The sequence below is a fragment of the Thunnus thynnus genome, chromosome 12 (genome assembly GCF_963924715.1).
Source record: "Thunnus thynnus chromosome 12, fThuThy2.1, whole genome shotgun sequence".
Lineage (NCBI taxonomy): Eukaryota > Metazoa > Chordata > Actinopteri > Scombriformes > Scombridae > Thunnus > Thunnus thynnus.
Genome location: NC_089528.1, coordinates 33,239,216 through 33,300,163, shown reverse-complemented (window position 1 = coordinate 33,300,163; position 60,948 = coordinate 33,239,216). Strand labels below are relative to the sequence as shown.

The window sequence follows — 60,948 nt, the reverse complement described above, 5'->3', positions numbered from 1 at the left end:
AATCAAAACTAAGCTTAGTCCAATACCCATTATAAGGAGAACCCTTTGCTCACTAGCCAATTATAATTAACAACAGTAATAATTATTCCACTCAAGTTTACTGTTACAGTTGCTGTTAGTTGTGTTTTTAATAATAATAAAATGTATTTTTCCTCTGTATAATTTCACTGATCACTGTATCTTGATCAGAACTTTATAACTTTATGATACACAGGATTTGAGTTTTTGTCTGAGACATATATATATATTAACTCATATTTCTCTCCACAAGCTATTTGGACTCTTAGGGAGAGATGAACCACTAGGGCCCCTGGCACTCACCCTTCCCATTTAGTGATGTACAGGGACAGCTGTAGGATCTATAGTCCATTCTGCTAAGGGAATTTAGCTCATCCTATTCAGTCAGTTGTTAACAGGGGGTAATGAAGTTTAATTATGTAAAATGGAGTAATTCTTGTAACTTTGTGTAACATTAATCATGTCATGTTTTTTGTAATATGTACATATTTTTATTGTCATGCCCTTTGTAAAATGTTCACTTTGAAAAAATGAAGACTGTGATAATTAGTCATGTGACTCAGACCTGTCAGTACTCAGCAGTTGTGCTGAGCGAACCTGAAGAAGCTACAGGCGAAACGTGTTGTTCGCTCCTAATAAAGTCACAGTAAAGTCATCTCAGTGTGTGGTGGGTAATTTTGATTTTCACCTTATATGTTCCTGCGACTGACTGAAAATACTGGCTGTGCATGGGGAGTTCTGTCCTTACAAATATATATCAATATACACTGTCCCCTGCTGGGATCAGTGATGTCACAGTGATGTCATTAAAGGAGGAGGGGCTTCCTCTACAGATGGGGGAAGCCCAGCTGTCCCCATCAGAAAGTAAGCAGACTTCAGAAAGTTGACTTTGAGGATTACTGAGCTGTTCATCTTTGAACATGTTGCTTTTAGTGCCAGCTCTGCTCCTCTGTATATTCACTGGTAAGTCACATTTTAATTAATCTCTTGGAGTTAAATTAAATGAGAAGAACATTCATATCTGACAATGTAATTAAAGCAGCTACATAGTTACTGAAGCACAGAACAAGAAGCCCAAGAAAATGTACATTTGTTCACTAACTTCTGGATTTAAATATTTTCATGTAGGTGTCAGCTGTGAAGAACTCACTGCAGTCAAGAATGAAGAGAACAGTTTGGAGGGCAGCAATGTTACTCTGTCCTATAGATACCCAGAACTTTACTCTGGTGATTATTTCTTCTGGTATCGACAATATCCAGGAAAACCACCAGAGCTCCTTATCTCACACTCGGCTTCTGGAAAAGTAATAAATCCAATCTCTGGACTGGAGATTACAGTGAAAGACAAACAAATCCATCTGCAGATCTCCTCTGCTGCAGTGACAGACTCTGCTCTGTACTACTGTGCTGTGAGGCCCACAGTGACAGCAAACCCACAGTCTCTGTACAAAAACACAAGCTGACACACTGACAAGCTGCTGGAAGCCTTTTTTCCACACTGTTGTACTGAACTTTTTACCTCCACTAGAGGGCCACATTATCAAGTAGGCGGTGCACTACTTCTGCACTGTGTTCAACCATTCTGTCAATAATAACTGCTGCTGTGAAGAGAACAATTCTCAGACTGAATGTTGAACATCAGATACTTTCTCCTGTTGATTTAAACCTTGTTGTAGAGATGGAACATTGGCTGTGGATTATTCTTGCTGCTCTTTTCTTTGGTAAGACAGAAAGCAGAATGTGTTTCCTTTCTCAACAGTTTTCTACACATAACTGAGCTATAAGTGCTTTTAATGTCCATGTTTACACAGAAAATGACAATATATGATTTCTGCTGCCATTTATAACCTTTTTAGAGAACGAGGTGTAGTTCAGTCTGACAGACAGCAGTCAGTAGAAACAGAATATTCTAGATGTGTCAGTGTCTGCTAGGTAACTCTTTAAAGCTGCTGATTGTTCTCCTTTATTGATTCATCTCTTCCTCTGCATGTTCTGTTCTTCCCCAGAGTGTAAAGGACAAGACAGTGTGACCCAGCCAACAGGAGATGTCATTGCTGCTGAAGGAGACACAGTTACACTTGCTTGTACATTTAAGACCACTAGAGCAAGTCCCACTTTGTTCTGGTACAAACAAGAAGTAAATGATTTTCCAAAGTATATGCTGCAGCGTTACAAGTCTGGAGGAGGAGATAATGCTGCAGAGTTCCAGAAAAACAGATTTGATGCTACAGTTAACGGGACATCAGTTCCTCTGAAGATCCAGAAGCTGCAGCTGTCTGACTCTGCTGTGTACTACTGTGCTCTGCAGCCCACAGTGACAGGAAACACCAAAACTCTGTACAAAAACCTTTGGAGCAAAGACAACAGAATACTCCACAACATCCACTAGAGGGAGTCACACACTGTTCAACTTCAGTGGTTTCTTATCAAACAGTCTAGATTCTTTTCCCTCATGAGACACAGTTGTGATGAAGAGTTTTACAAATGAATGTCATTTGACATATGAGTCTCCTCCTACTGACTGCAGAGGTGGCTGCATGGCAGAGAGCTGTTTGATTCCAGCTGTGAACATCAGACCAAACACAACTCACAAAACCACTCAACACTTATTCAAACTCAACATTCACTTACAGCACATTTCACTTGTGTAACCATGGAAACACTGGCTGTCATTTCACTGTTTTCAGCTCTTGTAGGTACGTATGTTTTTGTCATTGTGTGATATTTTCCAAATGATGGATATTTGACTCTGGAACAGAACTTTAATACAACATGTTTCCTTCACTAGGTAACACCTTGGAAGATGATTTCTATAGAAATCAGTCAAATGAACAGTTGATCAGTTTGTGTCCACAGAGTAACACTGTACAGTTGACATTTTCCACTGTCTTCTCCTCTCAGCCTCATGAACAATGTTAGTCTAATGGCTTCATTTTCTCTACTTTTTCCAGGACTAATAGCTGGAGACACAATCTCTCCTGTAAAAGATGAAGTCAGTAGAAGAGAAGGAGAATCTGTCACACTCAGATGTACCTATGAGACAAGCTCGGATTACCCTGACCTTTACTGGTACAAACATCATTCTGACCTTCAGGCACCTCAGTTTATACTCTGGAAAGGAGCAAAATCACGGAGTAGACAAGAATATATTCCTGTTAAACGATATGCATCCCAAACATCAGATACATCAACTGAGCTGACCATACAGAGTCTAACCCTGGCAGACACAGCTCTCTACTACTGTGCTCTAGACACACAGTGATAGAAAGTGTAGAAGAGGCTGTACAAAAACCTGAACACAGATATCTGACTACTCTTCAAAGAGGAGGGAAGTGGTATTCAAACCACAGCTTCATATCAGATGGATTCTGCTAATTCCTGTTTTATCAGAGTCACTGTGGTTACAGCTGCTAATGAAACACTGTGGGAGGATTCACATGAGCAGCAAATCCACATCAATGACAAACCAGCTGGATGATGCTTCAAACACAAGACACCATCAAACATAAAGTGACATAAAACTGTGTGTTGAACAAAAACCTGAAGTTACTCGTCGGGTTAAAAAGTGAATGTAATGAAAATATGAGAATGTTTGTTTCATACTGTCAGTTTTTATCATGAGCTGTTTCCATTAGACATTCAACAAGGGTGTCTGCTGCCTCCACTGTTTGAACTACGAGTCAAGTCAAATTAAATAAACTGTTATGTATATAGCACATTTCACACAACAAACATAAACTCATTGTGCTTAAAAACAAAAGCAAAACAAAACAAAAGAAAGTAAAGATCATACATGACAAAAACCTATAACATTACATTAATATTACATATATAAAATATAAGATAAAACATAAAATAAGGAGATGTTACATATATAAAAACATATAAGACAACATATAAACTTAGAAGGTAAGAAGGTATTGCAATAAGAGAATAGGGTGAGAAGGTATTATTATTATCATTATTAAAAATAAATAACAATAATAATAATGATTATAAAATGAAGGTTTTACCCTTTAAACTAACTAAAAGCTTGTGAAAAAAGATGTTTTTAGTCTGCTTTTAAAGGAAGACACTATTGTTACAGACCTGAGTTCATGTGGTAGAGAATTCCAGAGAGTAGGACCATAATGACTGAAGGCACCATGAGCTGATTAAGTAAGTAAGTAAAACTTTATTTATATAGCACCTTTTTTAACACAGGTTACAAAGTGCTTTACAGTGACGTTGGGGCACAAAGAAAATAGGGCACAAAAACCATGAAAGACACATTCAAGAACACATACAGACATCTCACACATACGAACACAGCAAGCATACAGTCATCACCCAGAGCACACACTTGAATTTATCAAATGTTATGAGAAAACCATTTTTAAAAAAGGAGGTTTTTAGGTGTTTTTTTTAAAACAGTCAACAGATTCAGCTGATCTGATGGAAGTGGGGAGATTGTTCCAAAGTCTGGGTGCCAGGGCAGCGAAAGCATAGTCACCTTTGGTTTTTAGTTTGGCACGTGGTACGGCCAACAGGTTTTGGTTGGAAGACCTAACTGACCGCATGGTAGTATACGGGCTTAGTAGCTCGGATACATAGGCAGGAGCTAAACCGTGTAAGGCCTTGTAAGTGATGAAGAGAATCTTGAAATCAATCCTGAGCTTCACTGGCAGCCGATGAAGTGAGGCTAAAACAGGAGTGATGTGGGATCTGCGGCCAGTCCTAGTTAATAGCCTCGCTGCTGCATTTTGTACAAGCTGAAGACGTGACAGGTCAGCTTGAGAGTTTATTCTTGGTATAGTGAGGAGACCTTTACTTGATGATCTCAGGGGTCCGTCTGCTGTGTATTCAGAGAGCATGTCAATGACGTAGGAGGGAGCTAGACTGTTCATAGCTTTAAAAACAATAAGAAGTATTTTAAAATCAATTCTTTCTGTTCACAGCTTTTGGTTTTGGTTAATACTCTGGCTGCAGCATTCTGAATAAGCTGGAGTTTATTACACGCCTGCTTTGCCAGTCCAGCAAAGAGTCCATTACAATAATCTAGTTGACTGGAAATTAATGCATGAATCAACTTTTCAGAATCTGACTGTGATAGGAAAGATCTGACTTTGGATATATTTCTAAGATGATAAAAAAGCAGTCTTAGCAGTCTTCTTCTGAAAGTTAAGATCAGCGTCCAAAATCACACCCAAGTTTTTGACATGCTCACAGGGTTTTACCAACAGGGGAGTTAACAAAGAGTGAATCTGGTGCCTCAAAACCTTCAGACCTGCTAAAAGAATCTCTGTTTTGTCCTCATTTAGATGTAAGAAATTTTTGGCCATCCAATATTTGACATCAGTAAAGCACTGGATGAGATCATTCACTGGGTTAAGGTGGTTGGCAGAAACAGATATGTATAACTGTGTGTCGTCAGCATAGGACCGATATGATATGTTGTATTGTTGAATGATGGACCCAAGTGGGAGCATATACAGATTAAACAGTAGAGGACCAGGAACTGACCCTTGAGGGACTCCATATGGAATGCTGACTTCATCTGATTCAAAGTTAACAACAGAAACAGAGAAAGATCTACCAGTAAGATAAGAAGAAAACCAGTTAAGAACAGTGCCTCTAAGACCTAAACAGTGTTCAAAGCTCTTAAGAAGAATTTCATGGTCAACTGTATCGAAGGCTGCGCTGAGGTGGAGAAGTACCAGAACATTTACACACTTCAACTCCTCCTTTTATTGAACAACAGCGCCATCAGGTGGACACTGACAACATGATTCACTGATCAAATGAAATCTGTATTTTTTTTATCAAATCTTTTTTAAAATATTTCTTAACAAGAGTACAAACACTAATAATGTTCAGCCATTGAACATAATGTAACATCTCATTTGAAGTAACAATGAAACATATCACCCCACAGCAGAGCTTCCCCCAACCCTGTCTGCCCCCACATAACAATAAATAAATTATAAATAAATAAACCCAGGACCAGTGGAACGGTTAGTGTGGACTCATTGGATGATCAAGGATGACCACAGTGAGTGTGGATCAATACACAGCAGGCAGCAGAAGATCATGACAGATACAGGAATCACAACAGGCCTTTCAATGTCTCAGCAGCTGAGAGCCTCATATTCAAATTCACCTCTTTATCCCCATTTATATCGTTTTTATCATTATAACATCAAGAAAAGAGAGAACCCATTGTCTGATGGTCAGAGTGTTTGGGGGCCTCCAACATACTGCAATCATTTTCTTAGCAGCTGTTAGACCTGAAAGCACTATACACTTCTGATGTTTAGGTTGGTTAGGTTAATTAACAGGTTCAATCTCCTCATGATGAGCTGCTCTGGATAAGAGGGTCAGCTAAACAGCTGAAATGTAAATGTGATGTAAATGTTGATAGTTCCTCAACAGATGATAAAGAGGAAGGGCCAATGATGTGAAGGCCCAGATCCATCAGAGTATCAATGTTCTTCCTCTCTCTCCTCCCCTCTCACTGCAGACATGAAACACTGGCTGAGAAACATCCTGATTCTGACTCTCTGGCTAGGTAACTCTTTAAAGCTGCTGATTGTTCTCCTTTAATCAATCATCTTTATTGATTCATCTCTTCCTCTGCATCTTCTGTTCTTCCCCAGAGTGTAAAGGACAAGACAGCGTGACCCAGCCAACAGGAGATGTCATTGCTGCTGAAGGAGACACAGTGACACTTGCTTGTACATTTGAGACCAGTAGAACAGGTTCTACTTTGTTCTGGTACAAACAAGAAGTAAATGATTTCCCAAAGTTTATGCTGAGACGTTTAATGTCTGGAACAGCAGCTAATACTGCAGCTGAAGAACGGATTGATGCTAAAATCAACGGGACATCAGTTCCTCTGAAGATCCAGAAGCTGCAGCTGTCTGACTCTGCTGTGTACTACTGTGCTCTGCAGCCCACAGTGACAGGAAACACCAAAACTCTGTACAAAAACCTTTGGAGCAAAGACAACAGAATACTCCACAACATCCACTAGAGGGAGTCACACACTGTTAAACTTCAGTGGTTTCTTATCAAAGTCTAGATTTCTTGTAGTGGTGATTAAAACAACAGAAAATGAAGCATAACAGATAAAATGTGTGATTTATATAAACAATATTTCATTGTAACTGAGTGTAACAGCAAATCCTCTGATATCTAATAGAGCTCACGTTCAACTCTGTGAATCAATTATTTTCATGAGACACTCTTATCCATGACTTTCCAACTATGTGTAGCTGAGTCAATTTACTGTTCATTTTATTTCTATTTTCTATTTTTTTATTTTTTTGGTGAACATTCTCAAAATCTATGCAATGTAAATTTCCACGTATTGAATATAATGTATTGAATGAGTGAGTGAATCTTCATAGTTCCGGGTTACCTGTTGTAGCAGGGGGGGCTTTAATTAACGACACACAAAAGACACATGAGTGACGTAGCCACAAACTCCCAGCAAAAGTTGGACAGCTTTTGTGTGCTGGGGATTGAGAGAGAGCTGCCACTGTGTGTCTGTGTACTGACTGTGCTCCGTGCTGCTCCCATGGAATAAACATGCAGATCCTGGTTCCCGGTGTGACTGGTATTCTTCACCCTGCCAGCGACCATTCTACAACTGCTACATATGTAACATTATTAGTAATGTGAACAATATATTTGAGTAAAAAAATTAAATATTGAATATCAGAATAACATGGTTATCATATATAATAGTGTGTCAACATTTTATTTTGTTATTATTGAACTCCATTATTGACAGATCACACACATTAAAACAAGTTTCTCTGTTCTCTCAGACTGTGATTTCTTGTGGTGTACCACAGGGTTCAATCCTAGATCCTCTCACTTTTAATCAACATGTTGTCTTGGATCATATTTGTATTAAACATGGCACCAATTTCTATTGTTTTTCTGATCATATGAGATTATATATTCCATTAACATCCAGTCATTATTGCAGCTGGTTTATTACATGTTAAGTGCTGTTGAGATCCTGTACCTCCTCTGAAATCTTGTCGATCAAATGAAATCTAATCTTGTTAAGTTGTCCGTTGATGTTAAACATTCTTCTATAAATATTTGATTTTCATAAAAGGGAGTATAGACTGAATTTTTCATCATTTGCAATCGCAGATTTAAAGTTTAGTTCAATTTAAAGTTGATCTTGTTTCATTTGACATATATTCAATCATCTGCATAAATGTGTTGACATCAAAGACTCAACTTCTGATTGGTTTTATTATTTTCTCTGTAATACCAGTTTCTCAGCTGTTCTTTCAGAAGAGGTGAATTCTTGTGGTGTACCTCAGGGGTCAATACAGACGACACATGTTTAAACGTTCATTTAAATTCCTGTAATTTCAGCAGTTGGTTCAAACACAAGACACCATAATAATAAACAGGAACTGACTGCCTAAAGCATTGAAAGTATGCAATTACTGGTAATTTATATTTTCGGACATGACAAACCCAGCAGGATTACAGTTTAACAGCTGAAGCTTTTACCAAGTTTAGAATCAGCTGATTCATAAAAACTGAAGCTTCCACAACAACTCCACCATCTTTACATTTGACCTGCAGAGGACCAAAAGACACTAAACTGTTCATTTATATTCAAAAGATTAAAGAGGAAACAAATTCTAAAAAGAATATAGACGGTCAAACATTGTTCATGTTATTACAGCTTTTAAGATGAAAAACATTAAAGGAGCAGCAGCAGGTTCAGGAATATTATCACCTTTTATATGTTGAGGATCAAAGTGAGTCTGCACCAGATGTAAAACAGGAAACATTAAATCTCCAGTGATGACTACATACAAGACAAGCTATGCTAGGAAAGGAGAGAGGCACAAACATGTGTTTAGTGTAAAGTTGTCAGTAGGAGGAATAACACAGGGCTGTGAATGAGCTCTGTCACTGTGATCAGACTCCTCCTTTAAATCCACCAACTTAGTGTTGATGATGACTAAACAGAGATCAGAGTCTTCTTTATACTCGCTGTAGCTCAGAGTTACTCAACACTGCAGATATGACGTCTCTGTTCATCTCAGTGTTGCTGGCTGCTATGTGCCTTGGTATGAACACAGCTCTGTTTCTGTCATATCAATCCAACATTGACATGATTCTTTAACAGCTCACTGATACTGTTTGTTGCTGTTTTACAGAATGCAGAGCACAAAAAGACAACGTGCTGCAACCAAAAGGAGATGTGACTGCTGCTGAAGGAGAGGCAGTAACACTTGACTGTCAATATAACAGCAGTTATACAACTAATTACCTCTTCTGGTACAAACAGGATGGAAACAACAGCCCCAAATTCATCCTGAGCCGCTTTAAACTGGACGAAGGAAACACACCAGACGAGTTTAAGGAAAGATTTTCATCCACGTTGGATTCAACCTCAAAATCAGTTCCTCTGCAGATCTCCTCTGCTGCAGTGTCTGACTCTGCTGTGTACTACTGTGCTCTGCAGCCCACAATGACAGGAAACACCAAAACTCTGTACAAAAACCTTTGGAGCAAAGACAACAGAATACTCCACAACATCCACTAGAGGGAGTCACACACTGTTAAACTTCAGTGGTTTCTTATCAAACAGTCTAGATTCTTTTCCCTCATGAGACACAGTTGTGATGAAGAGTTTTACAAATGAATGTCATTTGACATATGAGTCTCCTCCTACTGACTGCAGAGGTGGCTGCATGGCAGAGAGCTGTTTGATTCCAGCTGTGAACATCAGACCAAACACAACTCACAAAACCACTCAACATTTATTCAAACTCAACATTGACTTACAGCATTTCACTTGTGTAACCATGGAAACACTGGCTGTCATTTTACTGTTTTCAGCTCTTGTAGGTACGTATGTTTTTGTCATTGTGTGATATTTTCCAAATGATGGATATTTGACTCTGGAACAGAACTTTAATACAACATGTTTCCTTCACTAGGTAACACCTTGGAAGATGATTTCTATAGAAATCAGTCAAATGAACAGTTGATCAGTTTGTGTCCACAGAATAACACTGTACAGTTGACATTTTCCACTGTCTTCTCCTCTCAGCCTCATGAACAATGTTAGTCTAATTGCTTCGTTTTCTCTACTTTTTCCAGGACTAATAGCTGGAGACACAATCTTTCCTGTACGAGATGAAGTCAGTGGAAGAGAAGGAGAATCTGTCACACTCACATGTACCTATAAGACAAGTGCAGGGGGTGTTTGGCTTTACTGGTACAAACATCATTCTGACCTTCAGGCACCTCAGTTTATACAACGTAAATACCAAACATCAGCTACATCAACTGAGCTGACCATACAGAGTCTAACCCTGGCAGACACAGCTCTCTACTACTGTGCTCTAGACACACAGTGATAGAAAGTGTAGAAGAGGCTGTACAAAAACCTGAACACAGATATCTGACTACTCTTCAAAGAGGAGGGAAGTGGTATTCAAACCACAGCTTCATATCAGATGGATTCTGCTAATTCCTGTTTTATCAGAGTCACTGTGGTTACAGCTGCTAATGAAACACTGTGGGAGGATTCACATGAGCAGCAAATCCACATCAATGACAAACCAGCTGGATGATGCTTCAAACTCAAAACCATTTCATGGAACAAAAGATTAAATGAAAAAAAACTAATCAACAGATTATTCAAAATTAAAAAGTTTTGATATTTGCAGCCTTGTTCATTTTTCCTTGTTTTGGTTTGTATCAAGATTTCAAGTGTTTGTTGTCACTATTCAGCCATGATGTGTCAGTAGATGAACACAACACAGAACGCATCGTTCCCATCAGAAAAAGTGCTTTCAGTCAGTCAGTATTCTGTCATTGCAGCTAAACAGTGGAACTCGCTCCTCAAGCTCATCAAGGAAATTCATACATATCACACTTTCACAGACCAGCTGACGATGTGGCTCATTGAAAACCAGGTTTGCCGACGTTAGTCTGTCGACAGCCCTCTCTGCTGCCATCTTGTGTTTTTAATGTGATACATGTAATTCTGTTTTATCATATGTCTTCAGTTATTATCTTATTCTGTTCATGCTGTTGTGTATATATGTGTATATAACAAAAATATCGTAAAAACGGTAAAACGTCTGTCAGCAACAGTTGCCAAACACTTACCATCAAATAACAGTAAAAAACCTTTAATTCTACAGAGATTTCTTTTAAAAATACGGATATTTACTTCGGACATTGTCTGCATTTTTACAGTCCAACCATTGTAAAATAAAAAGAAAATATCATTATAAAACATCACTAGAATGTTAAACAAATGTGTTAACCTGCACAAAAAAATTTAAATGATTGCAGAAATATCTTAAAATTACCTAATTTAAATGAAGACTGTTGTTTTCATACAGTAATCTTTGTTAAATTCATAGGATTATCCAATCCATCCACAAGAACTCCCCATCAAAGTACAGATTTCTGAATGTAAAACACAGAAAAATTATGTAAAATTACATTTAAATTACCCTCTTATAGCACCCATTAACTGTATCTTGAGAGCTTTAGGCTTTTATTTTATGTGATTATCCAGTCTATTTACAGTAAATTCCTGGTAAAATTGATTTTATACTGTACAAAAAAATAAGATCATGTGATAATAGTTTATAAAAACATAATTATGATAATCGTTACTTTATATAAACATTATTTGACAGTAAGAACAAGCATCTCTCCAATATATTTACAGGCTTTTCCCATTAATGTATGAGGTTTACTTTATATAAACATTATTTGATAGTATTTAAAAGCAACTATAAAATATATCTACTAGGGGTGTGCCCGAAAACAAAGACGTTATTCAGCAAAGCACAAAAAACATGTGAAATACCAGCGCGCAGGTCGGTTACATCACTATCTCAGTGTCTCTCCTCTGCTCTGCTGTTACGTCTATCAGCAGGTCTCAATGAGGGGAGTCACATCCATCTGCTACATGACTCACATTTCCTTATTTGGACATCACTCCCGGAATACACTCAGAGCGTGGTGCTGATAACGCCAAGGTCACAGGTTCAATCTCTATACTGGCCAGGATCAGTTGTTGTAAAGGGAGAAGTTCTTGTGCCGCCTGCAGATGGAAAGAAAGTTGATGTAAACTTCCCTGTTTCTAACCCATGGAATGACCAACAGTGCCACATCATCTCACACGTGTATCCTGTGAAAGCTTCACGTCCAAAGTCCTGCTCCTTCTTACTCTGTCTGGAGACTACTACTGTAGCCACACTGAAACGTACACTTCCCTTTCCACATGACCACGTGGCCTAAAGGACAAGGCGTCTGACTTCGGATCAGAAGATTGAGGGTTTGAATCTCTTCGTGGTTGGCTATCCCTGCTTGCATTGCATATGTGTCTGTTGAGTGAAGAAAACCCCAACGAGAGGCTGTGAACATGTACATCAACCTATGTGACATTGCTGATCATGGGTAAAATCTGCTCGTAGTCACAGAAATGCAGCAGATTAAACAAGGTGTTTGGCTTTAGGAACTTACAGGAAGTATGTGTTTCCTGTGATTAACATCTGTATCAGAGGGGGTACCTGTAAATATTCGGCACCCTCGCTCTGCTTATTATTGGCACATTCAGCAGGAGTAACGCTTTGGAGGAATCCTGGTTAACGTCAGTTCCTTCAAATCAAGGCATTGTGTGTTTCCTGCCATGAAGATTTGTATGCAGAGCGTTGGCTTTTCAATGTTTGGAACCACAACATTGCTGATTGTGATGAAAAACTACTCATGAGTGGAGTAATGCTTTGGAGGAACTGTGCTATAAATGTGTTTGGTGTGTACACCAGCATTATGCAGAGAAAAGCTACTTCTGTCATGGAATAACTTTGAGATGGACAGCAGCAAAGTCACCAGCAATGTGGGGGGAAATTCAACCTTCTGGGGGTTACACAGTCCCAACTGTCAATAGGCTGCCTATACTGTAAGGCAGGTTCAGGAAGTGCTACCATCGTCCTCCCTTCATCGCTTCAATTGGATGCGTCCATCCATGTAATGTCAGAGGTCCAGCAGGAAATAAATCAAGATGGAAAGAGGGGAGTTTGAATCTAAAATAACGCTAGCTGATACAAATGGATGAAGGTCCCAAAAAACAAAAAGGTGGAGCAGAAAAGGTCAGAGAGAAAAAGAAAAAGATCTTGAGGCTGATGCTGCAAAATGTTTTAAGTTAATACATTTATTCAAAATATCGATACCACTGCCGACCAAAATCCTGGTAGCGTTAGCATGGCTAGCTGCAGTGATAACATTAACAGTCCATCGCCAAATGAGGAGGAGGAGGAAGAGTCTGGACAGAAGAGCAGCAGGCTGAGTCCAGTGGAGAGCAGGAGCAAGAAGAGGAGGACGCTGCCGAGGACGAGTGAAAGCTGCATGATAACCTCCAGCAGGTGATACTGCTAACGTTAGCTCATGTAGTGACAGTGTTAACAGCAGAACTCTGAACCTGACGCTCTCTGTTACACAAGTAGCATGCAAGAGCAGCTTCATCAAGAATAGATTACGGAGCACTACATTTAGAAGCCTTCATGTTTATGGCTACAGAATAAAACTTTCTTATAGCTTTAGACACTGATGGAATGATGTAATCGACAGGATGGCAGAGAAGAGACGTCTTCTCACCGCCTAAGGTAGGACATGCTATTCTATTCTATTCTGTTCTATTCTATTCTATTCTATTCTGTTCTATTCTATTCTATTCTATTCTATTCTATTCTGTTCTATTCTATTCTATTCTATTCTATTCTATTCTATTCTATTTGTTGCTTATGCTGTTTTTTAAATGATGTCAGCTGATTGGTCACACTGGGTCCACTCCATTAGGCTGCAGGCCTGCTGCTTGTCACAGCCTGACAATACCAGTGAGTGAATGTTTAAATAGTGTCGGTAGCATGAAATCCTGACTGTTAAGCCTGATGTGTGAATTGCATCAGATCAGCTGCAAACACAATGTTGGATGATTGACTATTAATAGTTCTCACAATTCCAGATCATCAATGAATTAAATCCTAAATACGCCTCTTGGGCTGCTGATTTGTCCTCTAAGCTGTTTCTTGGCTATTTATTTATTTATTATATTATTTTATGAAACCCTGTAAGTACACCTGTTGTTTGGGTTCTAACTTGATATCTATTGCTCAGCGTATATGTTATAAATACTCTGTTATTGCTTTATGCAACTCATAAGTGTGTTTGTTGGGGATAAATGTTGCCGGTCCAGATGAGAATTGCCAGGGCAGAATTTTGTTCCCAGTCTGACTCTGCAGCCCACAGTGACAGAAAACACCAAAACTCAAAGTCAAACACAACCTGACAGATTTTTGATGCTTCTGTAGTTTCACATGACAACAGATCAGTCATGTAAAAGCTGCTCCAGGCAAAGTTTTTATGTTGACAATGAAGACATAATAGAAGAGAAAGAGTCCTGCGATGGTGATATAACTGGTAGGATGTCAGTATACACATCCTCCTTACTGGGATCAGTGATGTCACAGTGATGTCATTAAGGGAGGAGGGGCTTCCTCTACAGATGGGAGAAGCCCAGCTGTCCCCATCAGAAAGTAAGCAGACTTCAGTAAGTTGACTTTGAGGATTACTGAGCTGTTTATCTTTGAACATGTTGCTTTTAGTGCCAGCTCTGCTCCTCTGTATATTCACTGGTAAGTCACATTTTATTCATTTTATTAATTAGTTGAATTCAATGGCAAGAACATTCATATCTGATAATGTAATTAAAACAGCTACATAGTTACTGAAGCACAGAACAAGAAGCCCAAGAAAATGTAAATTTGTTCACTAACTTCTGGATTTAAATATTTTCATGTAGGTGTCAGCTGTGAAGAACTCACTGCAGTCAAGAATGAAGAGAACAGTTTGGAGGGCAGCACTGTTACTCTGTCCTATAAATACCCAAAACTTAAATCTAGTGATTATTTCTTCTGGTATCGACAATATCCAGGAAAACCACCAGAGTTCATCATCTCTCATGTAGGAACTGGAAAGATATTAAAGGCTCCCATTTCTGGACTGGAGATTACAGTGAAGGAAAAACAAATCCATCTGCAGATCTCCTCTGCTGCAGTGTCTGACTCTGCTGTGTACTACTGTGCTCTGCAGCCCACAGTGACAGGAAACACCAAAACTCTGTACAAAAACCTTTGGAGCAAAGACAACAGAATACTCCACAACATCCACTAGAGGGAGTCACACACTGTTAAACTTCAGTGGTTTCTTATAAAACAGTCTAGATTCTTTTCCCTCATGAGACACAGTTGTGATGAAGAGTTTTACAAATGAATGTCATTTGACATATGAGTCTCCTCCTACTGACTGCAGAGGTGGCTGCATGGCAAAGAGCTGTTTGATTCCAGCTGTGAACATCAGACCAAACACAACTCACAAAACCACTCAACACTTATTCAAACTCAACATTCACTTACAGCATTTCACTTGTGTAACCATGGAAACACTGGCTGTCATTTTACTGTTTTCAGGTCTTGTAGGTACGTATGTTTTTGTCATTGTGTGATATTTTCCAAATGATGGATATTTGACTCTGGAACAGAACTTTAATACAACATGTTTCCTTCACTAGGTAACACCTTGGAAGATGATTTCTATAGAAATCAGTCAAATGAACAGTTGATCAGTTTGTGTCCACAGAGTAACACTGTACAGTTGACATTTTCCACTGTCTTCTCCTCTCAGCCTCATGAACAATGTTAGTCTAATGGCTTCATTTTCTCTACTTTTTCCAGGACTAATAGCTGGAGACACAATCTCTCCTGAACAAGATGAAGTCAGTGGAAGAGAAGGAGAATCTGTCACACTCACATGTACCTATGATACAACCGAGACTCGTGTTGGCCTTTACTGGTACAAACATCATTCTGACCTTCAGGCACCTCAGTTTATACTCTGGAAAGGAAGAGGATCACAGAGTCACCGAGAATATATTCCTGATGAACGATATAAATCCGAAACATCAGCTACATCAACTGAGCTGACCATACAGAGTCTAACCCTGGCAGACTCTGCTCTCTACTACTGTGCTCTAGACACACAGTGATAGGAAGTGTAGAAGAGGCTGTACAAAAACCTGAACACAGATATCTGACTACTCTTCAAAGAGGAGGGAAGTGGTATTCAAACCACAGCTTCATATCAGATGGATTCTGCTAATTCCTGTTTTATCAGAGTCACTGTGGTTACAGCTGCTAATGAAACACTGTGGGAGGATTCACATGAGCAGCAAATCCACATCAATGACAAACCAGCTGGATGATGCTTCAAACACAAGACACCATCAAACATAAAGTGACATAAAACTGTGTGTTGAACAAAAACCTGAAGTTACTCGTCGGGTTGAAAAGTGAATGTAATGAAAACATGAGAATGTTTGTTTCATACTGTCAGTTTTTATCATGAGCTGTTTCCATTAGACATTCAACAAGGGTGTCTGCTGCCTCCACTGTTTGAACTACGAGTGTGAATGAGATATGGTCACTGACTTCATGTTGTCTTCAGGTATTTATAAATGGACACTGACTGACTGACTTCATCCTCTTTGTTCCCTGTTGGCCATCAGGTCACAATCAGCTCCTTCCATTGTTCACTATCCTTGACAACATGTTGAGCTTCACCCCAAATACACACTGAAGCATTAAAACTCTGAAATCACTGCTCGTTTATATCTTCACACATGAAAAACTCAACAGAATCACTTTAACAGCTGAAGCTTTAGAATCAGCTGATTCATAAAAACTGAAGCTTCCACAACAACTCCACCATCTTTACATCTGACCTCTGACAGCTGCAGAGCACCAAAAGACACAAAATTATCAATTTATATTCAAGAGGAAATAAATTCTAAAAAGAAAACAAAAAATCAGTTTTTCAAATATTCATTCTCAGTTTATAATAGAAATATTAAAGGAGCAGCAGCAGGTTCACAAAAATGAACCTTTTATATGTTCAGGAAGAAAGTGAGTCTGCAGCAGATGTAAAACATTTATTTATTCAAAGACGAATAAAGAGGCAGCAGCAGGTTTAAAAGAGTCAGAGTATTTTACCAACTAGTATTTTTTAAAACAAAGTACAACGTTTCCCTATCCAAGTTGTTTTAGTGCCCTAACCTAATCAAACCTTAACCATCGTGTGATCACATCATAAAAAGGTTTGATTTTTGAAACAACAATTTTGTCCTTATAGTGACTTTAAAAAAATACTTATGTGTCATTCTGGAGGGCATGGACCTACGATGTATCCTGGTGTTTAATCTGGAAGACTTTTTGGAAATCCAACATGGTTTATTTGATATCTGATCAGGTTATTAATATTACATGTGTGTATTTATAAGTTTTGGGCGGTAAGACTGAGCATTCAGCAGCCATACCAACATGTACCCTGTTTCTGCTGAATGACTGAAGCTAAGCAGGCGTGAGTTTGGTTAGTACTTTGATGGGAGACCTCCTGGAAAAGCTAAGTTGCTGCTGGAAGTGGTGTTGGTGGACCAGTAGGGGCCAGTCTTCCCTCTGGTTCTAATAAATCCTGCTACCCCAGTGCAGTAACGGGACACTGTGCTGTAGGAGACGCTGTCCTTCAGATGAGACGTTAAACTGAAGTCCTGACTCACTGTGGTCGTTAAAGCTCCCATGTGACCCCAGTTTCCTGGTAAAATTCCCAACCTGACTCTTTCCATCTGGCCACCTGATCATCCCCCAGTGTAACTGGCTCAATGATTCCCTTCCTCTCCACCTCAAGATGATGTGTGGTGAGCGTTCTGGTGAAAATGGCTGCTGTGCATCACCCAGGTGGGTTCTACATATTTGTGGTTGTTGAGGTGAGTTTCATGTTTCATGTTATAGGAATGTGAAGACTGTTTTTCACTACCTTGAAGTGTAAGGGATTACAACTTTACTCTCACTAATTACATTACACTCACTAAGCTCAGTAACACTCTGTTACTTTGACTCTTTGGGAGTTCAACTTGTTTGCGTCTCACCTGCAGTTAGATGTAGAATAGATATCAGTTTTGTCTGTGTGTTCAGTGGAAGGACTGGTTCACAGTGTGTTACCATGGTGCAGGATATGCACGTTAGTTAAAATACTCTACATACAGTTCAATAGTCAGAATATATATTTATTATCTAAATGTACTATTTTTATATTAAAATGTAGTTCATATGTATACCAAGATTTATGCAAACATGAATATTAATTAAAGTGTCCCACAATGTCTCATGTGAGATTCCTAGTTTCCTTCGTGCATGATGAGTTTTGAGTCTCTAATTATTCAGCAGTTTAATACATTTAGTCTGGAGAACGATGACATAGTAACGGGTTTATCTTTGTGGGCTACAAACAAACAAATAAACAGATACATACATATACAGAGAGACAGATGTAGAGGTCTTGTCTTGGTGCTTATAACATTGGCATGAGAGGAGGAATAGGTGGAGGGAGGGGCGACTCACAGAGGAAGAGAACAGAAGAAGACTCCCGTTGTCAGAGGCAGTCGATACCTGAACCACTAAACACAGATACTGTCTGTCAGATGTTGTCACTGCATTGTTGTGATATTTTGTTGTTTTTTGTGACCGTACTAAAAGGGAGGTGAAACAATACAGGAATAATAAATGTCTTTAACAATGTGAGAAACTTGTGGAGCAGATAATCTGATTTTAACTTTGTGTTTAACATCAAGTTATCTCTTCCTTTAGGTGTCAGCTGTGAAGAACTCACTCCACTAGAGGGAGTCACACACTGTTAAACTTCAGTGGTTTGTTACCAAACAGTCGAGATTCTTTTCACTGGTGAGAAAAATGAAAGAACAATGAAGGCAGAAAGATAGAAGAATGATGTAGACTGTCCTGATAGCTATGAAGTATGGTTCACATCAATGAGAGAGTATCACACAGTAACTCTTCTGACAACAACACTAACAGCTGAGAGGCTCCCACCAAGGGTCCACTTTCTCCTCACTGCTGTTTTATCCTAAAGGACTCAATCAATATACAACACAGTCATTAACTCCATGTGGTAAAACTGTCAGCTGTCAATCAGTGCGATGCTATTAGCTATGAGCTAATCAGTATAATGTGATATAAAGCACATTGAACACATTATTAGTCAGAGCTGTGAGAGCAGGGAGGAGGAGATTAAGGGAGGAGCAAAACTGTCACTGAAGTACAGAAAGACACAAACTTTCACTGTGGTGTTTCATACTAAACAACACAGACAGTTTCTTCTTATCTTCAAGATGGTGTCAATGCAATTAAGTCTGTTTTCAACTTTGTTTCTGATCACACTAACAGGTAGGTGACACACTTCATATTTACTTCTATTGATGTTTGATTGAAAACTGAGCATGAAGTTGTATGTATCCATGTTATAAGTCTTTGACAACATGTTATAACAGAGTTATCTCTTCCTTTAGGTGTCAGCTGTCAAGAACTCACTCCAGTCAACAATGAAGAGAACAGTTTAGAAGGCAGCACTGTTACTCTGTCCTACAACTACTCCAAACAAGCTGATAACTTTGACCATTTCTTCTGGTACCGACAATATCCAGGAAAACCACCAGAGTTCCTCATGTACATCTCAGGACTGAACAAAACAAGACCAGCAGACTCTCTGAAGTCAGAAACAAGATTCTTTACTGGACTGTTTGAAGACAAGCGTGGAGTCAAACTGCAGATCTCCTCTGCCGCAGTGTCTGACTCTGCTGTGTACTACTGTGCTGTGAGGCCCACAGTGACAGGAAACACCAAAACTCTGTACAAAAACCTTTGGAGCAAAGACAACAGAATACTCCACAACATCCACTAGAGGGAGTCACACACTGTTAAACTTCAGTGGTTTGAATCTTCACATTTTTGACTCAGCCCTACAAAAGACTCATCTGTATCCAACATGTGTGAAACCTGGATTATGATGGTGACTGCAGCATCAGTGTCATTTCCACAGTTGAATCAAAGAAGTGTAACAGAAGGGATGAATGGGTCCGACTCTTTCTCTCTTGATAAGGATTCCTGTCTCTCAGCTCAGAGTATCTGCTGATGCAGAGTACTGATCCCATAGCAGTGCTCTCTTTTTCCCACATTCAAATCTGTGCACCCCACTGCTTGAAACTCATTGGAACGACTTCAACATGAGGTCACATGAGGTCATGGATTGCTGACGTGACTGAATGAATATAACTGGTAGTGAAAACACTGAAATGTTATAATGACATGGAAGAAGAGACTGTATTACATGTAGATTGGTCTCATCATGGCAGATACTTGATCTGATGAATCACCTGAGTATTACTGCAGATACTGATGTAGTGTGTCAGTGTTTGTGTGTTCAAGGCTCCATTCTGGGTCCTCTTCTCTTCAACATCTACATGCTGCCACTAGCTCAGGTTATGGAAAACAACTAAATATGTTACTAGTTATGCAGATGATACACAAATTTACATAACCATATCACCAGGGGACTATGGTCCAATACAAGCACTGAGTAAGTGCACTGAACAAATCACTGATTGGATGTGCCAGAATTTTCTTCAATTAAACAAAGATAAAACTGAAGTAATTGTTTTTGGAGCCAAGGAAGAACGTTTAAAAGTCAGCACTCAGCTTCAATCGATAATGTTAAAAACTACAAACCAAGCCAGAAATCTTGGTGTAGTCATGGACTCAGACCTGAATTTCAACAGCCACATTAAGACAATTACAAAGTCAGCCTACTATCACCTGAAGAATATATCAAGAATTAAAGGACTTATGTCTCAGCAGGATTTGGAAAAACTTGTCCATGTATTTATCTTCAGTAGACTCGACTACTGTAACGCTGTCTTCACAGGTCTCCCTAAAAAACAATCAGACAGCTGCAGCTGATCCAGACGCTGCTGCTCGAGTCCTCACTAAGACCAAGAAAGTGGATCATATCAGTCCAGTTCTTGGATCTTTACACTGGCTTCCTGTCTGTCAAACAACTGATGTCAAAATACTGCTATATGTTCATAAAGCACTGAATGGTTTAAAATACATTTCTGATCTGCTGCTTCATTATGAACCATCCAGACCTCTCAGGTCGTCTGGATCAGGTCTGCTTTCTGTCCCCAGAGTCAAAACTAAACATGGAGAAGCAGCGTTCAGTTTTTATGCTCCACATATCTGAACAAACTCCCAGAAAACTGCAGATCTGCTGCAACTCTCAGTTCTTTTAAATCGCAGCTGAAGACTTTTCTGTTTGAGTTTTATTAAACCAAATTTAAGGGTCAATATTTTACACTGCACTGTAACTTTTATTCTCCTGTTTTATCTGTCTTATTCTTTTTTACCTTCTTTTTATTTCCAAATTTAACACTTTTTATTGTATTTAAATGTCTTTTTACTTGTGTTGCTTTTATATTCTGTCTTGATGCCTTTTATGCTCTATGTAAAGCACTTTGAATTGCCTTGTTGTTGAAATGTGCTTCACAAATAAACTTGTCTTTCCTAACAGAGAGAACTATAAATACAGAACTACAAAGAGACGGAGACATTCAGGGAGGAGCTAAGCTGTTACTGAACTATAGAAGAGAGACGAACTTCCATATTCAGCAGAGTTCAATACACAAACCACAAACATTACCTTCATTCAACATGCTGGCTTTTCAATACTACGTATTTTACTTACTATTTCTGGCCATTCTTGCAGGTATGTTAGATTCTGTATTTTATAAAAGTTGAATACTAATAGTATCTGGATGTGATTCATTTACTGAGACAACATGTTATAACAGAGTTATCTCTTCCTTTAGGTGTCAGCTGTGAAGAACTCACTCCAGTCAACAATGAAGAGAACAGTTTAGAAGGCAGCACTGTTACTCTGTCCTACACATACTCCAGACCAGCAACTGGTTCTGATCGATTCTTCTGGTATCGACAATATCCAGGAAAACCACCAGAATTCCTTATTTCTCATTATGGCACAGGAAATCCACTATCAGCTGCAGTACCTAGACTGTCTTTTAAAGTGAGTGAAGGCAAAACCCAAATGGATCTGCAGATCTCCTCTGCTGCAGTGTCTGACTCTGCTGTGTACTACTGTGCTCTGCAGCCCACAGTGACAGGAAACACCAAAACTCTGTACAAAAACCTTTGGAGCAAAGACAACAGAATACTCCACAACATCCACTAGAGGGAGTCACACACTGTTAAACTTCAGCGGTTTCTTATCAAACAGTCTAGATTCTTTTCCCTCATGAGACACAGTTGTGATGAAGAGTTTTACAAATGAATGTCATTTGACATATGAGTCTCCTCCTACTGACTGCAGAGGTGGCTGCATGGCAGAGAGCTGTTTGATTCCAGCTGTGAACATCAGACCAAACACAACTCACAAAACCACTCAACACTTATTCAAACTCAACATTCACTTACAGCACATTTCACTTGTGTAACCATGGAAACACTGGCTGTCATTTTACTGTTTTCAGCTCTTGTAGGTACGTATGTTTTTGTCATTGTGTGATATTTTCCAAATGATGGATATTTGACTCTGGAACAGAACTTTAATACAGCATGTTTCCTTCACTAGGTAACACCTTGGAAGATGATTTCTATAGAAATCAGTCAAATGAACAGTTGATCAGTTTGTGTCCACAGAGTAACACTGTACAGTTGACATTTTCCACTGTCTTCTCCTCTCAGCCTCATGAACAATGTTAGTCTAATGGCTTCATTTTCTCTACTTTTTCCAGGACTAATAGCTGGACAACAAATCTCTCCTGTAAAAGATGAAGTTAGTAGAAGAGAAGGAGAATCTGTCACACTCACATGTACCTATAAGACAACTTATACTCATGTTGACCTTTACTGGTACAAACATCATTCTGACCTTCAGGCACCTCAGTTTATACTCAGGAAAGGAGCAAAAGGGAGAACAACTCAATATATTCCTGATGATCGATATAAATCCCAAACATCAGCTACATCAACTGAGCTGACTATACAAAGTCTAACCCTGGCAGACACAGCTCTCTACTACTGTGCTCTAGACCCACAGTGATAGAAAGTGTAGAAGAGGCTGTACAAAAACCTGAACACAGATATCTGACTACTCTTCAAAGAGGAGGGAAGTGGTATTCAAACCACAGCTTCATATCAGATGGATTCTGCTAATTCCTGTTTTATCAGAGTCACTGTGGTTACAGCTGCTAATGAAACACTGTGGGAGGATTCACATGAGCAGCAAATCCACATCAATGACAAACCAGCTGGATGATGCTTCAAACACAAGACACCATCAAACATAAAGTGACATAAAACTGTGTGTTGAACAAAAACTTGAAGTTACTCGTCGGGTTAAAAAGTGAATGTAATGAAAATATGAGAATGTTTGTTTCATACTGTCAGTTTTTATCATGAGCTGTTTCCATTAGACATTCAACAAGGGTGTCTGCTGCCTCCACTGTTTGAACTACGAGTGTGAATGAGATATGGTCACTGACTTCATGTTGTCTTCAGGTATTTACATTTGTTGACATAAGAACTGTCAGTTGTCAGTGTTTTACTATTATCTACCTGATAAAAGTTTTAAGTTATGTAAACCAGGACAGAAAAGACACAAACTTTCACTGTTTCCAGGTTTTCAAGCCTCTCATGAGCTGTTCTGGATAAGAACGTCAGCAGAAAAGACTGTTACAAGGATGTTTAATATAGAAAAACAGGGAATTCATCTTCATCTTTACCCAAAGTTGTGGGATATTAAATATGTAGATGAAGTATTTCTTACCTTTCTGTCCACCGTTTTATCCTTCTGGAGTGTAGCAGCTGTGAAATATAGGTGATCCCTCTGGAAACTAAAAATAAACAAAACAAGACACATAAATAAATGACCAAAAAACCTCTTCCATGGACGACCTGAACAAGGTCATCCCAGTCCTTCCCTGTTATTAGCGGTGTTCCTCAGGGCTCTGTCTTGGGCCTCCTTCATTTTATCATTCATCTCTTACCACTTGGCCATATTCTCAGAAAATTTGGAATACTGTCCCGCTGCTATGCGGATGACACCCAGCTCTACCTGTCTACCAAACCTACTTCCACTCTTGCATCCTCTTCCTCTTCCACTTGCCTGCTGGAAATCAAATCCTGGCTTTCACATAATTTCCTCCAACTTAACAGTGATAAAACAGAGATTCTCCTTGTGGGTACAAAATCTACTTTATCCAAACTCACCAGTTTTTCACTGACTATTGATTATTCCACAGTCACCCCTTCCCCCCAGGTTAAGAGTCTGGGCGTCATCCTTGACAGCACATTATCCTTTGAGCCACACATCAATAATATCACCCTGTCTGCTGACTTCCACTTACACAATATCTCTCATCTCTGTCTGTCTCTTACATCCAACAGTGCCGCCATTCTCACTCATGCTCTGATTACATCCTGTATCGATTACTTCAACTCTATCCTTTCTGGTCTTCCTCACAAGTTCCTCCATAAACTTCAACTGGTTCAAGATTCTGCTGCCTGTATCATTACCAGAACCTCTTCCAAAGAACATTTCACCTCTGTTCTCCAGCAACTATACTGGCTTCCTGTTAAACACCGTATTGACTTTAAGATTCTGCTTCTCACCTTCAAGGCCCTTCATAAGTTAGCACCTCTGTATCTCTCTGACCTCCTTCACACCTTCACACCCTCCTGTACTCTCAGATCATCCTCTGCCATTCTCCTCACTACACCTCCTGCCTGCTTGACAACCATGGGGTCCAGAGCCTTCAGCTGTGCTGCCCCTCACCTCTGGACCTCTGTCTCCCAGACATACACAACACTGATTCTCTCCCAACCTTCAAATCCCGTCTCAAAACGCACCTTTTCAAAGTGGCTCATTCCCTCTGATTGCTTCATTCAAATCAAGTTTGGACTGATGATAATTTTATACTTCTATTTACTATTTTAACCCTATTTTATATGATGCTGCTTTTTTGGATTTATTGATGTTGTTTTCACTGCTGTGTGTTTCATTTTAGTTTGTGTTTGCAAGGTTTTTTTGTGGCAGTGACAGGAAACACCAAAACTCTGTACAAAAACCTTTGGAGCAAAGACAACAGAATACTCCACAACATCCACTGGAGGGAGTCACACACTGTTAAACTTCAGTGGTTTCTTATCAAACAGTCTAGATTCTTTTCCGTCATGAGACACAGTTGTGATGAAGAGTTTTACAAATGAATGTCATTTGACACATGAGTCTCCTCCTACTGACTGCAGAGGTGGCTGCATGGCAGAGAGCTGTTTGATTCCAGCTGTGAACATCAGACCAAACACAACTCACAAAACCACTCAACACTTATTCAAACTCAACAACTTCACTTACAGCACATTTCACTTGTGTAACCATGGAAACACTGGCTGTCATTTTACTGTTTTCAGCTCTTGTAGGTACGTATGTTTTTGTCATTGTGTGATATTTTCCAAATGATGGATATTTGACTCTGGAACAGAACTTTAATACAACATGTTTCCTTCACTAGGTAACACCTTGGAAGATGATATTACTGCCAGCAGTGCTGAAGTGTTTTCATCAGAGGGCCGTAGTGTTACTCTGTCCTGTAACTATTCAGTTAAAGCTAATAATCTCCAGTGGTATCGAAAAGATCCTGGATCAGCTCCTCAGTTCCTTCTCCTGATCACTGATACAACATCTCCTACTGTGGTGAATGCAAAACCTGCAGACCCTCGACTGACTGTTGAACTGAAGACAAAGCGAGTTGATCTGCAGATCTCCTCTGCTGCAGTGTCTGACTCTGCTGTGTACTACTGTGCTCTGCAGCCCACAGTGACAGGAAACACCAAAACTCTGTACAAAAACCTTTGGAGCAAAGACAACAGAATACTCCACAACATCCACTAGAGGGAGTCACACACTGTTAAACTTTAAGGATATTAAACAACAAATTTTTGAGGAACATCCACTAAAGGTGTCCCCTCTCTCTCTCTCTCTCTCTCTCTCTCTCTCTCTCTCTCTCTCTCTCTCTCTCTCTCTTTCTCTCTGCTGCTGTTTATCCTTCAAACTGAAACTGGTTCACACAACCTGAAGGTTTCGGTCCAGAAATTTTATTTTTTTATTTTAATACAGTGAAACTAAAGTTTTACACTCTTGCTAACGGGCGATTTTTGAAACGATCAAGATGTAAACTATTAGTTTGGTTGTTGAAAATGATACATTGGAGTAAGAGAGAGCGCTTTCAACTTTTTATCTTTAGCACTGAAACTGTTAAACTTCAGTGGTTTCTTATCAAACAGTCTAGATTTCTTGTAGTGGTGATAAAAACATCAGGAAATGAAACACTACAGATAAAACATGTATTATTTATATAAACAATAACATCATAACTGAGTGTTACAGCAAATCCTCTGATATCTAATAGAGTTCACATTAAACTCTGTGAATGAACTATTTTTATGAGGCACTCTTCATAACTGCCCAAATACAAAACTGTTTTAATAATGTGAACAATATATTTGAGTAAAATATTCAGTATATGAATAACATGGTTATCATATTGTTACATAATATACAAGCTGCAGTGGAATATGTGTGGAAAGTGGTCTAAGTAAGTAAAGTAAATCCTGCTGAAACTGTCTGTTGATGTTAATCTTACTGCTCATAGTCTGGGTATAATATTTGATGCTGTGTTTTACTTTCATCATCAGCTGAGTTAAGTTGAATAGTGATGAAATAATGTCGTCTCCACGTTTGAAGCAAACAATCAGGTCCTTTTTGTGTTTGTAAAGCCTGAGAAGGTGGTCAGCTACCTTTCTGCAACTCCAGTTATAAATGTAACCAGTCTGTTAACGAGGAGGAAGAGTAACTAAGAGAAGTGAAAATACAGATCTAAGAGGAGACGGAGAGATTCAGGGAGGAGCTAAGCTGTTACTGAACTATAGAAGAGAGACGAACTTCCATATTCAGCAGAGTTCAATACACAAACCACAAACATTACCTTCATTCAACATGCTGGCATTGGACTATTATGTATTTCCTGTGTTTTTTCTTGTAATTCTAACAGGTATGTTAGAATTCATTCCTGTATTTTTTAAATTCTGAATCATTCATTGAATCTTTGACAACATGTTATAACAGAGTTATCTCTTCCTTTAGATGTCAGCTGTCAAGAACTCACTCCAGTCAACAATGAAGAGAACAGTTTAGAAGGCAGCACTGTTACTCTGTCCTACAACTACTACAAAAAACCAACTGGTAGTGATCATTTTTACTGGTATCGACAATATCCAGGAAAACCACCAGAGTTCATCATCTCTCATTTAGGAACTGGAAGAACATTAAATGCTCCCATCTCTGGACTGGGGATTTCAGTGAAGGAAAAACAAATCCACCTGCAGATCTCCTCTGCTGCAGTGTCAGACTCTGCTCTGTACTACTGTGCTCGAGACACACAGTGATAGAAAGTGTAGAAGAGGCTGTACAAAAACCTGAACACAGATATCTGACTACTCTTCAAAGAGGAGAGAAGTGGTATTCAAACCACAGCTTCATATCAGATGGATTCTGCTAATTCCTGTTTTATCAGAGTCACTGTGGTTACAGCTGCTAATGAAACACTGTGGGAGGATTCACATGAGCAGCAAATCCACATCAATGACAAACCTGCTGGATGATGCTTCAAACACAAGACACCATCAAACATAAAGTGACATAAAACTGTGTGTTGAACAAAAACCTGAAGTTACTCGTCGGGTTAAAAAGTGAATGTAATGAAAATATGAGAATGTTTGTTTCATACTGTCAGTTTTTATCATGAGCTGTTTCCATTAGACATTCAACAAGGGTGTCTGCTGCCTCCACTGTTTGAACTATGAGTCAAGTCAAATTAAATAAACTGTTATGTTTATAGCACATTTCACACAACAGGCATAAACTCATTGTGCTTAAAAACAAAAGCAAAACAAAACAAAAAAAGTAAAGATCATACATGACAATAACCTATAACATTACATTAACATTACATATATAAAATATAAGATAAAACATAAAATAAGGAGATGTTACATATATAAAAACATATAAGACAACATATACAGTTAGAAGGTAAGAAGGTATTGCAATAAGAGAATAGGGTGAGAAGGTATTATTATTATCATTATTAAAAAGAAATAACAATAATAATACTGATTATAAAATGAAGGTTTTACCCTTTAAACTAACTAAAAGCTTGTGAAAAAAGATGTTTTTAGTCTGCTTTTAAAGGAAGACACTGTTGTAACAGACCTGAGTTCATGTGGTAGAGAATTCCAGAGAGTAGGACCATAATGACTGAAGGCACCATGAGCTGATTAAGTGAGTAAGTAAAACTTTATTTATATAGCACCTTTTTAACACAGGTTACAAAGTGCTTTACAGTGACGTTGGGACACAAAGAAAATAGGACACAAAAACCATGAAAGACACATTCAAGAACACATACAGACATCTCACACATAGGAACACAGCAAGCATACAGTCATCACCCAGAGCACACACTTGAATTTATCAAATGTTATGAGAAAACCATTTTAAAAAAAGGAGGTTTTTAGGTGTTTTTTTGAAACAGTCAACAGATTCAGCTGATCTGATGGAAGTGGGGAGATTGTTCCAAAGTCTGGGTGCCAGGGCAGCAAAAGCACAGTCACCTTTGGTTTTTAGTTTGGCACGTGGTACGGCCAACAGGTTTTGGTTGGAAGACCTAACTGACCGCATGGTAGTATACGGGCTTAGTAGTTCGGATACATAGGCAGGAGCTAAACCGTGTAAGGCCTTGTAAGTGATGAAGAGAATCTTGAAATCAATCCTGAGCTTCACTGGCAGCCGATGCAGTGAGGCTAAAACAGGAGTGATGTGGGATCTGCGGCCAGTCCTAGTTAATAGCCTCGCTGCTGCATTTTGTACAAGCTGAAGACGTGACAGGTCAGCTTGAGAGTTTATTCTTGGTATAGTGAGGAGACCTTTACTTGATGATCTCAGGGGTCTGTCTGCTGTGTATTCAGAGAGCATGTCAATGACGTAGGAGGGAGCTAGACTGTTCATAGCTTTAAAAACAATAAGAAGTATTTTAAATTCAATTCTTTCTGTTCACAGCTTTTGGTTTTGGTTAATACTCTGGCTGCAGCATTCTGAATAAGCTGGAGTTTATTACACGCTTGCTTTGCCAGTCCAGGAAAGAGTCCATTACAATAATCTAGTTGACTGGAAATTAATGCATGAACCAACTTTTCAGAATCTGACTGTGATAGGAAAGATCTAACTTTGGATATATTTCTAAGATGATAAAAAGCAGTCTTAGAGATATCGGATATGTGCTTCTGAAAGTTAAGATCAGCGTCCAAAATCACACCCAAGTTTTTGACATGCTCACAGGGTTTTACCAACAGGGGAGTTAACAAAGAGTGAATCTGGTGCCTCAAAGCCTTCAGACCTGCTAAAAGAATCTCTGTTTTGTCCTCATTTAGTTGTAAGAAATTTTTGGCCATCCAATATTTGACATCAGTAAAGCACTGGATGAGATCATTCACTGGGTTAAGGTGGTTGGCAGAAACAGATATGTATAACTGTGTGTCGTCAGCATACGACTGATATGATATGTTGTATTGTTGAATGATGGACCCAAGTGGGAGCATATACAGATTAAACAGTAGAGGACCAGGAACTGACCCTTGAGGGACTCCATATGGAACGCTGACTTCATCTGATTCAAAGTTACCAACAGAAACAGAGAAAGATCTACCAGTAAGATAAGAAGAAAACGAGTTAAGAACAGTGCCTCTAAGGCCTAAACAGTGTTCAAAGCTCTTAAGAAGAATTTCATGGTCAACTGTATCGAAGGCTGCGCTGAGGTGGAGAAGTACCAGAACAGAAACTTTATGGAACTAATTTTAAGATCATTCACAACTCTGACCAGGGCAGTTTCTGTACTGTGGTTAACTCTAAAACCAGACTGGTAAACATCACATAAGTTGTTATATGACAGATACATGTGTAATTGTTGATATACAACCTTTTCAAGAAACAATTGTGAATGAGATATGGTCACTGACTTCATGTTGTCTTCAGGTATTGTTTAATACTTAACTAGAATAACTGTGACCTTCTATCAGCAACACTCTCAGCAGACCACAGCAGGAGGACGAGCCGGAGAACATTAAAGCTTCATGAAGAAACACAAATGATGCTGCACATGAAAATCTGACATTCCAACAGGACCCAGTTATATTGTTGTGTTGTGATATGTCTGTTTAAACCCATGTGCAAAAGAGTGCAAAAAAGTAGTAAATCCTGAATACATTTTAATAAGCTGAATAAAATATTGGTTGTTTTGCTAAAATGAACATTCTCAGGAACAAGTGAATGAAAAGAAAAAAGACAAAACATGAGTTATGGGGAAAAATTGGAGTCAAAACAAAAAACATCTTTGATTGTTTGCTGGATGTTTGTGTGGATCATCAGAGTTTCCAGAGTTGAAGGTAGAGGAAGAGTAACTGAGAGAAGTGAAAATACAGATCTAAGAGGAGACGGAGAGATTCAGGGAGGAGCTAAGCTGTTACTGAACTATAGAAGAGAGACGAACTTCTATATATTCAGCAGAGTTCAATACACAAACCACAAACATTACCTTCATTCAACATGCTGGCATTGGACTATTATGTATTTTCTTTACTGTTTCTAGTCATTCTGACAGGTATGTTACATTTCATTCTTGTATTTTTTAAATTCTGAATCATTCATTGAATCTTTGACAACATGTTATCTCTTCCTTTAGGTGTCAGCTGTCAAGAACTCACTCCAGTCAACAATGAAGAGAACAGTTTAGAAGGCAGCACTGTCACTCTGTCCTACACATACTCAAAACAAGCTGCTGGCACTGATTATTTCTTCTGGTATCGACAATATCCAGGAAAACCACCAGAATTCCTCATCTCTCACACAGGAACAAGGGATCCAATATCAAATCCAGTACCTGGACTGTCTTTTAATGTGAGTGAAGATAAAACCCAAATGGATCTGCAGATCTCCTCTGCTGCAGTGACAGACTCTGCTCTGTACTACTGTGCTGTGAGGCCCACAGTGACAGCAAACCCACAGTCTCTGTACAAAAACACAAGCTGACACACTGACAAGCTGCTGGAAGCCTTTTTTCCACACTGTTGTACTGAACTTTTTACCTCCACTAGAGGGCCACATTATCAAGTAGGCGGTGCACTACTTCTGCACTGTGTTCAACCATTCTGTCAATAATAACTGCTGCTGTGAAGAGAACAATTCTCAGACTGAATGTTGAACATCAGATAGTTTCTCCTGTTGATTTAAACCTTGTTGTACAGATGGAACATTGGCTGTGGATTATTCTCGCTGCTCTTTTCTTTGGTAAGACAGAAAACAGAATGTGTTTCCTTTCTCAACAGTTTTTAACACAGAACTGAGCTATAAGTGCTTTTAATGTCCTTCATAGAGGGAACATTTATAACTTTGTAGAAAACAAGATGTGGTTCAGTCTGACAGACAGCAGTCAATAAAAACAGACTATTCTAGATGTGTCAGTGTTTGTAAGGTAACTCTTTAAAGCTGCTGATTGTTCTCCTTTAATCAATCATCTTTATTGATTCATCTCTTCCTCTGCATGTTCTGTTCTTCCCCAGAGTGTAAAGGACAAGACAGTGTGACCCAGCCAACAGGAGATGTCATTGCTACTGAAGGAGACACAGTTACACTTGTCTGTCAATATAAGAGCAGTGTAACTCCCTATTTGTTCTGGTACAAACAAGAAGTAAATGATTTCCCAAAGTACGTTTTGCAACGATTCTCTGGAACAGGAGAAAATGCTGCAGAGTTCCAGAAAGACAGATTTGATGCTACATTGAACAAAACATCAGTTCCTCTGAAGATCCAGAAGCTGCAGCTGTCTGACTCTGCTGTGTACTACTGTGCTCTGCAGCCCACAGTGACAGGAAACACCAAAACTCTGCACAAAAACCTTTGGAGCAAAGACAACAGAATACTCCACAACATCCACTAGAGGGAGTCACACACTGTTAAACTTTAAGGATATCAAACAAGAAATGTTTGAGGAACATCCACTAAAGGTGTCCTCTCTCTCTCTCTCTCTCTCTCTCTGCTGCTGTTTATCCTTCAAACTGAAACTGGTTCACACAACCTGAAGGTTTGGTGCAGAAATTTTATTTTTTTATTTTAATATAGTGAAACTAAAGTTTTACACTCTTGCTAACGGGTGATTTTTGAAATGATGAAGATGTAAACTATTAGTTTGGTTAATATCTTTAGTTCTGAAACCTGTCTGTTGTCATGGTTCAGCAGTTATGCCTCTCTGTTGCCATGGTTACTGAGCTCAAAGAGGGAAGTGAAACACTGAAGAGCAGAAATGTGATCAGTCTCTCTCCCTGCAGTGGGTGGAGTCGCCCCCACCCTGACTTGTTGCCTAAACCCAACTACACACGGGACTCAGGATGCAAACCCGGGTCTCTGCTGCCAGAGTCCTACATGTTGTACGCCTGCCATCCACTCCATCCTCCTCCTTCTGACTTCACAGCCATATATACCATACCATCATAAGGATGACACAGTTTAATACTAATGTATGTCAATGTTTAGTTGAGTTTTTTTTCCTTCTCAAACACACTGCTGGTCGGCTCTTTCATGTGATATCTTTCCATGCAGATGGGTCTGTGAAAATGACTCCCGCTTCCTTTGTTGGGCTGACAAATCTCAGAGCTGTGTGTCTCAAAACCTGCACAAATAAAATATTTGATATTAAGGAAACAGCTTAACCACCTTGATTTTTTTCCCGCCCAAATACCTGACATGTTTCTGTTCCTTAATGATCTTGTTACAACATGTGAGCTGTTGTTACATATGTAATAACCACAGTATATCACCTGTTTTGATGGTTTTGGTTAAAGGTCATCAGCCATACTGAGCCATGGCTCACCAACAGTAGCAGACTGGTATATTCTCTCTTTTCAAAGAGGAAACACTGAGCTCATAATTAATGACAAACATGGGATCATTGTTGAGTTGATGCTAAGAAGCTGTGATGGTAAACTTCACTGATTTCAGAGGAATCTCCTTATAAATAAAACTGTTTGTGTGAGTCCTTTATTTCATTGTTTGAATATAGTTTTAGTTTTGACACACTTAATAAAGTGTGTGTGTGTGTGTGTGTGTGTGTGTGTGTGTGTGTGTTCAGTGAACTGTATCAGTCAGTTTCTGTTCAGTCTGACTGAGGGAGGTTTTTGTACGACACTTTTTCACTGTGTGAACACAGCTTGACTGTTGATATTGTGGAGACTCTGACAGTAGTAAACTGCCGCATCTTCAGTCTTAACTCCACTTATGGTCAGAGTGAAGTCAGCCCCAGATTGTGTCCCACTGAAACGATCTGAAATCCCAGACTGACGGGTTGTAGCACAATAAATCAGAGGTTTAGGAGCTTCTCCAGTTTTGTGAAGGTACCAGCTGAAGCAATAACTAACACCTGGACTGACTTTACATCTGATAGAGACAGTCTGTCCTGGAACAGCAGACTGAGATTTGGGAGACTGAGTCAGGATGATTTCTGCTGATGAACCTGGAAAACATGAAAAAGAGGAGAAGTGTTATTGAGACAAATCCAGCTTGGAGAAAGATGATCACCATGAAAACAGAAGAGTATCATCTCTTTAACATGGAGAATAGATGGAAGAAGGTAAATGTTGCTTGTTTCAGTGTCTTTCAACAAAACATCACTGTGGTGAACCTGGTTGCATCCTGAAGCAAAGTTTTCAGAAGAGGGTCTCACCCTGAACAAGGAGCCCCAGGGTGGCCAGCAGTAGAGTCAGTGACATCATCATTGTGCCGCCGGCGTGTCAGTGGCTCTGAAAGGTCTGGACAGCCACTGATCAACACTGGCCTCTTAACGGCTGGGAGCAGAGAGGCAGGACACATATGCAAACACACAGAGTCAGTGAACTGCAGCTGTCCTACACATATCATGCTGTTTCCCGCCAGAACAATGAATATTTAAATGATTCAAGACATAATGGAGTACACATCTATGTGAGAGAAATTTATTTTATTTCCACCCAGAAGTTAGGCTAATGTAAATCCTGTTATTGGTGATTTTTAATTCTTATTAAACCAAATGATTTTCTATTTACTCAGCATTAATAGAAGAGAATAAAAACTGCCCTAGGTTCCTTTTCAGCACTTTGGCCAGGCTGACAAAGAGTCATAACTCTACTGATCCATGTATTCCTATAGCTCTCAGTAGTAACGACTTTATGAGCTTCTTTAATGATAAAATTCTAACTATTAGAGACAAAATTAACCACCTCCTACCCTCAACAGGCACCGTTCTCTCCCCAAACACAGGAACCTTGGTAACGGCAGTAAATCCTGACATATATTTGGACTGTTTTTCTCCAGTAGACTTGTCTGAACTAACTTCAGTGATCTGTTCAGCTAAACCATCAACCTGTCTCTTAGATCCCATCCCAACTAGGCTGCTTAAGGAAGCCTTACCCTTAGTGAGCACTTCTTTACTAGATATGATCAATCTGTCTTTAGTAACAGGCTATGTACCACAGTCCTTTAAAGTAGCTGTAATTAAACCTCTTCTTAAGAAGCCTACTCTTGATTCAGGTGTTTTAGCCAATTATAGCCCTATATCTAACCTTCCATTTCTATCTAAGATCCTTGAGAAAGCAGTCTCTAATCAGTTATGTTACTTTCTACATAACAATAGTTTATTTGAGGATTTTCAGTCAGGATTTAGAGGCATCATAGCACAGAGACAGCACTGGTGAAAGTCACAAATGACCTCCTAACTGCATTGGACAAAGGATTTGTCTCTAAACTTGTCCTGTTAGATCTTAGTGCTGCATTCGACACAATTGACCATCAAATCCTTTTGCAGAGACTGGAACATTTAATTGGCATTAAAGGAACTGCATTAAGCTGGTTTAAGTCCTATTTATCAGACCGATTTCAGTTTGTACATGTAAATGATGAATCCTCCGTGAAGGCAAAAGTTAGACACGGAGTTCCACAAGGTTCTGTACTTGGACCAATTCTATTCACCTTATATATGCTTCCTTTAGGTAATATTATTAGGCTATTGCTGCTTGTGCTTGTTGTTGTTGTTGTGATTGTTTTTCTTCTGTCCCCCCTCCCCCTTTCCCTCTCTCTTTCTCTCTCTCAACCCAACCGGTCAAAGCAGATGGCCGCCCACCAAGAGCCGGGGTCTGCTTGAGGTTTCTACCCGTTAAAGGGGAATTTTTCCTTACCGCTGTCGCCAAGTGCTGCTCATGGGGGAATTGTTGGGTCTCTGTATATTAAAGAGTACGGTCTTGACCTGCTCTATGTGAAAAGTGCCTTGAGATGACTTCTGTTGTGATATGGCGCTATATAAATAAAAATTGATTGATTGATTGATTGATTGAACAAATAAAATATTTGATATAAAGGAAACAGCTTAACCCCCTTGATTTTTTCCCGCCCAAATACCTGACATGTTTCTGTTCCTTAATGATCTTGTTACAACATGTGAGCTGTTGTTACATATGTAATAACCACAGTATATCACCTGTTTTGATGGTTTTGGTTAAAGGTCATCAGCCATACTGAGCCATGGCTCACCAACAGTAGCAGACTGGTATATTCTCTCTTTTCAAAGAGGAAACACTGAGCTCATAATTAATGACAAACATGGGATCATTGTTGAGTTGATGCTAAGAAGCTGTGATGGTAAACTTCACTGATTTCAGAGGAATCTCCTTATAAATAAAACTGTTTGTGTGAGTCCTTTATTTCATTGTTTGAATATAGTTTTAGTTTTGACACACTTAATAAAGTGTGTGTGTGTGTGTGTGTGTGTGTGTGTGTGTGTGTGTGTGTGTTTGTGTGTGTGTGTTCAGTGAACTGTATCAGTCAGTTTCTGTTCAGTCTGACTGAGGGAGGTTTTTGTATGACGGTTTTTCACTGTGTGAACACAGGCTGACTGTTGATAGAGTGATAACTCTTACAATAATAAACTGCTGCATCTTCAGCCTGAACTCCACTGATGGTCAGAGTGAAGTCAGAGTTTGATCCACTGCCTGTAAAACGATCTGGAATCCCTGATGCTCGCTGATTAGCAGTGTGAATGAGAAGTTTAGGAGTTTCTCCATCTCTCTGTTGGTACCAGGCTAAGTAGTGGAAGATGCTCAAACTATGAACATCCTGACTGGTCTTACAGCTGATGGTTGCGGAGCCTCCCAGAGCAGATGTCACTGCTGCAGGCTGAGTCACTGTGATCTGGCCTCTGGACTCTGAGGATACAGAGACAAAAACATAAAGCAGCGTCATGGTTTTGATGGTTTTGTGGGCTTCAGTTCAGAGGGACGGATGTTCATAGAGGAGAGGAGTTTGATTCTCTGGACCTTACCTGTGAAGCAGCAGCAGAGGAGAGTCCAGATGAGGACGGAGATCAAAGTCATGTTGTTGATGAGGAGGATTTCTGTGGCTTCTGTTGTGATGAAGGACAGCTGTCAGTCATCCAGTGTTCAACTCTCAGGACTATAAACTCTCCCAGAGCACTGGAGCATGGTGCCGCTGATGCAAAGTGTCTCTCTATGGAAATGCTCTGACTGACTCCAACAGGGACTTGGATTACTCTGATGATGCTGTTTCATCAATGGATCAATCAACTTATCACAGTATTGATTAGGATGTGTCAGTGTTTATTTTTATGTGGTTTGGGCTTCATGTGTATTAACGACTGTTTTCTTTCAGAATATATTTTGTTACAGTTAAATGTATTACAACACAAATTTAACATTAATTTAAATTAATTTATATGAAATAAAATCACATATTCATAAATTGGCGGCTCTGTGTTGTTGTAAGTTTTCGAGTTATTTCAGTAATTTTACTTCATTTTGGTGAGTTTGTTTGTGTCAAAGTCAGAGAGCCGTGTCTCTCTACACTGAGAGGTTTTTGTACGGCGGCTCAATGAGTTTGTATCACTGTGGTGGACTTTTGGTGGAGGAACCAGACTGGATGTTGGAAGTAAGTTTCTGTTAAAATATTAAAAACTGTATCATCAGTTAAGTTTATAATTTCTACGTCTGAACATTTGTAGTAGATATAAGTTCACTGTGCTGATCTAAAACACTTTAAAGTCTCAGTTTTATTGTTTGTTCCTCTTGTGTTTCCTTAAAGTTGAACTCAAAGCAGCTTTACTGAACTTTTTTTGAAATGTTCAAGTTAATTTGTTAAATGTGAACAGCTTGAACTGCAGGACAGAGTAAAAAACAACAATCCTACTTTAAAAATGATTTTAATTTCAGCCTTTAATTCTCTGTTTTAATTTAATAATTTAAATTCAAAGAAGATAAACAATGTGAAATGCTGTGAATCTCTGATCATTTAAAATGTCTCCAGTTGTCTTTTAACCTCAGTCTGAAATCATTTTGACAGATTTTTGAGGGTTTTTCATTTTTTGAATGTCTCAACATTTTCCGTATATTACGGTGGTCTGTTAGTTTTGACTGATGAATCTGATTAACTGTTGATCTTTTGATAGTTTTGAAAGTAAATATGTTGTTATAAATTCAAACTAAATCATAGATGTCTGAATTATATATTCAAACTTTATGTCCTTATTCATATATAGTGTATAGTGTAAAATAAAATACATTAAACAGTCATATAAACGACTTAAAGGAGTTTCTGTCAGATGTTTTTTCTGCTCCACCAGATACTCACTGACACACTGTTTCACTTCCCTCTGAGAAACCTCTCATGCATATCAGCACAGAAAGAGTCCTCATATGGCTCCACCCTCTCACAGTAAAGGTGTCCAAGTGTCTGGTGTTGGATTGACAGCTGTCCTCTAATCTGATTGGTGTCTCCTAGGTGATGTCCGTCCCACCCTGACGGTGCTGCCCCCCTCCAGCGAGGAGCTGCAGCAGGGGAAGGCCACGCTCATATGTCTGGCCGACAAGGGCTTCCCCTCAGACTGGAGTCTGGCCTGGAAGGTGGACGGCAGCAGCAGCAGCAGCAGCGGGGAGGAGAGCAGGAGCCCCGGGGTGCTGCAGAAGGACGGCCGCTACAGCTGGAGCAGCACCCTGAGGCTCCCTGCAGACCAGTGGAGGAAGGTGGGCTCTGTGACCTGTGAGGCCACCCAGGGCTCCCAGACTCCAGTCTCAGAGACACTGAGGAGAGACCAGTGTTCCCAGTCCTGACCTGACTCACTGGGACTCTGCTACTGGTTTTACTCTGCTACTGCTTTCAGTCTGCACTTTGTCTGTTTCTTTCTCTCGTTGCATGTTTCAACATTTAAGTGTTCTGGTTTGCTGTAATGTTGAATGTTTCAAAATTTTAAAACAATAAAGTTTCATCAAAAATGCAACTGTCAAGGTGTATTTTACAATAAGAGTGACATGTCGTTTGACCTTTTTTCTATTCCATATATAGAATCCATTAGGAGCATTAACTCAGTTAATATACACATCTACGATAGAAACAAGTCAGTCTTTTTCACAGATCACCTTTTAATTCCATTGTGTACCATGGAATATGTTCTTCATGTAGCAGTATCATCTCTATTGATGCAAAGGTAATCCACCAATCTAGGGTATCTGTCACCACTAAATATCTGGTTAAAAACATGGATCTTCTTGAAGAGGGACATGTTTTTTTCATTTTCAACATTAGATAGAGAAATCAGGGTATCATCAGCATCATGTGATATAAAATGTCTCTGATCTGAGATTTAAACCAAGTCATAAGTAAGTTCCACTTCAGCGACAGACTGAGAGAAGAAGATAGCACAGTCTCTCTCTCTGTCAGCAGTCTTCACATTATCTTTTTTATTTCTTGCAGTAATATTGATGTGCTTTATATGTTAAAACTATGCAGATCTATACATCAAATCAGTTGTGTCCATATTATTAAAAATATAACTGCTGTTATACTGTATGTTACTATAACTACTGAAAACAGATATATTTCATCCACGCACACAGAATTTGGTTAAAGGTTAAGGTCACAAGGATTTCAGGTGATGATTTTACAAAGAAATAATGCTCCAGGCCTTGCCCGCCACTGGATTCTACTGTATTAGTTTGTTGAGATTACGTGTTGCGATTATTATTCTCCACAATGAATCACAATATGAACTACAAACACACTAAAAATGTTAAAAGTTACAAATATTACTATGCAGTTTAAGAGAGCATGAATCAGTTTGAGATAATAAAGCTTCTGACTTTTTTAAAAGTAGAACAAAGATGAAAAGAGAAGCTTTTACTTCTTTTAAGTTTTACTCCCAAATGTATTAATTTATTGATTGTGTTCGGTTACTAACACTGTAATGTTTTGATAACTTGCATTATAAAAATTCCACAAAGAGTAACTTTAAATGTACATTGATGTAAAACATGAACAATATCATCATGCTGAAAGTTTAATGAGTTTTTAGTGTTGGTGTTCTACCATAAACTGTAATTTAATCAAACCTCTAGTGATTAAATCTCTGTGCAGCTTGAGTCAGATCAGTTCCTCTCCAGCTAAGGGAGGTTTTTGCATGATATTGTATCACTGTGTGAACAGAAAACTGTCACACTGCTGAATGTAGTAAAATCCTGAATTTCCTGTAATAAACTCCTGACAGTATTAAACTCCTGTATCTTCAGTCTGAACTCTACTGATGGTCAAAGTGTAGTCAGTCTCATATCCGCTTCTACTAAAATGGTCTGAAACTCCAGACCGATGATTTGTAGCCTGATAAATCAGGAGTTTGGGTCATTCTCCATCTTTTTGAAGGTACCAGTTGAGGTAGGCACCAACACTTGAACTGGTTTTACATGTGATAGAGACTTGTGAAACAAAAGCAGTGAACACTCCTGGTATTTAATTTAATATTATTTTCATTTAATTTAGCTTTAAAATTAAAGGAGGAAATTATTACTTCTAATTTTAAATGGTTTCTGAGTGTGTTTACTATTTCAGAGGTTAAAAGCTATATAGCCTTCATACTCTATACCAACTTATATTAGAGTGTGGTATTGTACTGTGTTAAAGGGTTAGTACACTCAATTGTTTATTACACTGTGGTCTTACAATAAGGTATATTCAAGAGGTATAGGATTTCCAAAGTGACCCAAGCAAAAAACATTAAATTAATCAGAGATAATATAACAAAGGAAATTAGGATAAAGAACTCAGGGCCCCATCTACATAATATAGAGGGTAGACGGGCTACACTCATATTAGAGTAGGCATAATAACAGGGAAATAGTCCTCCTTGTTGCCCACACAAGAAAGGTCCATTAGAATTATGATTGTTATTAATGTTAATTATGATTTGCAAGAGTATAAGGTCTTTTAAGGTTAAGTGACTAACATGCAAGCACAAGACAACAGAAACAAGTTCACTTTAGTTACATTCACATTTATTACTAATAATAGTACTAAACACTACAACATTTTACAGACAAGACACAAGAGGGAAAGAGAAACTGGTACACAAGGCTATGGCTAGTGAATGATTGAAATGCATGATGCAGAGTTATCTATTGTGTAGTTGGTATGAGAGACCTGATAAACAGATGAGATGACTGTTACCTGAGAAGCAGTGAGTCAAATCAATGGTACCACAACTGAGTTCTGAATTGTCAATTGAAATGAGAAATTATGAAAGCAGCAGGGTTTAAGCAAGTTGATGAAGGTTTTGTATGAATACTTGCTTGCTCTCTGGGGTGGCTTCTTACGGAGAATCGAGTCTGATGTGCTGTGGTGAGGAGCTGGAGTCTGGATCTTGTAATGATGAGTAAATCGGCCAGTCTGAACTTGAAGGGTTCCCATTGGAAGAGAGCTCCTGGTTTATGCTCTCATGCTCTCCTCGGCTTGACCCTCAACTCATGATTCTAGATTCCAATGGTGGGGGTCTTTTATCCAGATGGTACCATCAGTTCACATTGGGGTGTGAATTGGTCTCTCCATCTTGCTGGTTCTTGTAGCTTGAAGGATCAAAGATGGTTTGGGTCAGTGGTCTGGTTTGGTGACCATGCAGGAGATGGGTGTTCATTATCTGATCCTTTCTGTTTGCAGGAGGTGGTTTAGATGATCTGGTCAGTGAGGAGTTTGGAGCTCTCACTTATATATTATTGGCCAGCATTCCTGGGGAGTTGAAGACAAAGTTGGTCTTCTTGCTTGAGGATTGTACTGTCTGCCTTCAAAACATGCAGGGACTTTACCCTACATCTTTAAGACTATGTTGACGTCTTCACATGTCCTGTTTGTTCTGATTAGCAGTCTGACAACCAAAGAAATCCAGTGTATGATCATGTATGACACAGAAAAGCTTCAGATCCTCACATTTAAGAAGCTGCAACCATCAAATATTTGGTACTTCTGCTGAAAAAATGGCTGAAATTATTATTTGATTATCAAAATACGTGCTGATTAATTTCCTGTTGATTGACTGGTTGATTGATGGCTGCAGATCTATTCTAAACACTGAGGGAGTGTTTGCTGTATCGTTTAACACTGAGGCCTCTAGTTTCACGGTGGGAAACTGTTTTAACAGAATCTCCCCTTTGTGCTGGTCCAGCACTGCTTTTTCCACACAGTCCTCCTGAACAACAGAACATCTCCTGCTGCTTCCATGACACAGAAATATAACAAACATAATCAGTAACAAGTTTTAGTTCAGGCAAGCTGTTCTTTTTCATGCACACAGAAAGACATTTTCTGACATTTTAAATAGTTGGAGCGAGTGTTTGGCCTGAGATAACTGTCAGGAGCTCCAAGTAAATATGATGAGTTTGTCAGGAGGCTGATGGATCTCAGTGTTCAACTCAAACTTAACAGAACTGAAAGCCGTGTTAAATTGTGATGAAATTCATGATGTCATTGATGGTTCAACAACCTACAGCGATGATTTCCTGGCCCCGCCCACTGAGGTTCAACTCAACCAATGAGATTCTTTCTGTCTGCAGAGCAGAAATGTTTGAGGAAGTAAAATCCCAATCAGCTTGATGCTGAGGAGAAGGGCTGTGCAGCAGAGAGGCTGTTTAGTTTCTTCATTCTACTGCAGTGGAAGAACATTGATCATCTGCTGTCTGTTTGGTTTCAACAACTCCAAAGACATGTTGCTTTACCTCTTTATACTTTTATCTCACTTTATAGGTGAGTGTTAGAACAGAGATGAAAGTCTCATTTTACCTGATGTATTAACCAGATATCTGTTTTTCATAGCTGGATGATTTTGTGGAAGTAAATTCACAAACAGAAAGAACATGTTGGGTTTTTAATGTATTTTAAAATGATGAAAGATGACAGTAAAAGTCAAGAACCTCTGTTGAGTCTCTTTTAAAATCTCTTGCAGACTAACTGACATGAATGACTCATTTTGCAGCCATGGGTTCCATGAACAGCATAAAGCCAGAAAACACTGAAGAACGTGTTGCAGAGGGTGGAAACATCAACCTGACCTGTAAATATGAGGGTTCTATCAGCAATATCCAGTGGTACCGACAATACCAGAGATCCAGACCAGAGTTCCTGCTCTCCATCACAGAGGACGGATCGATTTATCCAACTGTTTCTGTTTTCTCAGCTCACATTAACATAACAGAGAAAGAGAAACGTGTTCATCTGCAGATCTCCTCTGCTGCAGTGTCTGACTCTGCTGTGTACTACTGTGCTGTGCAGCCCACAGTGACAGGAAACACCAAAACTCTGTACAAAAACCTTTGGAGCAAAGACAACAGAATACTCCACAACATCCACTAGAGGGAGTCACACACTGTTAAACTTCAGTGGTTTCTTATCAAACAGTCTAGATTCTTTTCCCTCATGAGACACAGTTGTGATGAAGAGTTTTACAAATGAATGTCATTTGACATATGAGTCTCCTCCTACTGACTGCAGAGGTGGCTGCATGGCAGAGAGCTGTTTGATTCCAGCTGTGAACATCAGACCAAACAAAACTCACAAAACCACTCAACACTTATTCAAACTCAACATTCACTTACAGCATTTCACTTGTGTAACCATGGAAACACTGGCTGTCATTTCACTGTTTTCAGCTCTTGTAGGTACGTATGTTTTTGTCATTGTGTGATATTTTCCAAATGATGGATATTTGACTCTGGAACAGAACTTTAATACAACATGTTTCCTTCACTAGGTAACACCTTGGAAGATGATTTCTATAGAAATCAGTCAAATGAACAGTTGATCAGTTTGTGTCCACAGAGTAACACTGTACAGTTGACATTTTCCACTGTCTTCTCCTCTCAGCCTCATGAACAATGTTAGTCTAATGGCTTCATTTTCTCGACTTTTTCCAGGACTAATAGCTGGAGACACAATCTCCTGAACGAGATGAAGTCAGTGGAAGAGAAGGAGAGTCTGTCACACTCACATGTACCTATGAGACAACTGCAGACGGTGCTAGGCTTTTCTGGTACAGACATCATTCTGACCTTCAGGCACCTCAGTTTATACTCAAGAAAGGAGCAGGATTAGTGGGTGGTGAATATATTCCTGATAAACGATATAAATCCCAAACATCAGCTACATCAACTGAGCTGACCATACAGAGTCTAACCCTGGCAGACACAGCTCTCTACTACTGTGCTTTGAGGCCCACAGTGATAGAAAGTGTAGAAGAGGCTGTACAAAAACCTGAACACAGATATCTGACTACTCTTCAAAGAGGAGGGAAGTGGTATTCAAACCACAGCTTCATATCAGATGGATTCTGCTAATTCCTGTTTTATCAGAGTCACTGTGGTTACAGCTGCTAATGAAACACTGTGGGAGGATTCACATGAGCAGCAAATCCACATCAATGACAAACCAGCTGGATGATGCTTCAAACACAAGACACCATCAAACATAAAGTGACATAAAACTGTGTGTTGAACAAAAACCTGAAGTTACTCGTCGGGTTAAAAAGTGAATGTAATGAAAATATGAGAATGTTTGTTTCATACTGTCAGTTTTTATCATGAGCTGTTTCCATTAGACATTCAATAAGGGTGTCTGCTGCCTCCACTGTTTGAACTACGAGTGTGAATGAGATATGGTCACTGACTTCATGTTGTCTTCAGGTATTTATAAATGGACACTGACTGACTTACTTCATCCTCTTTGTTCCCTGTTGGCCATCAGGCCACAATCAGCTCCTTCCATTGTTCACTATCCTTGACAACATGCTGAGCTTCATTTCAAATACACACTGAAGCATTAAAACTCTGAAATTACTGCTCATTTATATTTTCACACATCAACAACGCATAGAGACTCTGCGAGACTCTGTGAGTCTCTATGAGTGGAGCATAGAGACTCACTCATAGCAGCAGAACAGCAACAGCAACAACAACAATAGACACATGACTAGCAGCAACAAACAGCAACAGCTGGAGAAGGACAGAAGAAGGACGCCAACATGTCAGCATGGTCTGTGGGGTTTCCTGCGGATGAGAAAGCACAAAGAACTCTGGGGAAGAAGTCAATTTAGTAACATGCATTAATGGTAAAAGAATACATAAAGATGGAGAAGAGGAGAGAGGAGCTCAGTGCATCAATGGAAGTCCCCCGGCAGTCTAGGCCTATAGCAGCATAACTAAGGGCTGATCCAAGGCGAGTCTGGTCGACCCTAACTATAAGCTTTATCAAAAAGGAAAGTTTTAAGCCTACTCTTAAACATAGAGAGGGTGTCTGCCCCCTGGACTGAATCTGGAAGAGGATTACAAGAGAGGAGTCTGATAGCTGAAGGCTCTGCCTCCCATTCTACATTCGACTGTAGGAACCACCAGTACCACTGATAATAATGAGTTGCAATAATCCAGCCTAGAGGTAACAAATGCATGGACTATTTTTTCTGCATCTTGTTGACAGGATGTGCCTGATTTTTGCAGTATTATGTAAGTGAAAAAAGGCAGTCCTTGAAATTTGTTTTATGTGGGAGTTAAAGGACTTATCAACAACTCCACCATCTTTGCATTTGACTTCTTTCAAGGGAGGCAAGACAATCAAGCCTTAGAGAACAGTGACTCTGAAAGAGCTGTGGTACAAACTCATTCTCAGGTCACTTGAAACTGTTCAGATTAAAAATATTAAAGGAACAGCAGCAAGTCCTCAAAAATGAACCTTTTATATGTTCAGGAACAAAGTGAGTCTGCAGCAGATGTAAAACATTCATTTATTCTCAGTTTACTTGCAGTTTTTATCACAAAAACAAATAAAGAGGCAGCAGCAGATTTAAAAGATTCAGGGTCTGATCTTACACCTGATGGAAAGCGACGCCAAGCGTGACGCAAGTGTCTTTGTTAGTTTAAGACCGACGCAGTTGTTATTTTCCCATCCAGCGCCCACATTGTTTAAATAGCAAATGCACTTGTTCTCATCTGTCTGAGCAGCCATGTTGGCCTTAAAATGAGGTTTGGTCATTGTTGGCTCATTGGTATCTTAAGGAAGTGGAAAGTGAATGCGTGATTGACCAACAAAAACCTGGTCTGAAGTCAATGGCGCAGTGTTTCACTGTCATTTTAAGGTTGCATTATCAAGATAGTAATATGTGCCTACATAGGCGGCAACACAAGGAACATACAATCTGCTTTTTACACACACAAGATTATAAATAAAAGGATTACAATGTGAAATGATGGAAGAAATTATTTGACCAAAAAGTATTTAAACAGACCCTTCAGGTTGAGAGTTTCTGTCAAGACCCAGAAAACAGATTTCAACAAGGGATCAGACATGGATTGACTTTCCTGATACATCAATACATGAGGACATGAGGAACACATGAGGAAATAAATGAGGTGAAAATAAAGATTAAACTAAGGAGGGAAAGAACTCTAGACAGTTTCTAGCTGCTGCCAGCAGCAGGATAAGCACCTTGGACAGCTGATCAAGCAAGCTTTCTTTTTGGAAATTCAACATGGTTCATTAGATATCTAATCAGTTTGCTAATATTATGTGTGTGTGTTTTTAAGTTTTGGGCAGTAAGACTGAGTGACATGTGACAGGAATGTGATTACTTTATTTCACTACCTTAAAGTGTAAGGGTTTCCAATGTTACACTCAGTAATTACATTACACTCACTAAGCTCAGTAACACTCAGTTACTTTGACTCTTTGGGAGTTCAACTCGTTTGCGTCTCACCTGCAGTTAGATGTAGAATAGATATCAGTTTTGTCTGTGTGTTCAGTGGAAGGACTGGTTCACAGTGTGTTACCATGGTGCAGGATATGCACGTTAGTTAAAATACTATACATACAGTTCAATAGTCAGAATATATATTTAGAGATACAGCAAACGCTCCCTCAGGTTTTGTTTTTTAGAGAATATGTATGTATGTAAACATGAATATTAAGAAAAGTGCCCCACAATGTGTTATATGAGATTCCTTGTTTGCTTCATGCAAAGATTAGAGACTCTAATTATTCACCAGTTTAATATATTTTGGAGATGTATGGAGAACAATGACTTATTAACTGGGGTTTATCTGTGTGGGCTTCAAACATTTAAACAGATACATAATATACACTCACCGGCACACCTTGCTAGTACTGGTTTGGACCCCCTTTTGCCTCTAGAACTGTCTAAATATTGTGTGGTGTAAATTCAACAAGGTGCTGGACACATTCCTCCGAGATTTTGGTCCATATTTACATGATAGCGTCACACAGTTGCTGCAGATTTGTTGGCTGCACATCCATGATGCCAATCTCCTGTTCCACCACATCCCAAAGGTGCTCAAATGAGATCTGACTGAGACTGAGATCTGGTGACTGTGGAGGCCATCTGAGTACAGTGAACTCATTGTCATATTGAAGAAACCAGTTTGAGATGATTTGAGCTTTGTGACATTGGCTGCTGGAAGTATAGCCATTAGAAGATGGTATACCGTGGTCATAAAGGGATGGACACAGTCAGCAGCAATACTCAGGTAGACTATGGCCTTTAAATGATGCTCAAAGGGGCCCAAAGTGTGCCAAGAAAATATCCCCCACACCATTACACCACCACTAGCAGCCTGAATACAATATAGTATAATACAAGGCAGGATGGATCCATACTTTCATATTGTTTACGCCAAATTCTGAATGTTGCAGCAGAAATGGAGACTCGTCAGACCAGGCAACATTTTTCTCTCTTCTCATCCTCTGTTCTCCAATTTTGGTGAGCCTGTGTTAATTGTAGGCTCAGTTTCCTGTTCTTACAGCAGGGACAGCCAGTGTGGTCTTCTGCTGCTGTAGCCCATCTGCTTCAAGGTTCAACATGTTGTGTGTTCAGAGATGCTCTTCTGCATACCTCGGTTGTAACGAGTGGTTATTTGAGTTACTGTTGCCTTTCTATCAGCTCCAAGCAGTCTGGCCATTTTCTTATGACCTCTGCCATCAACAAGGCATTTTCATGCAGAGAACTGCCACTCACTTGATATTTCCTCTTTTTCGAACCTTCCTCTGTAAACTCTAGAGATGGTTGTGTGTGAAAATCCCAGTAGATCACCAGTTCCTGAGTTACTCAGACCAGCCTGTCTGGCACCAACAATCATGTCACATTCAAAGTCACTTTAATCACCTTTCTTCCCCATTCTGATGTTTGATTTGAACTTCAGCAGATCATCTTGACCATGTCTACAAGCCTAAATTCATTGAGTTGCTGACACGTGATTGGCTGACTAAACATTTGTGATAACGAGCAGTTGAACAGGTTTACCTAATAAAGTGGCCGGTGAATGTATATAGAGACAGATGTAGAGGTCTTGTCTTGGTGCTTATAACATTGGCATGAGAGGAGGAATAGGTGGAGGGAGGGGCGACTCACAGAAGAAGAGAACAGAAGAAGACTCCCGTTGTCAGAGGCAGTCGATACCTGAACCACTAAACACAGATACTGTCTGTCAGATGTTGTCACTGCATTGTTGTGATATTTTGTTGTTTTTTGTGACCGTACTAAAAGGGAGGTGAAACAATACAGGAATAATAAATGTCTTTAACAATGTGAGAAACTTGTGGAGCAGATAATCTGATTTTAATTTGTGTTTAACATCAAGTTATCTCTTCCTTTAGGTGTCAGCTGTGAAGAACTCACTCCACTAGAGGGAGTCACACACTGTTAAACTTCAGTGGTTTGTTACCAAACAGTCGAGATTCTTTTCACTGGTGAGAAAAATGAAAGAACAATGAAGGCAGAAAGATAGAAGAATGATGTAGACTGTCCTGATAGCTATGAAGTATGGTTCACATCAATGAGAGAGTATCACACAGTAACTCTTCTGACAACAACACTAACAGCTGAGAGGCTCCCACCAAGGGTCCACTTTCTCCTCACTGCTGTTTTATCCTAAAGGACTCAATCAATATACAACACAGTCATTAACTCCATGTGGTAAAACTGTCAGCTGTCAATCAGTGTAATGCTATTAGCTATGAGCTAATCAGTATAATGTGATATGAAAAGCACATTGAACACATTATTAGTCAGAGCTGTGAGAGCAGGGAGGAGGAGATTAAGGGAGGAGCAAAACTGTCACTGAAGTACAGAAAGACACAAACTTTCACTGTGGTGTTTCATACTAAACAACACAGACAGTTTCTTCTTATCTTCAAGATGGTGTCAATGCAATTAAGTCTGTTTTCAACTTTGTTTCTGATCACACTAACAGGTAGGTGACACACTTCATATTTACTTCTATTGATGTTTGATTGAAAACTGAACATGAAGTTGTATGTATTCATGTTATGAGTCTTTGACAACATGTTATAACAGAGTTATCTCTTCCTTTAGGTGTCAGCTGTCAAGAACTCACTCCAGTCAACAATGAAGAGAACAGTTTAGAAGGCAGCACTGTTACTCTGTCCTACAACTATTCCAAACAAGCTGATGGCAATGATAATTTCTTCTGGTATCGACAATATCCAGCAAAACCACCAGAGTTCCTCATTTCCCATTTCGGTTCAGGAGATGCAATATCAGATCCAGTATCTAGACTGTCTTTTAAAGTGAGTGAAGATAAAACCCAAATGGATCTGCAGATCTCCTCTGCTGCAGTGACAGACTCTGCTCTGTACTACTGTGCTGTGAGGCCCACAGTGACAGCAAACCCACAGTCTCTGTACAAAAACACAAGCTGACACACTGACAAGCTGCTGGAAGCCTTTTTTCCACACTGTTGTACTGAACTTTTTACCTCCACTAGAGGGCCACATTATCAAGTAGGCGGTGCACTACTTCTGCACTGTGTTCAACCATTCTGTCAATAATAACTGCTGCTGTGAAGAGAACAATTCTCAGACTGAATGTTGAACATCAGATAGTTTCTCCTGTTGATTTAAACCTTGTTGTAGAGATGGAACATTGGCTGTGGATTATTCTTGCTGCTCTTTTCTTTGGTAAGACAGAAAACAGAATGTGTTTCCTTTCTCAACAGTTTTTAACACAGAACTGAGCTATAAGTGCTTTTAATGTCCATCATAAAGGAAACAGGGTATTTCTGCCTCCATTTATAACTTTTTTAGAAAAATAGATGTGGTTCAGTCTGACAGACAGCAGTCAGTAAAAAAACAGACTATTCTAGATGTGTCAGTGTCTGCTAGGTAACTCTTTAAACCTGCTGATTGTTCTCCTTTAATCAATCATCTTTATTGATTCATCTCTTCCTATGCATGTTCTGTTCTTCCCCAGAGTGTAAAGGACAAGACAGCGTGACCCAGCCAACAGGAGATGTCATTGCTGCTGAAGGAGACACAGTTACACTTGCTTGTACATTTAAGACCAGTGGAAGTCGCCCTTTGTTCTGGTACAAACAAGAAGTAAATGATTTCCCAAAGTATGTTTTGCGACGTTATAAGTCTGGAGGAGGAGATAATGCTGAAGAGTTCCAGGAAGACAGATTTGATGCTCCAGTTAACGGGACATCAGTTCCTCTGAAGATCCAGAAGCTGCAGCTGTCTGACTCTGCTGTGTACTACTGTGCTCTGCAGCCCACAGTGACAGGAAACACCAAAACTCTGTACAAAAACCTTTGGAGCAAAGACAACAGAATACTCCACAACATCCACTAGAGGGAGCCACACACTATTAAACTTCAGTGGTTTCTTATCAAACAGTCTAGATTCTTTTCCCTCATGAGACACAGTTGTGATGAAGAGTTTTACAAATGAATGTCATTTGACATATGAGTCTCCTCCTACTGACTGCAGAGGTGGCTGCATGGCAGAGAGCTGTTTGATTCCAGCTGTGAACATCAGACCAAACACAACTCACAAAACCACTCAACACTTATTCAAACTCAACATTCACTTACAGCATTTCACTTGTGTAACCATGGAAACACTGGCTGTCATTTTACTGTTTTCAGCTCTTGTAGGTACGTATGTTTTTGTCATTGTGTGATATTTTCCAAATGATGGATATTTGACTCTGGAACAGAACTTTAATACAACATGTTTCCTTCACTAGGTAACACCTTGGAAGATGATTTCTATAGAAATCAGTCAAATGAACAGTTGATCAGTTTGTGTCCACAGAGTAACACTGTACAGTTGACATTTTCCACTGTCTTCTCCTCTCAGCCTCATGAACAATGTTAGTCTAATGGCTTCATTTTCTCTACTTTTTCCAGGACTAATAGCTGGAGACACAATCTCTCCTGTACGAGATGAAGTCAGTAGAAGAGAAGGAGAATCTGTCACACTCACATGTACCTATCAGACAAGCTATACTGATGTTTGGCTTTACTGGTACAAACATCATTCTGACCTTCAGGCACCTCAGTTTATACTCAGGAAAGGAGCAAAGGAATGTACAAGTGAATATATTCCTGATAAACAATATAAATCTCAAACATCAGCTACATCAACTGAGCTGACCATACAGAATCTAACCCTGGCAGACACAGCTCTCTACTACTGTGCTTTGAGGCCCACAGTGATAGAAAGTGTAGAAGAGGCTGTACAAAAACCTGAACACAGATATCTGACTACTCTTCAAAGAGGAGGGAAGTGGTATTCAAACCACAGCTTCATATCAGATGGATTCTGCTAATTCCTGTTTTATCAGAGTCACTGTGGTTACAGCTGCTAATGAAACACTGTGGGAGGATTCACATGAGCAGCAAATCCACATCAATGACAAACCAGCTGGATGATGCTTCAAACACAAGACACCATCAAACAAAATAACTGGACACTGAAAACACTGTAAAACAAACTCTTATTAAAAATTCAAGGTATCAGATTAGAATGACATCATATGTAACTGATTCATGGAAATTAATGTTTTGTCTACTAAACAGATTTAAATGATGTATATAAATGACACTTTAGAGGAGTTTTCCATTCAACAGCATGAAACCAAATCACACAGCAGAAGTAACAATATTTTTTAAGTAACTTTTGTTCCTTTAATGCCAATTCTCTTTCTGAATCTAAACTGTTTCTGACTAAAGGTCACGCAGGTTTCAGCTTTATAACTTTATAACTTGTCAAAGAAGAGACACAAAGTTGTATTTCAGTCATTTGTAGTTTAAGAAGCATCCGAATCTCTTTCTGGTTGAATTATATAAGTGTTGTGGAGTTATGAAAGATTAATCACAGCCTTTTTGACAACAGACTGCTTTTAAAAACTGTTATGTCTTCACACAGTTTATACAATGTGTGATTGGTCCATCACATTCCAAACTAGAGCTGCAACTAACCATTATTTTCATTATTAATCTGCTGATCTTTCATATTCATTAATAGATAAATTGTTTTGTCTAAAAAATTCCAAAATATTGTAAAAAATGTCTGTCATAATTTCTTTGTAGGAATTTGTGCACTAAATATCTTTATGAATTATGAGTTATTATTGTGCACAACTCCAACATTAAATTATTCGTCCAGTGACATAACTCATATTAGAGTAGGTATAATAACAGGGAAATAGTCCTCCTTGTTGGCCACACAAGAAAAGTCAATTAGAATTATGATTGTTATTAATCTTAATTATGATTTTGCAAGAGTATAAGGTCTTTTAAGGTTAAGTGACTGACATGCAAGCACAAGACAATACAAACAAGTTCACTTTAGTTACATTCACATTTATTACTAATAATAGTACTAAACACTACAACATTTTACAGACAAGACACAAGAGGGAAAGAGAAACTGGCACACAAGACTATGGCTAGTGAATGATTGAAATGCATGATGCAGAGTTATCTATTGTGTAGTTGGTATGAGAGACCTGATAAACAGATGAGATGACTGTTACCTGAGAAGCAGTGAGTCAAATCAATGGTACAACAACTGAGTTCTGAATTGCCAATTGAAATGACAAATCATGAAAGCAGCAGGGTTTAAGCAAGTTGATGTTTTGTATGAATACTTGCTTGCTCTCTGGGGTGGCTTCTTACGGAGAATCGAGTCTGATGTGCTGTGGTGAGGAGCTGGAGTCTGGATCTTGTAATGATGAGTAAATCGGCCAGTCCGAACTTGAAGGGTTCCCATTGGAAGAGAGCTCCTGGTTTATGCTCTCATGCTCTCCTAGGCTTGACCCTCAACTCATGATTCTAGATTCCAATGGTGGGGGTCTTTTATCCAGACGGTACCATCAGTTCACATTGGGGTGTGAATTGGTCTCTCCATCTTGCTGGCTCTTGTAGCTTGAAGGATCAAAGATGGTTTGGGTCAGTGGTCTGGTTTGGTGACCATGCAAGAGATGGGGGTTCATTATCTGATCCTTTCTGTTTGCAGGAGGTGGTTTAGATGATCTGGTCAGTGAGGAGTTTGGGACTCTCACTTATATATTATTGGCCAGCATTCCTGGGGGGTTGAAGACAGAGTTGGTCTGTTGCTTGAGGATTGTGCTGTCTGCCTTCAAAACATGCAGGGACTTTACCCTACATCTTTAAGACTATGTTGACGTCTTCACATGTTCTGTTTGGTCTGATTAGCAGTCTGACAACCAAAGAAATTCAGTGTATGATCATGTATGACACAGAAAAGCTTCAAATCCTCACATTTAAGAAGCTGCAACCATCAAATATTTGGTACTTCTGTTGAAAAAATGGCTGAAATTATTATTTGATTATCAAAATACATGCTGATTAATTTCCTGTTGATTGACTGGTTGATTGATGGCTGCAGATCTATTCCAAACACTGAGGGAGTGTTTGCTGTATCGTATAACACTGAGGCCTCTAGTTTCACGGTGGGAAACTGTTTTAACAGAATCTCCCCTTTGTGCTGGTCCAGCACTGCTTTTTCCACACAGTCCTCCTGAACAACAGAACGTCTCCTGCTGCTTCCATGACACAGAAATATAACAAACATAATCAGTAACAAGTTTTAGTTCAGGCAAGCTGTTCTTTTTCATGCACACAGAAAGACATTTTCTGACATTTTAAATAGTTGGAGCGAGTGTTTGGCCTGAGATAACTGTCAGGAGCTCCAAGTAAATATGATGAGTTTGTCAGGAGGCTGATGGATCTCAGTGTTCAACTCAAACTTAACAGAACTGAAAGCCGTGTTAAACTGTGATGAAGTTCATGATGTCATTGATGGTTCAACAACCTATAGAGGTGATTTCCTGGCCCCGCCCACTGAGGTTCAACTCAACCAATGAGATTCTTTCTGTCTGCAGAGCAGAAATGTTTGAGGAAGTAAAATCCCAATCAGCTTGATGCTGAGGAGAAGGGCTGTGCAGCAGAGAGGCTGTTTAGTTTCTTCATTCTACTGCAGTGGAAGAACATTGATCATCTGCTGTCTGTTTGGTTTCAACAACTCCAAAGACATGTTGCTTTACCTCTTTATACTTTTATCTCACTTTATAGGTGAGTGTTAGAACAGAGATGAAAGTCTCATTTTACCTGATGTATTAACCAGATATCTGTTTTTCATGGCTGGATGATTTTGTGGAAGTAAATTCACAAACAGAAAGAACATGTTGGGTTTTTAATGTATTTTAAAATGATGAAAGATGACAGTAAAAGTCAAGAACCTCTGTTGAGTCTCTTTTAAAATCTCTTGCAGACTAACTGACATGAATGACTCATTTTGCAGCCATGGGTTCCATGAACAGCATAAAGCCAGAAAATACTGAAGAACGTGTTGCAGAAGGAGGAAACATCAACCTGACCTGTAAATATGAGGGTTCTATCTACAATATCCAGTGGTACCGACAATACCAGAGATCCAGACCAGAGTTCCTGCTCTCCATCACAGAGGACGGATCGATTTATCCAACTGTTTCTGATTTCTCAGCTCACATTAACATAACAGAGAAAGAGAAACGTGTTCATCTGTAGATCTCCTCTGCTGCAGTGTCTGACTCTGCTGTGTACTACTGTGCTCTGCAGCCCACAGTGACAGGAAACACCAAAACTCTGTACAAAAACCTTTGGAGCAAAGACAACAGAATACTCCACAACATCCACTAGAGGGAGTCACACACTGTTAAACTTCAGTGGTTTCTTATTAAACAGTTTAGATTTAGATGATGGATATTTGACTCTGGAACAGAACTTTAATACAACATGTTTCCTTCACTAGATAACACCTTGGAAGATGATTTCTATAGAAATCAGTCAAATGAACAGTTGATCAGTTTGTGTCCACAGAGTAACACTGTACAGTTGACATTTTCCACTGTCATCTCCTCTCAGCCTCATGAACAATGTTAGTCTAATGGCTTCATTTTCTCTACTTTTTCCAGGACTAATAGCTGGAGACACAATCTCTCCTGAACAAGATGAAGTCAGTGGAAGAGAAGGAGGATCTGTCACACTCACATGTACTTATGATACAACTTCTAGGTATCCTTGGCTTTACTGGTACAAACATCATTCTGACCTTCAGGCACCTCAGTTTATACTCTGGAAAGGAGCAAAATTAGAGAGTGGTGTTGATTATATTCCTGATAAACGATATAAATCCAAAACATCAGCTACAACAACTGAGCTGACCATACAGAGTCTAACCCTGGCAGACACAGCTCTCTACTACTGTGCTCTAGACACACAGTGATAGAAAGTGTAGAAGAGGCTGTACAAAAACCTGAACACAGATATCTGACTACTCTTCAAAGAGGAGGGACGTGGTATTCAAACCACAGCTTCATATCAGATGGATTCTGCTAATTCCTGTTTTATCAGAGTCACTGTGGTTACAGCTGCTAATGAAACACTGTGGGAGGATTCACATGAGCAGCAAATCCACATCAATGACAAACCAGCTGGATGATGCTTCAAACACAAGACACCATCAAACATAAAGTGACATAAAACTGTGTGTTGAACAAAAACCTGAAGTTACTCGTCGGGTTAAAAAGTGAATGTAATGAAAATATGAGAATGTTTGTTTCATACTGTCAGTTTTTATCATGAGCTGTTTCCATTAGACATTCAACAAGGGTGTCTGCTGCCTCCACTGTTTGAACTACGAGTGTGAATGAGATATGGTCACTGACTACTGAGCATGTGCAGGAACGCTATTCTGTTAACAGAGCTTCGCTAGCTTCTTGTGCTACATATCACTATCTATTAACATGGTACTACATTATGAATTTCTTGAAGAATTTCAGTACAAGTTACAGTACATTTCTCAAACAGGTTGTAGCCACTGTAGGTCTTTGGTTATTGGCCATGATTAATGCTTCTTAACTGTTTAAAGTTAACTAGTGTGCAGTGTCTGCTTAACAAACCTCATCTGGATCCAACTGTATGCAATCATTTCAGGTCTAGCTCAAAATGACCTTTTATTTCAAAAAATATTTTGAGTTGTTGGCAGATTTCGATACAGTGGATCATGGAGTCCTCAGTGACAGGCTACAACGGTGGGTTGGCCCATCTGTTTCTGATTTAAGCTGGTTTATATCATATTTATCAAATAAATAATTATTTGTGATGGTTGCTAATGATATGTCTGATGCTGCTGTCTTGAGTTATGGAGTGCCTCAAGGGTCTGTTATTGGTCCTATCTTATTTTCTATTCATATACTACTGTTTTAACATATCTTTTCACTTTTATGCAGACGACAAACAGCTGTACATTTCCCTCAGATGTGGCAATTTCAGCAAACTGTCTGATTTAAAGGATTGCCTGGACTCTATGAGAAGCTGGATGTTTAAAAACTTCTTTAACTTTCTTATTCAGTGATGATACAACAGAGGTTTTGAGGCATTATTTAACTATATAACTAAATCTTTACTTCAAGATTCAAGATTTAGTTTATTGACATTTTCTTGTGTATTTGCATACACAAAAAACAAAATGCTGTTCCTCCCAGCTCACAGCAATGTAACAACAACAGAGAGGATAAAGATATACTGTGTATGCAAAAATTATATTTAAAAAAATGATAAAAACACATAAATCCCAAGAGAAAAAAAACAAAAAACGAATGAGCAGTTAGCAGCACAGTATATTAAAGTGCATTTAGAGAGAAAAATACATGTCTCAATTGGATGTAGACAGCTCTTGCATGTCAACGACTGACCAGCACTGATGGGGGAGTTATATAATCCATTATGCTGTCCAGAGAACATTTGGCAACATGATTGTCGTTGCATGACCGATATGTATAGGTTAACAGTTAGCCTAGCTTGCACTCATCTGCACTTGCTTTGGGTCCACTGGGTGCAGCAGACCAAACGCCATCAGCTGATTTAGCTCCCAGCCAGTATTTCTCGAAGCAAAAGTCTTTGTTACAAATGTCCAAAAAAACTGATATAGACATATTATAGACATATTTCCCCTACACTCCACAGGATGTCACAGATGTAGACGTAGACATGGACAACGATACTGCAAGTCGGAACTACGAGAGGCCACTGCAAACGTTGGTTGTGCCACCATCACACCAGTTCATGGAGAGAGAGAATACCACCAACAAGGACCCCTTAATTTCTCTTCTTGTCTCTTTCTCTTCTTCACAAAATAACTCTTCTGTTAGCTTCCTCAGTGCAGTTTCTCCTTTGGAATATAGGTAACAGTAGCAGGTAGCAGTTGACAGCTAGCTAGCTGTTTTGATTTAAAAATATATCTAAAGATGATATTTCCTCTACTGTTAATTAATTTTGTAACCTCTTCTGTAGAGTATCTTTTGAAGAGTATTTGAAGGTTATTTTGCAAAATGTCCCACTTTGTAGGTCCAAGTTTGAGATGTATTCAGGAGCCCATCTCTGGTGCAGCCACTCTCTGAGCTGTGAGCAGGGAGGAGGAGATTAAGGGAGGAGCAAAACTGTCACTGAAGTACAGAAAGACACAAACTTTCACTGTGGTGTTTCATACTAAACAACACAGACAGTTTCTTCTTATCTTCAAGATGGTGTCAATGCAATTAAGTCTGTTTTCAACTTTGTTTCTGATCACACTAACAGGTAGGTGACACACTTCATATTTACTTCTATTGATGTTTGATTGAAAACTGAGTACGAAGTTATGTATTCATGTTATGAGTCTTTGACAACATGTTATAACAGAGTTATCTCTTCCTTTAGGCGTCAACTGTCAAGAACTCTCTCCAGTCAACAATGAGGAGAACAGTTTAGAAGGCAGCACTGTTACTCTGTCCTACAACTACTCCAAACAAGCTGCTGGCAATGATTATTTCTTCTGGTATCGACAATATCCAGGAAAACCACCAGAGTTCCTCATGTACATCTCAGGACTGAACAAAACAAGACCAGCAGACTCTCTGAAGTCAGAAAAAAGATTCTTTACTGATCTGTTTGAAGACAAGCGTGGAGTCAAACTGCAGATCTCCTCTGCTGCAGTGTCTGACTCTGCTCTGTACTACTGTGCTGTGAGGCCCACAGTGACAGGAAACACCAAAACTCTGTACAAAAACCTTTGGAGCAAAGACAACAGAATACTCCACAACATCCACTAGAGGGAGTCACACACTGTTAAACTTCAGTGGTTTCTTATTAAACAGTCTAGATTCTTTTCCCTTATGAGACACAGTTGTGATGAAGAGTTTTACAAATGAATGTCATTTGACATATGAGTCTCCTCCTACTGACTGCAGAGGTGGCTGCATGGCAGAAAGCTGTTTGATTCCAGCTGTGAACATCAGACCAAACACAACTCACAAAACCACTCAACACTTATTCAAACTCAACATTCACTTACAGCATTTCACTTGTGTAACCATGGAAACACTGGCTGTCATTTCACTGTTTTCAGCTCTTGTAGGTACGTATGTTTTTGTCATTGTGTGATATTTTCCAAATGATGGATATTTGACTCTGGAACAGAACTTTAATACAACATGTTTCCTTCACTAGGTAACACCTTGGAAGATGATTTCTATAGAAATCAGTCAAATGAACAGTTGATCAGTTTGTGTCCACAGAGTAACACTGTACAGTTGACATTTTCCACTGTCTTCTCCTCTCAGCCTCATGAACAGTGTTAGTCTAATGGCTTCATTTTCTCTACTTTTTCCAGGACTAATAGCTGGAGACACAATCTCTCCTGTAGAAGAACAAGTCAGTGGAAGAGAAGGAGAATCTGTCACACTCACATGTACCTATGAGACAAGTGGCACTTGGAGTTACCTTTACTGGTACAAACATCATTCTGACCTTCAGGCACCTCAGTTTATACTCTGGAAAGGAGCAGGATCAGAGAGTCATAAAGAATTTATTCCTGATAAACGATATAAATCCCAAACATCAGCTACAACAACTGAGCTGACCATACAGAGTCTAACCCTGGCAGACACAGCTCTGTACTACTGTGCTCTAGACACACAGTGATAGAAAGTGTAGAAGAGGCTGTACAAAAACCTGAACACAGATATCTGACTACTCTTCAAAGAGGAGGGAAGTGGTATTCAAACCACAGCTTCATATCAGATGGATTCTGCTAATTCCTGTTTTATCAGAGTCACTGTGGTTACAGCTGCTAATGAAACACTGTGGGAGGATTCACATGAGCAGCAAATCCACATCAACTTTATGTATATATCACAATTCACGTATAAAATGCCACACAAACTGCTAAATATGAAAGCAAATAATCATAGTATTTCTGATAAAACAAAAAAAAAAGGAAAATAAAACAAATAAAAAAGATCGAGTTAAATTAAAACAACAGGAAAATATGAAATAGGAAATACGATCGCCTGGTGTTTCTGATGGCTGCATTGTGTACTGCTCTGAGTTCTTTAAAGACATCATGGTGGACCTGAAGTTTTGTCTTTCTCCATCTCCGTTCAGCTTTGTGACAGTTTAATTTGAGTTGGTTGATATCCTGTTTTCTCCATGATGGTTTCTGTTTTCGAGGATTTTTTTGTCCCTGACTGGGGCGATATGGTCAATAGCTGATTGTAGTTTTGTATTTAAATTGTCCGCTGGATCATCAACAGATAAAGGGAGAGTTGGCAAAGATATATTATTTGTATGCAACATCAAATTTACTGCCATTTCAGATGTAAGATATCATCTTTTTACAGTGTGTCTAGAATTACAATGCAGCATATGAAGAGAGACGGTTAATTCAATAAATGATCAGACAGAAGCACATCCATAACTGATGAAATGTCAGCAGAAAGTCCCCGTGTAGTGACAAGGTCTAAGGTTTGACCACAGCTGTGAGTTGGTTCATTGACATGTTGTATGAAGCTCAGATCTTCCAATAGATGTGAAAAGTCAGAAGCCTTCTTGTCTGTGTTATTGTCAGTGTGTAAATTAGAGTCAGCAATGATGATTATATTGTCATAGTTAGAGCTGATGATAGATAAGAGCTCAGAGAGATCAGACAAGACATTTGGGCGATGCTTTGGTGGTCTACAGACAATAGCTGCAAAAAGACATTTCAGTATGACAGCATGGTACTCAAATGAACTAAAATCATCTAAAGAAACATCCGTCAGCCTCAGAGCATCGATACATATGGCGGCTGTCCCTCCGCCCCTCTTCCCTTGTCTAATGGAGTAGGAGAAATTATAAGTTTGCAGGTTAAATTTCATTAAGAGCATCTGTGTTTAGCCAGGTTTCAGTTGAAAATAGACAGTCAAACTGAGGCTTTACAATAAGATCATTCATTTAAAAGGTTTGACTGCTGAGGGACCTGATATTTAAAAGTGCTATTTGCAGATTTACTGTCTTGCTTTGATCTGTAAGTGGTTGGTAACAGCTACTGGATGCAGGGATGCATATGAGGTCTTATAAGAGACTGAGATTTGTTGAATTAGATTTTAAAATGGTCTATGCGGTCTTTCAGTTGCATGGACTGGATTCCTGCCTGGTGAGCAGATAGATGGTACCTGATGTTCAGATAAACTTGAGGATATGTGTGAAGTATTTGTTGCAGCAGAACAAAGTCTGTGAAAAGTCTGATGGTCAATTTTACAGTCAGAGCCTGAATAAACACTGTGGGAGGATTCACTTGAGCAGCAAATCCACATCAATGACAAACCAGCTGGATGAGGCTTCAAACACAAACTGTGATGAAGTTCATGATGTCATTGATGGTTCGACAACCTATAGAGGTGATTTCCTGGCCCCGCCCTCTGAGGTTCAACTCAACCAATGAGATTCTTTCTGTCTGCAGAGCAGATATGTTTGAGGAAGTAAAATCCCAATCAGCTTGATGCTGAGGAGAAGGGCTGTGCAGCAGAGAGGCTGTTTAGTTTCTTCATTCTACTGCAGTGGAAGAACATTGATCATCTGCTGTCTGTTTGGTTTCAACAACTCCAAAGACATGTTGCTTTACCTCTTTATACTTTTATCTCACTTTATAGGTGAGTGTTAGAACAGAGATGAAAGTCTCATTTTACCTGATGTATTAACCAGATATCTGTTTTTCATAGTTGGATGATTTTGTGGAAGTAAATTCACAAACAGAAAGAACATGTTGGGTTTTTAATGC

At 39.2% G+C, this 60,948-nt stretch overlaps 1 protein-coding gene and 1 gene segment (V, D, J or C); both read left to right on the top strand.

Annotated features, from left to right (window-relative positions):
- The first annotated feature begins 13,275 nt into the window (after positions 1 to 13,275).
- On the top strand, positions 13,276 to 31,742 carry LOC137194883 (uncharacterized). Its single transcript, XM_067607058.1, has 5 exons — positions 13,276 to 13,408; positions 19,484 to 19,788; positions 25,346 to 25,466; positions 25,559 to 25,863; positions 31,719 to 31,742. Exons 1-5 carry the CDS (start codon positions 13,276 to 13,278, stop codon positions 31,740 to 31,742), a joined length of 888 nt encoding a protein of 295 aa, XP_067463159.1.
- A 5,319-nt stretch (positions 31,743 to 37,061) lies between these two features.
- On the top strand, positions 37,062 to 38,467 carry LOC137194810 (Ig kappa-b4 chain C region-like; the record flags this gene model as incomplete). The annotated part of the segment is given in 2 exon segments: positions 37,062 to 37,122; positions 37,972 to 38,467. Coding segments are annotated over 2 exon segments (390 nt in total), but the record flags the coding sequence as incomplete, so codon positions are not given.
- Between the last annotated feature and the right edge of the window lie 22,481 nt (positions 38,468 to 60,948).

Coding starts and splice junctions, on each gene's coding strand:
- LOC137194883 (XM_067607058.1), top strand. CDS start 13,276: ATGGCTAGCTGCAGTGATAACATTAACAGTCCATCGCCAAATGAGGAG. Junction 13,409..19,483: donor GAGGACGCTGCCGAGGACGA/GTGAAAGCTGCA, acceptor CTCTTCCTTTAG/GTGTCAGCTGTCAAGAACTC. Junction 19,789..25,345: donor CTGCTGTGTACTACTGTGCT/GTGAGGCCCACA, acceptor TGAACATCAGAC/CAAACACAACTCACAAAACC.